Source organism: Panulirus ornatus, chromosome 13, assembly GCF_036320965.1.
Source record: "Panulirus ornatus isolate Po-2019 chromosome 13, ASM3632096v1, whole genome shotgun sequence".
NCBI lineage: Eukaryota > Metazoa > Arthropoda > Malacostraca > Decapoda > Palinuridae > Panulirus > Panulirus ornatus.
In genome coordinates this window covers 49,759,072-49,831,160 of record NC_092236.1, presented here as the reverse complement: position 1 = coordinate 49,831,160, position 72,089 = coordinate 49,759,072, and the positions used below count along the sequence as shown (strand labels likewise).

The 72,089-nt window shown below is 39.9% G+C and overlaps 1 protein-coding gene and 1 long non-coding RNA gene across 8 annotated transcripts; both read right to left on the bottom strand.

The window, feature by feature from the left end:
* Positions 1 to 13,661: 13,661 nt before the first annotated feature.
* On the bottom strand, positions 13,662 to 24,234 carry LOC139752857 (E3 ubiquitin-protein ligase E3D-like). Of its 7 annotated transcripts, none has more exons than XR_011713599.1 (4): positions 24,103 to 24,234; positions 22,330 to 23,228; positions 18,642 to 18,719; positions 13,662 to 14,912 (listed from the first exon to the last, which is right to left on the bottom strand). XR_011713599.1 is itself a non-coding variant. In XM_071668834.1 (3 exons), the coding sequence occupies exon 3, from the start codon at positions 14,890 to 14,892 to the stop codon at positions 13,693 to 13,695; it is 1,200 nt and encodes a 399-aa protein (XP_071524935.1). In that variant the 5' UTR covers positions 14,893 to 14,912; positions 18,642 to 18,719; positions 22,330 to 22,701; the 3' UTR covers positions 13,662 to 13,692. The 7 variants fall into 7 exon arrangements, 4 of the variants coding, with proteins under 4 accessions (XP_071524935.1, XP_071524932.1, XP_071524934.1 ...); XR_011713598.1 differs by having other exon boundaries at positions 18,642 to 18,715; positions 22,334 to 23,228; positions 24,103 to 24,227; XR_011713597.1 differs by having other exon boundaries at positions 22,334 to 23,228; positions 24,103 to 24,216.
* Positions 24,235 to 36,719: 12,485 nt separating this feature from the next.
* Positions 36,720 to 66,219, bottom strand: LOC139752856 (uncharacterized). The gene is made up of 3 exons (XR_011713596.1): positions 63,527 to 66,219; positions 44,933 to 44,964; positions 36,720 to 37,366 (listed from the first exon to the last, which is right to left on the bottom strand). It is a non-coding gene; the product is annotated as an uncharacterized lncRNA (long non-coding RNA).
* Between the last annotated feature and the right edge of the window lie 5,870 nt (positions 66,220 to 72,089).

Sequence of the window (72,089 nt, the reverse complement as noted above, 5' to 3'; positions counted from 1 at the left end):
TCACCCTCCTGCATGTTCAGGCCCCGATCACACAAAATCCTTTTCACTCCATCTTTCCACCTCCAATTTGGTCTCCCTCTTCTCCTCGTTCCCTCCACCTCCGACACATATATCCTCTTGGTCAATCTTTCCTCACTCATTCTCTCCATGTGCCCAAACCACTTCAAAACACCCTCTTCTGCTCTCTCAACCACGCTCTTTTTATTTCCACACATCTCTCTTACCCTTACGTTACTTACTCGATCAAACCACCTCACACCACACATTGTCCTCAAACATCTCATTTCCAGCACATCCATCCTCCTGCGCACAACTCTATCCATAGCCCACGCCTCGCAACCATACAACATTGTTGGAACCACTATTCCTTCAAACATACCCATTTTTGCTTTCCGGGATAATGTTCTCGACTTCCACACATTTTTCAAGGCTCCCAAAATTTTTGCCCCCTCCCCCACCCTATGATCCACTTCCGCTTCCATGGTTCCATCCGCTGACAGATCCACTCCCAGATATCTAAAACACTTCACTTCCTCCAGTTTTTCTCCATTCAAACTCACCTCCCAATTGACTTATATATATATATATATATATATATATATATATATATATATACTATTCGCCATTTCCCATGTTAGCGAGGTAGCGCTAAGAACAGAGGACTGAGCCTTTGAGGGAATATCCTCACTTGGTCCCCTTCTCTGTTCCTTGTTTTGGAAAATTAAAAAACGAATGGGGAGGATTTCCAACCCCCCCCCCCAGCTCCCTCCCTTTTAGTGGCTTTTACAACATATAACAGGACCTCTCATGACCAAGATGTGTCTCCCACAGTAGACACCAAATCTAACATACTGTCCTCACTCTTGACCTATGCAAGTGCTATGGGAGACTTATAAAAATGGTTCGAGGGTTCGAGTTAGAAAGTTTCCAGTTGTTGTATCTCATTGGGAAAAAATCTCTCAATACTTCTCAAATTCATTTAATTTGTCAATTTGGGTCATTTCTAAATTCTTCTTTCCAAGCCCCTGAATTTACTTCAGGATATATCTCCATACATTAATTACCAAGACTAAACCATCTTATAGATCAGGTCCTACTACAAGTATTACTATATTTACTCAGCGAACCAAACTGCAGTCCAATATTCCCAATACATCAGGCTGATCCATGACTAGAAAATGCTGTAACCTGAAATACATTTTTCTCATTAACAGGAAGGGTTCACTTCACTTAAAAGTTACTGAGCCACTTGAATCTACTTCATAAAAGCAAGTTTAATTTTCTTTAACTTCTACATACTTTGAACTGATGGATATGCTACATATAAACAATTTCCAGCAGCAGCATAGTTTTATTAAAACTTACACACTAAACATCTAAAATGTTGGCTTTAACATAAATAACATTCATCAATGTCAGATGACAAGTTAATGATGCTGAGTAGCAAAACTTATGACATTTTTCGGTATGAAACTATTTTAGTAAACACCAACTCTTTCAATATAAATGAAATTTCAGTTACTTTTGATTACCTGAAGCTCATTTGGGTATTATTAAGAATATATTTTGTATCCATGAAGCTTAGAAGTGGAATATTTCATAGTTCTAAGTCCAGTACAATCATATATTTATTTCACTTAAACTTTCAATTACATATTCGTACTAAGAAATTTGTGCATTACAAGGAAGAAGTTCCACACTCATGTTGCTCCAACTCTTAAATCTTTTTCATGATACATTATACTAATATGTTGCTGTGCCTGTGTGCAGATATCATAAGTTTGAGTGTTGAATGATATGCAGTGAGAGTAAATGAAACATTGGGGATGAAAGAAAATGTATTTAGGGAAGCAGTGCTTCAGAGTGCATTTAAAATGTGTGGGATGCAAAAGGTGGGGTGAAATGTCTGAGAAGGGTAGTGAAAAGTGGAATAAAGAAAATGAATTGCTAAAGAATAAAATGTCAACAGCATATACAGATTAAGAGTGCAAGTGGCTGGGAGAACAGGAGACAGCAGTAGGAAGTCGTCAGGAAACTAAACGAGCTGTAAAAATGGGTAGAGAAGGAATGTGAAGTACCTGCCAATTCATGAAAAGATCTTCATCTCTTGCTTGATTAAAAATGTTTCTCTGAGATGACATGCATATTCCATAGCTGTCAATCCTGGATTAATCTGGGCCTAACTTCAACAATATATCAAGTTTTCTTTTATATATTTATGTAGCTGTTCCATGGATGTTTCTTTCCTCTGGTATTACACTGAATAACCTTTACAACATTTTTGCTGGACTTTCATGTATCTTTTTCTGGTATCTTTTTAGTACTAATTAGACAACCCAAGGATATGTTTCATGGGGCTGATATAGCTTCAAGGCTACATTCTAAATAGGAACAGGGAAGTGATGGGCTCCTTTGGAGTGAAAAGATCCTCAATGAGGCTGTACTCTTTAAATCCACTGATGATGATATAGACTTGCAGAAAGTGACATCTAACTTGCATGTAAAGTCTGGTAATGCCTCTTTTTGGCATCTTCCTAAGTATTATTACAAAATTATTAGTTCTGTATCTTCCTTGCTGGGATGCCCTCAATTTGCTGTTATGCACCAGTTATCACATATTTTCCCCTCTTTGTGAACTGTGGTTTGAGTTCTTTCAGTTTCTCATGATGTTCCATACCCTCATTCTTGCTGTGATACATTTTTTACTTTACTTGTTTATTTTCATTTGTTAACAGGTGATCATATGGAAACACAGCAGCATTCAATTTTGCTTCTTATGTAAAAATCAAATATTTACATCTTTAGCTATCTCTCCCTTGTTATGAATGTTCTCATCATCATACCCCTCATTTTTTGGCTAGATAGTACTGTCTTATTAATGTGCTCATTGAACTGGATTTTTTTGTACCTTCTGTCTTTCTTTGATTGGCCTTTGTAGGGAATGATGGATATATTGTAAATGGCTTCATGAATTATTTCCTCATATTTTTCTTCCTCAGATTCCATATGGTTCCCTCCTGCCCATTTTAAAATCAAAATCAGATCTTTTTTTAATTCTTCGTATTTTTCTTATCCTATCGTTTTCTCTCATATCATCTGCAAAACACATGACTGCTTTCTGTTACCTTCCTACTGGTCCGAAATCATTATTACAGATACAATTAAAGTTAATAATGTTCCTTGTAGTACTCCTGAGAAAATGTCTTCCTCTTCAAGACCGTTCCATTTGTAATCATCTTATATTTTCTGTTAAGCAAAAGCTCTTTGATCTAAGTTTTAATAGTTTATTTTCCTTGTTTCTCTAATAAAACTCTATAGTTTGCTTTGTTAGATGCATTGGCAATCTAGAAAAATAATATTTATTCTCTTTCCTTACAACAGGGTTTCACATATGTCACTTGTGAATTAAGAAGCAAGTTTGTATATTTCATTCTTGTACAAATTTGGGATGGCTTTTGTTTATATGGTCATCCTCATTCCTATGTTCCAGTGTTTTTACATAACTTTTGGAAAATTTGACCATATGTGATGTAAGGTTAACTGATCAAAGCTGTTTTGGCAGAAGCTAAGATCCTCCATTTGTGCACTAGTGTTCTATATTGTATGCCAACTGATGTACACCTTCTATACTGTACTGAGGAATGGTTTCTTCATAGTATCAAAGGTTTTGCTACCATCATATCTGTCTTTTTTTTTTAAGGAAGATAGCTGGGATTCCATCTGATCCTAGTGCTGATTTGTATTTGTTTGTCACTAGCTTCAATTGTGCTACTTCCTGTTCTTTCAGTATCAGTAACTGACTAAATAATTAAAACTCACATTTTTCCTTTGTACTGAACACCAATTCACATAAGGTGATAAGCATCTAGCATATTTCTTTAAGGTTTTCATATTATTTTCTCACTTTAAAAGGTCCAATCTCCATTTTTTCTTTGCTTTATTCATATACGAGAGCAGAATTTTTGGATTTTGTTCTATGATTTTTATTGCTTTGTCATTTATTCTGTTGTGTGCGAATCCATGAGTTTTCTATCAGCATCTCTTATTTTCTTCATTAGAATTATCTCTCCTTTACTTAATGCACACCTTTTTTTCTTCCATTCTCTTCACACTATCCAAAATTATGTCTGGGTAGATCTCACTTTATATTATCTTTTTTACACTTTGTCCTGTTCTCTTGTAAAACATTACTGTGTTAGTTTCTACACTGTGCTGTTGAAAAGATCCCCATCTCAGTCTTATTTGCTATTGGAACATTAACCTCACTCCATTCTGATTATCAGAAGAAAATTTAAGTACCACAGTATACTTGTTTCCCCATTCCTACTTTTTGTTTGTCTCCATCCATTTCTTCTTTGTAGATTTTGATGCAGAAGTGATGAGGGAGAGAAATTGGAAGAATGCATGGAATGATGTGTGCGAGGGAGACATGTACGGACAGGAACAGGTGGAGACTCTTTTGCCTTGGCCACCCCCTTGATGGGAATTCCCAGAGGTAATGGGCATCAGAGATATACAGATAGTATGATAGTTTGTAATTAATTTTGTGATGTCATCTGCAATGCTTGTTTTAGTCACTGAATGTTTGTGATGAGTGTGATATTTTTAATTGAGGGGTTAGATTTATCATTGTGTCCTCTTGATGACTTGGATCCGGTTGAATTTTACATATATTTGAAGTCTTTATTTTTTCCCTTTCATCTGCTGAAGCATTTTTGTTTTAAATTTATATCTGTTGCTCTTTATCCAACTCGACAATATGAAAGTCATCTGACCACATTAGTTTTGATTCAGTTTTGTCTGTACTTCTCAGTAAGCCTTCAGTAAGTTTTCTACCTTTCTTAGTGTCATTAAGGTCTTCCATTTTATTCTTAGTTGTATTTATGGTTTGTATGCTTACTGCTAAACATTCTTATTTTCCACACTTATTTTCAATAACTGATTTCTTTCTAATTTGCTCTTTACGCAAGCTGCTTCACCACCACGTTTAGTTTCACCTCTGTTCAAAAGATTTCATAGTTTTCTAACTGTGCCTCATTCCACAATCTCTCATTAACCCCTAAACTGTGCCATTCATCTTGTGACAAAGTCAAAGCACTGCTCCAGTTGTCATATAAATCAAAGCTTCCTGCCTGGTTTACAATCCTTGATGGAGTTTGCTTCCACCTGTTATACACAAATGTCACTAACAGCATACCATCATAGTTGGAAAAAAGTATATTGCAGGATGTCAGGATGTCAGAGTGTACATATGTACACTCTGACATCCTGAAAAATGGGTGGGGAAACCGGATGTCAGTGTTCACTACTGTAGTTAATTTTAAAAAAGATACAATGTATGGAGTATGAATGGTGATATTTTGTTGTGCAAATAAAGTTTACTTCTTCATTTATTCATATAAAAAATGTTCTCTGTAAATACCATACACATGAAATACATGTATGACATGTAAAAGAAGGCAAAACATATAGTAGATATTTAAAACAGAATACTTATGACCAGTATGAAATCATAGATTATGCTGATATAGAATGCAATCACACACACACAAAAAAGTATAATTCCATAGATAAGGAGCAGCCTTGCTACCAGCATAGACTCTTCCCTTCCAGGCCAACATAGAGGAAAGTATACTACTTTTTTGTTAATTTCCTTAATAAAGTATAACATGGACATATCATCAAGATCTTTTTTACATGGGGATGGATCATAGAAGCAGTGCCACTGATTAAGGGTCGAATCAATTGGACTGACAGGTTCTATAATATTTCCATTTGTTTGTTCATTAAGATGATTTTTAATCTGGAGTTGTAGGTTGTTAAGCATTGAACATTCATATATTGCCCAGGGTTATGATTCAACTACATAAAGAGAAAGAAAATTATTAAGAGGGAAATGAAAAGTGACGAGAACAAGAAAACCAATGAGGGTGACAGAAAGAGTACTGGCAGAATGCTCTTGTATAAAGACAAGGGAAATAAAAGTGAATGCTTGGATTACATAGTACAAGTCTAATGAATATGTCTGGTAAGGTGTAAGGAGGAGTTATATTGAGATGATGGTGGCATGCACAGAGCATCTACTTGCAGAGAAACAAATGGCTTCAGAACTAGAGGATATGTGCATCAGGTATTTGCTTTCAAGAAGTTAAAAATACTTGCAGAGAGAACTATGTGACATTTATGGATCTTGAGAAAGCATATTACTAAACATACAGTCCTGGACCTGTTCTATGGGGTCCATGCAGCTTCAAGGTTGCACTAAAACTAAAAGTGGTGGGTTCTGTAACAAGCAGTTAGAGGCCAGTAACACTGGAGAAAGCATATAACACGATCAACAGGAAGGCCTTCTGGAAGGTGCTACAACTTTAAGGCATTAATGGCAAGTATCTAAATGCTCTGGGGAGTTTTCACCAGGAGTCAAGCATGTGGAAGAGTAAGATAGATAGAGGGTAAATGATTCCCAGTAAAGGTGGTTCTGGTTCATGGATGTGTTATGTTGCCATGGTTGTTCAATCTGTTTGTAGGCAGAATGGTGAGGGTGATAAAAGCATGGGTCTGTGAGTGAGGGGTAGGTCAATGGGATGCTGGTGATGGGGAACATGGAATCTGAATCAGTTGTTCTTTGCAGTTGACTTGACTCTAGTGTCAGACTCCAGAGAGAAAATCGTACAGCAGATGACAGACTTTAGGAGTGTGTAAAAGTAGAAGCTGAGAGTAAATATGAATAAAATTAATAAAGTGAAGCAGGAGCATGAGACACCATGATTTGAATGCAAATTTGAATGGGAAGGGCTTAGAGGAAGTGGATGGGGCAGCTGAGGTAAACGTGGGGGCTGATTTGAATCATATGGTGGAAGAGGGAGCTAAGGGTCTGGTTGCATTAAGGAGCATGTGGAGGAGAGGCCAGTGTCTCTTGGTGCTAAGATGAATAATATATGTTTGATAGTAGTTGCAATATTGTTGCAAGGATGTGAGTCTTGGGTCCTGAACACAAAAAAAAGGAAGAGGGTGACCTTGTTGGAAATGCAATGCCTAAGAACTCTTTGTGATGTGAGGCAGGCCAAATGGAAAAAAAAAATTATAGTGTAAAAGTGATGCGTGGTAGTAAGCACAGTCTGACTGAGAGCTGATCGGCATGTGTTAAAATTGGACACATCGAGATGATGAGCCTAGATAGCCTGAAAGGATCTACGTGACAGAAAGTGGAATACTTCACTGGGAGGCAAATTTTCTTTGGGAGCTGTCAACATTGGGGACAGAGCTTGGCAGTGTGACTCAACTACCAGAAGTGGTTTCTGCAATGGATACCACAACTTAGCTCATACAAACACACTGTCCATGGGGAAAGTCATTCCCTAGGTGTCTAAACAGTGGAGGGAACCACAATGTTTGGTTGCCAGCATGTCCCAGGTAAATGGAAACCTTAAGAAAATCACCATCAACAGTTTTGCCAAGAAAATGACAAGGTCAATCATGATGCAAAGGCACAGTACTTAGTAATGCACTTTCCATTACCATGGTGCAATATCTCAAGCAAAGCATAATGAAAGGACAGTGGTTTGGTGAGCTGCAAAGCAAAGGCACTACTGAAGGTTAGTGATGTGGTGACCTACAAGCCAAAGACACAACAGATGGACAGTGGTATGGTGAAGTGCAAGCCGAAAGTGCAAGAGACGGATAGTGGTTGGGAAAGCTGCAAACCAAAGGAAACTGTGGGTACTGATCACTGAGTTACAGGTGCAGACAGACATGCCTCTTGACTGCCTGGTGAACAGACTGGTGACATTGGAAACTTACATTAAAGAGCAAATTGTATCCATGTGGCCCCATGAAATTCAAGAGGAGCTGATATATAAAGAGGTTTCCATGTATCCTAATGAGGGCACTAAATTATTCTCAGGCAATAAGTACTCCACTGAAACGGACTCTAATACTGGTGTTATACAAGGAGTCTCCCTCCCTCTGGCACAGAGTTATGGGAGCCCCTTGCCTTCTGAAAAAGTAGTCAAGGTCAATCAGAGTGAACCAATAAAGCAGACTAACCTCCAACCCCATCAGTTTTACTACTCTAGGGTGTATTTTCCCTGTGAGAGACTCACAAACTAAAGCCTTCAAATGAAAGGAATAACAACCCAGAACCAAGGAACATGACAAGGGAGAGTGAAGACATTGTCAAAATCCATTAAAAAAGGTAACAACTTGAATACATATCATTAAATATACATGAAAAATCAATGCAGTTACTTGATACAACACTCCCTAGTTTAATAATCATGATAAAAAGGGACAGTCATCCATGGCAGGGTGTAAGAAGCTGGAATAAAAAGAAGGCTGAAAAAGAACATGTATAAATGCCTATGGATCCAAGATTAAGTAAGAAAGTCTGCACCAATGGCCATGGGATAATAACGTCATCAAAAAGTGGAGGTTACTGACTTTTCACCGGATACGCCATTATCACTGAATAGATGATGGTTAGCAAGAGAAAGAAGCATTAATCCCACTAAAGGGCAAGGAGTTAAAAGTTCTAACTCCTGGAAAAATGCAGAGATTCTTTCAAGATCCACATCATGAATAGATCTTAGAGAGAAACATGCATGCATATATGTAGAAAAAAAAACAAAAAAACGTTTACAATGAACTCACTCAATCAGCTGCTCTTCCTGTATCCTAGCCACAGAAGCATTTAAAAGACTTTTTTTTCTTTTTAAATTGATGGCTCCAGTCACAGACAAAAGTCTACATCAAGGCCGGGCCTTAATTGAAATATACAGATGATTACGAAAGGGAAAAACAAGGGAAAGTACATGGCAGAAGTCCCAGATGAATCTATTCTTTTATTTACATATTATACTTTGTTGCTGTCTCCCACATTAGCGAGGAAGCCCAAGGAAACAGACGAAAGAATGGCCCAATCCACCCACATACACATGTATATACATACACGTCAACACACGCACATATACATACCTATACATTTCAACGTATACATATATATATACATACACAGACATATACATATATACATATGGACATAATTCATACTTGCTGCCTTTATTTATTCCCATCGCCACCCCGCTACTCATGAAATGACAACCCCCCCCTCCCCCCACACGCGCGCGAGGTAGCGCTAAAAAAAGACAACTATGGCCACATTCACTCACACTCAGTCTCCAGCTGTCATGTATAATGCACTGAAACCACAGCACCCTTTCAACATCCAGGCCCCACAAAACTTTCCATGGTTCACCCCAGATGCTTCACATGCCCTGGTTCAATCCATTAACAGCACATCGACCCCGGTATACCACATCATTCCAATTCACTCTATTCCTTGCGCGCCTTTCACCCTCCTGCATGAACCTAAGATTGGTAATCGAATAATAAGCATGGCAACAGAGACAGCATTAATCTTCCAGCAAGATGTGCAGTGAGTGTTATGTGCATGTTCAGCCTTTTGGCAAAGTCTTGTCATAGGTACAGTTCTCCCCCACAAAAGGTCAGAGAAATAACCAGATTCAAAGAGGAGATATAATTTCAACCATACAGAGCCACACAATTTTTGTGGAATATAAAATGGAAAATGGACTTCCACTGCCAAAATGTACATAAATGTTACTTGGTGTGAAATTAATAATGACTAGATTATAATACAACCACTAATGGCTGGGAATAAATAAAGAGGTCGGAAGAGATAAAGATAGTTTAATGAAACCATCAAAAAGTTAAAGAATATACATTCTTTCTATGGAGAAGTTAAAAGCTGCAAAACAGAAAGCCATCATCTGAAAGGTATAAATGATTGAAAAAAGTGAGTAAAGATATATGTGCAAAAATTTTTTTTAAACAAATGACATCAAGTGATAATCCACAAACACTAGCTACATATATTTAGTGGGAGTAAGGTCTTAGTTAAAGAACTTAACAGGATGAGGAATTCAGAGAGAATGGTTGCAGAACATGAGAGAATATGTGAGAAGCTGAATGACTAGTTCCATTATATTTCCAATGTAAGACATTACAATCCCCAAACTAAAGAGATGGAATGGAGAAAAGACCATGAAGAGTTGAAACTGCTCAAAGAGACACAATCTATTGGGAACTCTTGATCAACATAAGATGATCAGATAAAAGCTCTCTATTTGGACCAAAGGAGTGTGTAGTAACACTTGATGGAAGATTTTTTAAAATAAAGCATGGGAAATATTCACAAATCTACAGACCAGTACCTATGACAAGTGTGATGAATAAAACTAAAAAAGATAATCAGAAAGTGAACTGGTGTATACCTGATAAAGACAAAATAGGTTTTGAGAAAGAAATCAAGAATGGAAGGAAAAAGCAGATAAATTTTAAAGGTGCATTTTCTGAGTGGGGTTTAAGTGGCCAGTGGCACATCAAAGGTTGAAGTGTTATGGCTGTTGTCATTCTTTATCTGTGGAAACAACTTTAGAGGAACCTGGTCTCATGCTTGAATATATTTGAGGATGAGAGAAATAAGAAATGATTATGATTGTATTTGCTTGCAGAGGAGCTTAAACTTGTGAGTTAAGAAACATGACTCATGAAGTGCAACCCAGTGAAGTAATGAAGATCAGACAGTGAAAGGAAAGAAACCATGAATCTTAGTGTGCAACATACTTGGGACCAAAACACTGTCCTTATTATCACCATAACACCACATTAGATGAATTGTTAAGGGGGCATATCATCTGATAGTTAATATTATAATTACATATAACATGGAACATGCAATTTTTAATGTGTCTAGTCATCGCACATAACATAATGGTCAAACAATAGAGAAGATCCAGTAGAAGGCAACAAATATGACTCCTGATAAGAGAAATGAGTTAGAGGAGAGATTTGAGGGCATGAACTTACCCACAGTGGAAAGGGTACAAATGAGGGAAAACTGAATTACAGCCTTCAAGTTCCTGAAGAAGACTGACAATGCTGAAAGTAAACAGGTCTTTGAAAACAACAAAGGGTCATAACAAAAGATTTGATATAAAAGGCTTTAAGAACAACTTTAGCAGTAATTAAGCATTGGATGAATAGAAGAAGCTAAGCAATGAGACTGTGGATGTATGAGGTTAAGAGATGTATGATAAAAAAGGAAAACTCAAGAAATGGGATTCTACAAGTTCAAGACTCCTGCCACAAACTGTACAAATACGTAATTACAGGGAAGCAATTATAATGACATGCAGTTTGAGATATGAATCTGCTACAGGTCCAAGAGTAGGTAACAATAAAACCTCATCTAAAGGATGGGCACTTAGCTACAGAGAGAGACGAAGCATGCATCGATACTTCCCATCCCTCTGAAGAATGACCGTTCTAACCACTCTATCACCCTATTGCTTTGACATCTACCATTTTCAGTCTTTGAATCCCTCCTCAACTTCATGTCCTTAGACATCTTGAATCTCACATTCTTCTCTCTGATCATCAGTATGGCTTCCATAATGTGAGATCCACTGGTGATATTTCTTCCTATCTTTCTAATGTCTGGTCATCTTCCCTGAAGGATTTTTGGGAATCCTACGTAGTTGCCCTTGACATATCCAAAGCTTTTGACAGGGTGTGGCATTGTGATCTCATCTCTTAACTCCCATCCCTCACTTTGTTCCCTCATTTCTAGCTTCCTTGCTGGCCGACCTATTTCCATAGTTGTTGAGAGATCAGCCTCCCCTCCTTTCTCTATCAACAAGTGTCCTTCATGCATCTCTCCTGTCCCCTACACTTTATCACCTATCATCGATTTTCTCTTTTCCACAAATAACCGAGTGCACTCATACAATAACTCAACACTGCATTCCTCTACATTCTGCTCCTTCTTCTCTCACACGATCTGCATCTTGTCTTGACACAACTTCCTCAGTTAACTCAGACTCAGACAGGGTATCTCAGTTGGGTAGATAAAAAACAGTTAAGTTTAAAACCTTTAAGAGATGGTTCCTACCTACCTCTCCATTCAAAGTAGTTTACAACTTTTCTCTACTTTAACAGTTCTGTTATTCCACATCTTGATGAACATAACTGGTATTATTGTAATATCCACTCTTTCTTAGAAACCCCACATTGTAGAAGTCCTGTTTAAATGTTGAAATTTCTTCTTAACAGTTGCTGTTTATAAAAAGGATTGATTCATCCTTGTATGGAGTACTGCTTTCACACCTGGGGTGGATCTAGCTCTGCTTTCTTACTTGACAGAGTTAAAGTGAAAGTGGTCCAACTAATAAACTCTCCCAGGTTAGCTTCAAATCTTGTCCTGCTTGCCTTATGCCACAATATTGGTTCACTTTCCCTCTTCTATTGCTTTGGTTTCTACCCCAGTAAGCCGTCTGCATGTGTGCCCCCAACCACCACGCAATACTTAGCAAGATACTGCATCACATTATTATTGTGTGGCCACTGTCAACTCAAAGGTGGGCCATGTTGATAACTTTCTTTCTCTGTACCTCAAAGCTTTGGAACTCTGCCTTTTCTTGTCTTTCCTAAAAACTAAGACCTGGCACTTTTTAAAAGACAGGTTTTTCACCTCCTCTAAAATTCGTAAATACTTTTCCTTGTCTCTTCTTTCTCCCTTTCACAGTACTCTCTATATTTCAATTATGGCTCAGCTTTGCTGTGGTCTTTTGTTCATGACTGGAGCCTTAAAAAGAAAAAATGCTTATTTCAGAATACAGAATGGAAAAGAACAGGCAGGATAACAACTTGCAGATTCCCATTAATTTAAGGATGTACCTGAGTAACTCACTGACACTGAAATATGAAGGATACAAAACTAGAGGAAAACCATTACTACATGCCTGAACATTGGGAGGGTTAGTGACAGCTACATAGTGAGCCAGCACTTCAGTGGTTGTCAAGTTGCACTCCTCTGACCAAGGTAGCTGTCTTTTCTTTCTGCTTCATCCACACATGGACTACTTGCATTCTGTCCATAAACATACAATCTCTCCTTGTCATATATAACATTTGACAACACTTGACTCACACAGCTCATTCTTTGTAACTCTAGATTTTCCTGCATTATGAACCTTGCGCTAGCCCTGTCTTTTGGGAAAATGGTATGAGTAACAGATAGAATTAGTAGGTAGTAATATTTAAGCAGGAGCATCATGTAAAAACATCAGTTTAAAGTAGCTTGGTAAGAACGTTAGGCAGGAGCATTAGACTATAGTAGTCAGTGGGGATATTAGGTAGAAGCTTCTACAAACAATGCACAAGTTTCCCTCTGCCAGTGACCTGTTAAGGATGAAAAACTAAAGTCTAAGAAGAGGCACTGGAGTTCACTAGTTATGGGGAGTCTATTGCTGTAGCCATCCTCTTGAGGGAGTTCCAGGTGGGAAAAGGCATCAGAAATATAGTTAGATATAGATAGGACAACAGAACACTTAGTAATGGGAAAAATGTGATGAAATACTTTCACAAGTAAATGAACAGACCAATGGAACACATTTACGAACAGAAAATGCAGAGAGCATTACAAGTCTTAATGTGAAATATAAAAAGGATGGGGCTAAATGAGTGAGTCTACGACCCCCTCATTTGTAGAATTAATCTTGTGAGGGGATGCACTCAAAAGAATATTAAAGAAATCAAATAAGAATACAAGGAAAAATTTTTAAGAAACAATACAACCTCAGTAAAATTTACATCTTTATTAAAACTTTAATGTTATTTGACAATATAACCAACATTCATATTTTCAATAATTCTCATACTTTCAGGTAACCAACGAGTAGAACTTTCTAATCCCGACTTTACCTCTTGGAAGAATGAGTTACTGCAAGGGATGATATGTACATGAACATCATCAAACCATTCCCCTGTCTGAATGTCTTCAACTTCCTTCACATGATACAACAATTTGACGGCATACAACTTTTTTAAATAAACATCCTTCTTATCTACCATACGAGCTCGCTTTGCTGGAGCACCATCACCATGGAACCCCTCTCTTTGGCCATTTAACCCCTTCAACAATGTTTCACTTGTGAAAAACGGTGAAGCATCAGAAACCAATAACTTCTGGTTTGAATTCATTGTTACCATGAAGAGATATTTCTTTGGCACAGTGGATACTTGGAGCACAATGCGACAGTTCACTCCAAAATTATCTCTATCAATATTACGGAACAACGAAAGCATTATTTCACTTTCATTTCTATTAAATATGATTTCCCCATGCTCTTGTAACCATACAATACTGTGTGTCCATATCTTTACAGACTGATTAGTTTTCACACCAAAGGGCATTTTGCATCCAAAACAATGTATATCATTCCCATCACACACAGCATTAAGGGACCCCATCATACTGTTGTGAATGAGAAAGAACAATTCTGTATAAAAGCATTCATCAGGTGCAGGCTGCAATGATGGTGGCTTCAGTTTACTGCTATCATCAGCATGGAGATGACAAAACCAACCCTCAGAGGCCTGATCCCAGTCAACTGATGGTAAGGGCAGCACTCTTCGAAATTTTACATTCCAACATAAAGGTTTCTGACACTGCTTACAGAATGCTGATACAAGGGACTTCTCCATGGCATTACTTAGCTGGGTATTCAAACAACCAGTACTTGTATCAGACAAAATATCACCACTGAGTACACTAATTAATGATGTCCTCTCATCAATTTGAGCTCGGGCTGTAATAATGTTTGCCTCTTGAATAACACCTCTTATTCTATTTGGTACTAAACTTGTCCCTCTTGGAATCTTTATAAGTATCTCCATCCCATTCTGCAGTTCAATGATACACTCTGATTGACTGACAAGCATATTCCAGCAACGGCCAGCATTATCAGGTACTTTAATGTACATGTTGCAAGCCAGAATATTTGGCAGCACTTCAACCAGAACTTGATACATTATGCCTTTGTTGTATTAACCTGTAAATACAAGAGGACAGCATTAGCACTGGAATACATATACCAGAATAAAAAAAAAAGGAATGATAAAAGAAAAAGGAAAAATTTTTCTCTCAAAAAGCAGGAATTAGAAGGTTATGTATGGTCTGGTAAAGAGAGGAGGTAATGAAAGCTTTGTGGGAGATGAAATCCGGTAAGGCAGTGGGTTTGGATGGTATTGCAGAGGAATTTATTAACAAAGGAGGCAACTGTGTTGTTGATTAGTGGGTAAGGATATTCAATGTATGTATGGACTATGGTGAAGTACCTGAGGATTGGCAGAATGCATGCATAGTGCCATTATACAAAGGCAGAGGGGATAAGGTGAGTGTTCAAACTACAGAGGCATAAATTTGTTGAGTATTCCTGGGAAATTACATGGGAGGGTATTGACTGAGAGGGTGAAGGCATGTACAGAGCATCAGAATGGGAAAGAACAGTGTTGTTTCAGAAGTGGTAGAGGATGTGTGCATCAGGTGTTTGCTTTAAAGAATATGTGTTTGCCGAGTATTCCTGGGAAATTATATGGGAGGATATTGATTGAGAGGGTAAAGGCAAGCACAGAGCATCAGACTGGAGAAGAGCAGTGTGGTTTCAGAAGTGGTAGAGGATGTGTGGATCAGGAGTTTGCTTTGAAGAATGTGTGAGAAATACTCAGAAAAACAAATGGATTTGTATGTAGCATTTACGGATCTGGAGAAGGCATATGACAGGGTTGATAGAGATGCTTTGTGGAAGGTGTTCAGAGTATATGGTGTAGGGGTAAGTTGCTAGATTTTTCCTCACTCATTCTCTCCATATGTCCAAACCATTTCAACACACCCTCTTCTGCTCTCTCAACGACACTTTTTATTTCCACACATCTCTCTTACCATTTCATTACTTACTCGATCAAACCACCTCACACCTCATATTATCCACAAACATTTCATTTGTAACACATCCATCCTCCTCCATACAACCCTATCTATATCACATGCCTTGCAACAATACTTACTCGATCAAACCACCTCACATCACATGTTGTCCTTAAAATTTCATTTCCAACACATCCATCCTCCTCCATACAACCCTATCTATCGCCTAATCCTTGCAACCATATAACATTGTCAGAACTACTATTCCTTCAAACATACCCATTTTTGCTCTCCGAGATAATGTTCTCTCCTTCCACACATTCTTCACCGCTCCCAGAACCTTTGCCCCCTCCCCCACACTGTGACTCACTTCTGCTTCCATGATTCCATTCACTGCTAAGTTCACTCCCAGATATCTAAAACACTTCACTTCCTCCAGTTTTTCTCCATTCAAACTTACATCCCAATTAACTTGTCCCTCAACCCTACTGAACCCAATAACCTTGCTCTTATTCACATTTACTCTCAACTTTCTCCTTTCATACACTTTTCCAAACTCGGTCACCAACTTCTCCAGTTTCTCAATTGAATCAGCCACCGGAGCTGTGTCACTGGCGAACAGCAACTGACACACTTCCCAGGCCCTCTCATCTCCAACAGACAGCATACTTGCCCCTCTCTCCAAAACCCTTGCAATGACCTCCCTAACCACCCCATCCATAAACTAATTAATCATGGGGACATCACACACCCCTGCTGCAGACCGACCTTCACTGGGAACCAATCACTCTCCTCTTCCTACTCGTACGCATGCCTTACATCCTTGTTAAAAACTTTTCACTGTTTCTTGCTACTTACTTCCCATACCATGTACTCTTAACACCTTCCACAAAGCATCTCTATCAACTGTACCATATGCCTTCTCCAGATCCATAAATGCTTCATACAAATCCATCTGTTTTTCTAAGTGTTCTCACACACATTCTTCAAAGCAAACACCTGATCCATATATCCTCTACTGCTTCTGAAACCACACTGCTCTTCCCCAGTCTGATGCTCAGGACATGCCTTCACCCTCTCAATCAAGACCCTCCCATATAACTTCCCAGGGATACTCAACAAACTTATGCCTCTGTAGTTTGAACACTCACCTTTGTCTCCTATGCCTTTGTATAATGGCACTATGCACACATTCTGCCAATCCTCAGGCACTTCATCATGATCCATACATACAGTGAATATCCTTACCAACCAATCAAAAACACAGTCACCCCTCTCTCTTCATAAATTCTATTGCAATACCATCCATACCCGCTGCCTTGCTGGATTTCATGTCCCGCAAAGCTTTCACAACCTCTTTTCTCTTACCCAAACCATTCTCCCTGATCCTTTCACTTCACACAAAACACTGACCAAAACACCCTACATCTGCTAATCTATTATCAAACACATTCAACAAACATTCAAAATACTCACACCATCGTTACCTGTTATTACTTCCCCCCCTTGCCCCCTTCACCAATGTTCCCATTTGTTCTCGTCTTACGAACATTATTCACCTTCTTCTAAAACATCTTTTTATTCTCTCTAAAGTTTAATGATACTCTTTCACCCCTGTAGACCCTCAATTTAAGGAACTAATAGTAGGGAGGGGGTGTGTGTTAATGCTGAAAGTCTGTTATATCAAATATAACCTATGGGCCACTTTTCAGTACAATACACAGTAATACAATATACAGTTCACACGCTTTCTTTTAACTCCTCTATCACTTGATGTCATTTTGAATTGTAAGGAATGCAAAATCATTTAATAAATAAAGTTACAATTCTCTGTATACAACGTAACTGCACAATAACTTGAGGCAGACTGAGGATAAAACAAAATGAGTATACCCCATGCTACCAAAAACAAGTGCGATATGAAATGCACATGGTGCAATACTTGAGATTTTTCATTTTTTAAAATCATTATAAATCAATGTATTATTATTTGCCCAGTCCATTAAATCCTAGGTCTGTGATATAGGGTCCGTTAAATCATTTGTTTACTGTATGTATATACTTGTTATATGTTAAATCTCTCATAGCTAACTTATAAATGCTGCATTGTTGTGATCATTGCTACCAGATGTATAAGAAACTCAAATTCAAACATAAGTCCACCAACCTCACTTTCCCTGCTATCTCTGTCTCACAAACATGCACAAAAACTCACTCTTGTTCACAAACACACACACATATGAATACAAATAAATACATCAAAGGAATATAAAAACCCAAGCTACAAATATATTTTTGTATTACTACTCTGTATTCAGCTTAGCTTTGTCACTGCACTGTTCATTTATCTGTTTCTGTTTGCTCTTAAGCAGTAATATCACCACTGTCACTCTCCTCTACGTAGGAGAGAGCTTCATCAACTTTCTAATGACCCAATAAAATATGTAGTAGTCTGGGTCGGCATTAGCACCTCTTTCTACTGCCTGTAGTAAAGATGCAGTTGGCAGGCATCAACCTTCCACTTTGCTATTGCAATGGTCACAGAACATTTTTAGTCATGTAATGTGTAGACTCAGCCAAAAGATACAACAGATTACTTTACAGTACTTTCCAATCAGAGATTGCCCTCAAACTAACATATACAATTCCAAAATGTTCTGGGATGCATCAGTCCTAACCACAGTGTACTGTAGAAAGCATTTAGGGATGCAAGTGTTCCAACAATAAAGAAAGAGTTACAGAAAAAATATATTCTCATGAAATAAAACTAAAAAGATCTTCAAAGGTCAGTCTATTATATCAGTTATAGTGGAATTCCCATATAAGAGAAAAAAAATCATCCATCAAAAGTTACCTGAGATTAAGTGTGAGGCAGTCTTTCCGTTAACCTCCTCCCATCTACAGCCTGCTTTCACCGGTCATGCCATACTTCCTTATGAAAAACAAGACATTTAGTGATGGACTGACCATTTAATATCTGAATCACTGTGCACTATATTGTTATGTGTACTTTACTATTCATATCAGTTGTAAAACTAACTCTATATGTGTAGTGATTACAATTCAAATTTCATGAATGTGAATTTTTGTTTTATACAATGATCATAATCACTTATGAAGTGCTTCAAGCTCTTGTCTAGATCAATAAATGGTTCTTGTAGGGGCAGATAATTTTTACCAACTTTTGCTTTACTACTGGTATATCAGTAATGCAAAATAGGTTTTATCTGAAATGATCATGAAATAAATACTACAGCAAATTCATACTGTGCGTACACAATAACAGTGGCACTGCATTACATACAGTGTTTGGTTTATATCTAGGGAGAGATGAAGCTGAACCAACTAAAAAATGGCAAAAGTTTGAAGTCTGCTGCTGCACAAGTTCACTGGTGTATAATCAATTCAGCAAGCTCAATAAAGGTATACTAATATAATCAAGTTCCAGTGGTTGATGATTAACTTAGGGACAGTGGGTAACATCTGCAAAGGTAGTTTGCTACAGTTCTTTTGGTTCTTTTGACTTATTCTATGCCATCAGTTTCATGCATAATGAAGGGAAAATGTGATGAAAGTGCTATGACTTGAAGTACAACTACAGTACAGCTGCACTGTAAATCAATCTTAACTATTACAAGATCAAGTGACATATAATTCTACCTTGTAATGCATGAAAACAAATTCTACATTTACTTATTCATTTGAGGATTTTCTAATATATCTAATATTATACAGAAACTGACAATCATGAGCATAAAAATAAAAACTTTTATTTCTTTCTTTCTCTTACACCTTCATATCTTTCCCACCTTAGCAGGGCAATATCAGGAACAATTAAGATCCTCACCCAACTTCTGTTTGCAAAATGGGGTCCTCAGGTTTTTTAACAGGCCCAACAAACCTTTCAATGGTTTCCCGACCACTTCATATGTCCTGGTTCGCCCCATTGCACTATGTATACTAATTAACATTATCCCATGCACACCTCTTGCCCTTCTGCATTTTCCGGCACCAATTATGCAAAGCAACTTTCATTCCATACTTCCATTTCTTTCTCGTCTCACCTTCCCCCATGCCCTCTCCACTTCTCATACATATATCCCCTTAATCTTCACTCATCCTCTCTTTATGTCCAAATCATTTCAGCAAATACTGATCAGCTCTATCAGTTATACTCAGCTTACTAATAATGTACACCTCTCTCTTACACTATCATTCTCAAACAATGAATCACCCTTAGAGAACATACTGACTTTAAGCATTTCACTCTAACACTTCCATTCTCTTACATTCTTCTGTATTTACAACCCATGATTCACACCAATAATGCACTGCTGGGAATACTATTGCATCAACTACATTCATCCTTGCCCTAAGAAACAAACACCCTTCAGAGCAACCAGGACTTTTTTTCCCTTACCCAATCTATGATTCACTTCAGTTTCCTTAGTTCTATTCACTGCCATGTCCACTCCCGGCTAACACCAGCTTCTCCGCAGTAAATACTCAAACTAATCTTTTTCTCCCCCTCCCAAACCTTATGATGTTACTTTTACTCATACCAGTAATTTTCCACACCCACCTTTCACTCTCTCCCATACTCAGACACCAAGTTCTGACATTTCTTCTTGCTCTAGTCTGCCATCATCTGCAAACATCAACTGACTCACCTCCCAGAACCTCCTAAACCCATCCTCATCAGACTGTAGACCTGACCTTTTCTCAAAGACCCTTGCATTACCTCCCTTACCATCCCACCAATAAAAAGGTTAAACAGCAATGATGATATCACTTCCCTGATGCAGGCTCATCTTTACCTGGAACCACTCAACCCCTTTCTTCCTATTCTTACACTTGCCTTATCCTCCTGATAACAACTCCTCACCATTTCTAACAGCTTTCCTCCTACACCATATATATTCATAAAACCTTCCACAGGACAGCACCATATATTCATAACACCTTCCACAAGGTATGTCTATCAACCCTAACCTGTGCTTTTCTCAAGATTTATAAGTGCGACATTTCCACAAAAATTTTTCACAGCAAACAACTGATCCACAAATCCTCAACCTTACTAAAAGCCACATTGCTCCTCCCAAGTCTGATGATCTGCGCAGGCCATCAAACTCAATCATCATTCTCCCAAACAACATTCCAGGTGTACTAAACAAACTTATACCTCTGTAATTCGAGCGTTCACTTTTGTCACCCTTTCCTTTATATAATGGGACTATACAAGCATTCATTGAGAGGGTGAAGGCACGTACAGAACATCAGACCGGGGAGGAGCAACGTGGTTTCAGAAGCAGGCAGAGGATGCGTGAATCAGGTGTTTGCTATAAAAAATGTGAGAAATACTTAAGAGACACAGATGGATTAGTATTTGGCATTTATGGATCTGGATAAAAGCAAAAGACAGGGTTGATAAAGATGCCTTGTCAAAGATCAAGAATATATGGTGTGGGAGGAAAGCTACTAGATGCAGTGAGTTATTATTAGGGGTGTGAGGCACGTGTACAAGTAGGAAGAATGGAGAGTGAATGGATTCAAGTGAAGTTGGTCTGTGACAGTAGTGTGTGATGTCACTGTAGTTGTTTACTTTGTTCATGGATGGGGTGGTGAGGGACTTCGATGCAAGTCTTGGAGAAAGAGATGGGTATGCAGTCTGTTGGGGATGAGAGGGCATGGGAAGTGTCAGTTGTTGTTTGCTGATGATACAGGACTAGTGGCAGATTTGAGGGAGAAACTGCAGAAATTGGTGACAGTTTAGAAAAGTGTGCGACAGGAGAAAGTTGAGAGTATATGTTTATAAAAGAAAAGTTATAATACATTTAGCATGGCTAAAGGACAGGGTAGTTGGGGTGTGCATTTGAATGGAGAAAAACAGGAGAAGTATTTTGGATACCTGGAAGAGGATATGACAGCGAATGGATCAGTGGAAGTGGATGTGATCCCCCGTTTACATTTAATCAACCACTTATTTCTTTGATATTTATAACCCTCACTACTATTGCCTGATCTAATTTAGAATAAAATATACTTAAAATCACGCTCTACATTCTCTTGACACCATGCAACAATGGAAAAACATAGCAATCCTTACGCAATGCAAGTTGTGATGTCAAGATAAACTAATAAATTACCGAAAAGGCAGTGGACCAAATTCCCAAAGGCAGAGATGATAGGGGGCCAGTCACAGATTGCACTTAAACGGAATAGTATCCCCCCCCCCCCGCCACTCAAAAAAAAAAGTCAATTATACAAACCAATCTAAAGCCGAACTTGATAAGCATCTCCTAAACACAGAGTAAATATTAGTTAGGAAGGGTTTATGGAAACTTGCTAACCCTTGTGCATGAGACCCCCATACCTAGAGATGGAACTTCATCCCCAAACCATATCTCAATTCAAGATTCAGCCAAGCCATAATATGCTTTCAGAAGTTCCATACTTTCTAAAAATCTTTTCAAAACATTTCACCAGGAGGCAAATACATGAACTTATGTAACGTAACCAACATTTTTTTTTCTATGACGTACTTACGTGTTTTACTTCCGAAGTCCTTTTAACATCCTTTTACACTTCACCACAAGTCCTTGGTCAGTCATTGAGGTGTTGGATTAGTGTAGAGCAGGTGGGGGTCCTTGTGGTTGGTGGAGTCGAGGGTTTATTTTGGTGATGTTCGTGACTTTGTGACTTGAGTCAGCTGGACCTGTCCCTCTTATCCTGGCTGGAAGGCTGGTGTGGTCATCCTTAATATCATCTTCCTTTTATATACATCACAATTTGCCAGTTCGTGCTATGGATTCCGAGTAATTTGCAAGAGCTCTGAATATCATTAGTCAAAATTGGTTAATTCCCGCCTCCAATTGTATGGTTTATATTCCGTATCCCTCGTGTGATCAGGTTAGGTTCAAGATTTATTTTTAGCTACGTAGATGAAAGTGTTTTTTTTTTTTTTTATCCTCAATATGAATATGTTAGTTTCTACTACCTTGGAGACAGTGGCACTGTAGATATTACCGGTTTACTGAAGAATAAATTATGGTTGTAAGAGGGTGCGACTTTTAATTGCCGGAAAGTATCCATTAATTAGCCTTAAGGATGTGTCCAATGAGAATCGTTGCACAGTTTTATATAATATTCCTCTGTCTCCTGAGTATATATAATATTCCTCTGTCTCCTGAGTAAAGTCTCCAATCTTTTGCTGAAAGGGTAATTTATTTGAGGGGTTTGTCAACGGTACTGACTATTAGGTTGTAATGATCTCAGCAGCGTTGGTCATTTCCACCGGCCATTATTTCACGAGTCTTCACACTTTTACTTACTCTTCTTTTTTATCTCTCTTTTCCCTGCTTACCATGAGGTCTTTGGTCAGTGCCTGAAGTTTTTGCCACTGAGAGTCTTCTGTGCCTATCAAGATAAGATTAATTTTGTTCTGCAACGAAAAAAAGTGAAAAGATATTGATTACGAGCAGACAAAGAAAGACAGGAGCAATGTCGTCATCTTTAATAGGAATTAACAGGTAGAAAATTAGGCCAAAAAGTAACATGAAATTAAATCCCTCAAAATAAACATAAAGTGGAATTACTTCACAAAGCAACGAGAAAAAGTTACAAAGAGTCAAACATGTTTTAGAACTGATAAATGCGGTTGTTGCATAATGCTGTATCTAACTATCTATCTATTGATCTATATCTGACGCCTGTTACCTTCTGCAACTCCAAATTGGGTATCTACGGCAATAGTTTCCGTAACTAGTGAACTCATCTGCCATTTCTTCGCCTTTGGTGCCTCATTAACAAGCCACTGTCAGTGTGCAAGTCTAGTATAGTTTTTGCAAAGTCTACCTCTACAAAATGTAATAAAGTTGTAAAGGGAAAAGTACATCAGAAAGCATACCGCTATTCATGATTTTGAACAGCTTGAAAGTAATACTTTTTACAAAAACTTAAATAGCCTAACTTTGGGGTTGAAAATATAGGTAAGCAAATTTTTAGGAGCACTGATATATATACCAAGGAAACAGCACTATGGAGGAAATATGAGCATCCAGAAGGAAAGTAAAGGTAATGGAAGAACACATTAAATATTTACAGCACACCATAAAGGATCGTGGAAACGAACTACAAGGTAATATAATATAGACAATGAAGGAGAATGGAGGGGAAAGATACATAAAATGATTGCTACGGAAAGTACAGTATAGGAGTAGAGTAGTATATTATGTAATGTATGGAATGGTATGGAATAATATTCATATATCTTCGGGGGGGGGGGGGGAGAAGTTAAGTAATTTCCCGGGCACAACCTTTCTCCAACGTTCTCTTTCCAAACGCCTTGATGTTGTGCTCTCTCTCTCTCTCTCTCTCTCTCTGTATTACAGTGGCTACTGTTCTCGTGAACTGTCTGTGTATGACCCTTCCCTTTCAAAAGGTCTGCTGGGCCCGTGGCACACGCTTGGCTGCTGCTTCCCACTACATCTTTCGAGGACTGGCTGTTTACGACGCCTCCTCTCCTCGAATTTTGTGGCATTTTCCTCTTTTCTTTTTCCAAATTCATGTAACCTTTTCTCCTTTGAGATTTAAGTCTTACATTTCTTTACCCTTGGATTCTCCTCTTATTAATCCTATGCCCCTTTATTGTAATCTTTTATCGAACTGTCTGAAAAGTGCTTCACTCCTTGGAGACAATCAAAGCATTACGGTCCTGATGGCATCCATTCCCGTGTAAAATGTGTGCCCTCGAACTTGCACCTGTGTTTGCTCGTCTGTTCCGTTTCTGTTTAGAAACCAGAATGTTTTTTTTTTTTCTACTTGAAAGCATACGTTGGTAGATCCCAACCCTTAAGAAGGGAACCATTCTAACCCATAGACCTATCGTCCTGTTGCTTTGACATCAACTATTTCCAAAGTCTTTGAAATTCTTTTCAACTCATATCCTCAGACATCTTGAATCTCATAGTCTCTCTAATCACCACTGGTGATATTCTTTCGTATCTTGCTAATGTCCGGTCATCATCCCTGAACTGTTCGGGAAATACTATGTAGGCGTCCTTGACATATGCAAAGCTTCTAACGGTGTGTCTCATCTCTAAGCTCCCGTCTTTTGGCTTCCTTCCCTCACTTTGCTCCCTTATACCTTGTTTCCTCTCTGACTACTCTATCTTCATAGTTATTAATGGATCATCATCCCCCTCCCCCCCATTTCTCCATCAACAGCAGTGTCCCTTAAGGTTTGGTTCTGTCTCATACACTTTTCTCTCTTTTTTTTTATTAACGATCTTTCATTCACAAATAATCAAATGTTTTCATGCGCTGACGATTCAACACTGCATTCCCTTACATTCTTCAATTTTACTTCTCTCTTTCGATTTGCATCTCGTCTCGACACAACCTCCTCTATAAACTCAGACTTGAACAGGTTATCTTAGTGGGGCAGACGAAATAAAAGTTAAGTTTAATGCTTCAAAACCCAGTTCCTACCCATCTCTCTATTGACATCTCTCGTTTCTCCTTTGACGGTTCTGTATTTCCACATCTTGACTCGAACATATTTGGTATTACTGTGACATCCGCTCTTTACTAGAAACTCCACATTAGGGAAATAGCTAAGTCAGCCTCTAAGAAACTGGGAGTCCTGATTAGATATCGAAATTTCTTTTCTTCCGTACAGTTATTCCGTTCTTGTCATGGAGAACTGCTCTTTACGTCTGGGGTGGTTTTAGCTCTGCATCCTTACTTGACGTTCCTTCTTCGATTGGTACTTCCTTGGTTTTTTTCTTCCTAGAGCTGGCTGCTTGCGCGTTCCACCATTAGTCTAGATCACTTTGATACTCGGCAAGCTGCAGTCACATGATTACTGTGAAGCCGTTGGCAACTCGGGGATGAGCCGTATTAATAACATTCTTTTCCTACACCTCAAAGCTTTGGAACTCTCTATCTCTCGTGTCTTTCCCAAAAACCCACCTGACAGTTAAAAATTCGTAAATATTTTGTTCTCTTTTTCCATATCATTGATATTTCTATATTTCTATTATGACCCGGCCTTGATGTGGACTTACGTCCGTGACTGGAGACTCCGTCAAAAAAAAAAAATAATAAACTGAAAAAAATTGTAGAGCCCTGATTTGTTTCACTTTTCTTTTTCTTCAATATTTTTCTGGCACCAGAGATGACCTTGACTGGGGCATGCCATGTGTTCTTGCCATGTCAGTCACTATGACGTAATAAACCCATTAACATGTGAAGAATGATAAAAAAAAAAAAATATAGAATGAAGATTAAGGATTGGGGTGTCGAAAACTGGAAGAGGGAGGTGGAAAGTAAGAAAAAGATAAAAAGTCTGAGGGAACATTATATGACGAATATACCAACAAACATTTTCATGTTCCATCGCAGGAAGAACAATAACTTCCATTAAGGGTTAGGAATAGACTCTCAGGAGACAAGATCTGTGACTGTCGTAGAATGAATAGGAAACATATCATTATATTAAGTGGTGATGATTACAACAGAGAAGAGGAAGGAGACAAGATTACAGCAATCACAGGTGGCCAACAACCAGAAAATATGAGCTGCTCTTTGAAACTAAATACATAAGCGATATCTATAACTTTTGGAGATACAGAGAAAGAAAGAGTGAAGAGAGATTGGAATAGACAGATTAGAGAATAAAGACTGTCAGCCACAGACCAGAACACGACGCAGTGTAGATAATAGTTATTCAGGGAGGGGCAGATGGATAGGTGAAGGAAAGAACCAATCATCAACTTTATTAAGCACATATCTAGGATTCGTTTGGGGTCGAATTACTTCATCGCCAGAGTAATCATTAAAAGCTCAAACAGAAGTGATACGTAAAAAAAAAAAATTAAAAGTTTTCCGATTTATTTGAATGTAAAATTCAATCACTAATTTTAGTATAATTCTCGAAAGATTTATATTACAGCTGTTGTAGAGAAGTTTATTACGAGATCTGTAATCATTTATGATATATAAAACAACTGGTATCGATGATCAAGGGAGTTTTCGTCAGTGAAACAAATTGTCTTTAACAATAACGTCATTTTCTTTAAGGAAGAGAGGTGAAACGAACAAAGTTGTTCCATATATATATATATATATATATATATATATATATATATATATATATATATATATTTTTTTTTTTTTTTTTTTTTTTTTTTGCTCTGTCGCTGTCTCCCGCGTTTGCGAGGTAGCGCAAGGAAACAGACGAAAGAAATGGCCCAACCCACCCCCATACACATGTGTATACATACACGTCCACACACGCAAATATACATACCTACACAGCTTTCCACGGTTTACCCCAGACGCTTCACATGCCCTGATTCAATCCACTGACAGCACGTCAACCCCGGTATACCACATCGATCCAATTCACTCTATTCCTTGCCCTCCTTTCACCCTCCTGCATGTTCAGGCCCCGATCACACAAAATCTTTTTCACTCCATCTTTCCACCTCCAATTTGGTCTCCCACTTCTCCTCGTTCCCTCCACCTCCGACACATATATCCTCTTGGTCAATCTTTCCTCACTCATTCTCTCCATGTGCCCAAACCATTTCAAAACACCCTCTTCTGCTCTCTCAACCACGCTCTTTTTATTTCCACACATCTCTCTTACCCTTACGTTACTTACTCGATCAAACCACCTCACACCACACACTGTCCTCAAACATCTCATTTTCAGCACATCCACCCTCCTGTGCACAACTCTATCCATAGCCCACGCCTGGCAACCATACAAAAATGTTGGAACCACTATTCCTTCAAACATAACCATTTTTGCTTTCCGAGATAATGTTCTCGACTTCCACACATTCTTCAAGGCTCCCAGTATTTTCGACCCCTCCCCCACCCTATGATCCACTTCCGCTTCCATCCGCTGCCAGATCCACTCCCAGATATCTAAAACACTTTACTTCCTCTAGTTTTTCGCCATTCAAACTTACCTCCCAATTGACTTGACCCTCAACCCTACTGTACCTAATTACCTTGCTCTTATTCACATTTACTCTTAACTTTCTTCTTTCACACACTTTACCAAACTCAGTCACCAGCTTCTGCAGTTTCTCACATGAATCAGCCACCAGCGCTGTATCATCAGCGAACAACAACTGACTCACTTCCCAAGCTCTCTCATCCACAACAGACTTCATACTTGCCCCTCTTTCCAAAACTCTTGCATTCACCTCCCTAACATCCCCATCCATAAACAAATTAAACAACCATGGAGACATCACACACCCCTGCCGCAAACCTACATTCACTGAGAAGCAATCACTTTCCTCTCTTCCTACACGTACACATGCCTTACAACCTCAATAAAAACTTTTCACTGCTTCTAACAACTTGCCTCCCACACCATATATTCTTAATACCTTCCATAGAGCATCTCTATCAACTCTATCATATGCCTTCTCCAGATCCATAAATGCTACATACAAATCCATTTGCTTTTCTAAGTATTTCTCACATACATTCTTCAAAGCAAACACCTGATCCACACATCCTCTACCACTTCTGAAACCACACTGCTCTTTCCCAATCTGATGCTCTGTACATGCCTTCACCCTCTTAATCAATACCCTCCCATATAATTTACCAGGAATACTCAACAAACTTATACCTCTGAAATTTGAGCACTCACTCTTATCCCCTTTGCCTTTGTACAATGGCACTATGCACGCATTCCGCCAATCCTCAGGCACCTCACCATGAGTCATACATACATTAAATAACCTTACCAACCAGTCAATAATACAGTCACCCCCTTTTTTAATAAATTCCACTGCAATACCATCCAAACCTGCTGCCTTGCCGGCTTTCATCTTCCGCAAAGCTTTTACTACCTCTTCTCTGTTTAACAAATCATTTTCCCTTACCCTCTCACTTTGCACACCACCTCGACCAAAACACCCTATATCTGCCACTCTATCATCAAACACATTCAACAAACCTTCAAAATACTCACTCCATCTCTTTCTCACATCACCACTACTTGTTATCACCTCCCCATTTGCGCCCTTCACTGAAGTTCCCATTTGCTCCCTTGTCTTCCGCACTTTATTTACCTCCTTCCAGAACATCTTTTTATTCTCACAAAAATTTAATGATACTCTCTCACCCCAACTCTCATTTGCCCTCTTTTTCACCTCTTGCACCTTTCTCTTGACCTCCTGTCTCTTTCTTTTATACATCTCCCACTCAATTGCATTTTTTCCCTGCAAAAATCGTCCAAATGCCTCTCTCTTCTCTTTCACTAATAATCTTACTTCTTCATCCCACCACTCACTACCCTTTCTAATCAACCCACCTCCCACTCTTCTCATGCCACAAGCATCTTTTGCGCAATCCATCACTGATTCCCTAAATACATCCCATTCCTCCCCACTCCCCTTACTTCCATTGTTCTCACCTTTTTCCATTCTGTACTCAGTCTCTCCTGGTACTTCCTCACACAAGTCTCCTTCCCAAGCTCACTTACTCTCACCACCCTCTTCACCCCAACATTCACTCTTCTTTCTGAAACCCATACAAATCTTCACCTTAGCCTCACAAGATAATGATCAGACATCCCTCCAGTTGCACCTCTCAGCACATATATATATATATAATAATAACTATATATATAATATATATATATATGAATAATTAATAATAAAAATATATATATATATATATATATATATATATATATATATATATATATATATATATATATATATATATATATATATATATATATATATATATATATATATATATATATATATATATATGAAAAATGTAAGAAATAATTTAGAAAACTGAAACTTTTAGCTGGAAATGAAATGAAAAATGAATATCACATAATGGTTCAACATCTGGCCATGGAAAAGGGAAATGTATAATTAATTTACACAAACGTCAATAGGAGTTTTCATCAATTTAACCACTGTATCATACTGCCTGGTACACGCACACACACATATATCAAAAAGCCACATTGACATCACACAGATCTGCCTTACAACTGTATGTTCACTGAAACTTTTGCTCAACTCTCCATCTACTCTTATACATGCATTTGCTCCTCTATAGAAGGCATTCAAACCATCCAACTGTTGTTCCCCTACACCATATATCCTTAGAACATCCCATATAGCATTCCACTTGACTCTGTCATACACTTTCTCCAGATCCACAAAAGCTGCATGCAATTTCTAATCTTTCAGTGTATACCTTTCCATGGTCATCTTTACCACAAAAATCTGATCCACACATACCCCACCTTTCCTAGAACTCCTTTGCTTTTCACTTATTCTGCATTCAGTAACTTCCATCATTTCATCATTCAACATTCTTGCATATAATTTTCCTGATATATTTAAGACTTATTTCCCTATAACTGCTACATACATCCTTAGCACCTTTTCCTTTGAATATAGAGACAATATTAGCTTTCACCCAATACTCAGGCACAACCCTCTTATTTCCATGCTAACTTAAGTATCAGATGCATCCACTTTATCACATTTTCTTCTCCATACTTTAGCAGTAACAAGATCCACTCCAGGTGCCTTTCCTACCTTTAGCCTCACTATTGCCCCTTACATTTGTTTCCTTTTCCTGCCATCCTTCATACCCATGCATGTGACAGCTACTGCCTCCCCTTCTTCTGCATTCATCAAAATCCTCTTTCCATCTTCATTTCACTTCCTCCTTTTGATCAAGCAACTTCCCTTTCTTACTTCCCACATTAACATCACTCCTGTGTCCATGTCTTTCTGTTTTCACCTTCCAGTATATTCTGTTATCCCAAACCATTTCACTTAACTTTCTTCCAAAATCTTCAACTACTCTTTTTTTTTTTTGCTTTCCTCTACCAGCTTCTTTATATTGTTTACATACCCTGTAGTCTTCCGTCTTTTGCTGAACTTCCACTGGCACATTCCTATTGAGCATTCTACCATATGCCTTTTTCTTCTCTTCAACAGCATTTCTAATCATCCATCCACCATGCATTGCCCTTTTTATTCCTATATCTCACAACCTTGTATCCAGCTACTAATTTTAAACCTTTAATAGTATTATTCTAAACATTTTAAACATCTGTTTCACAAATGAATTGCATCCCTATTCACTGCACTTCCATCTAAGCTTTCAGTTACCTTCCTTTCATATTCCTACCTGGGTTTTTTCTGATTCATCATCTTGCTTGCCAACACTTTTGCCTTTCCAGTCTTCCGTACACCATACCTCCACTTCTCCCTGATCATCATCCCCTAAAGAACTGCAAAATGGTAAAAATCTCCAAAGAACCCTCTTACAACTCTAGCATCTAGCACAGCCTTTCTCAGTCTTTCATCCTCTGCCACATAGTTAATTGAAGCTTTTTGCTCATCTCTTCCAACATTCCTGATCCATGTACTTCTATGGATCAAATTGTGCTGAAGAAAGGTGTTTGCAAAGAATAAACCCCCTCTCACCACAAATATCCACAAGATAACCTCTGTTCTCATTTACTCCAGGCACGCCTCAGTTTCTATCTCAGCAATTTCATCACATCCCACTTTCGCATTCATATCACCCAATACGATCAAATTTTCTTTAATTTTCAAGACCATTTTTACAGTCATTCATATTTCTCCAGAAAAGCTTCATTTCATCATTATCTTGTTCAGGCTTCATATTCACAGGAGCAAATACACATAACCATGCATACTTCACAATCCCAGTCTTTCCTTTCACCCACACTATTCTTGAATCCTTCCATCCGTGCTCTGTAACACCCTCCCACACTCTTGGTGATAGCAAGACTGCACATTCTTCTTTCCCTCACCCACACTATTCTTGTATACTTGATTCCCTCCATCAGTGCTCTGTAACACCTTCCCACACTCTTGGTGATAGCGAAATTGCACATCCTTCTTTCCCTCTTCCCTGATAATTTTCACTCATTCCCGTCCATACTACTCCTTCCATGCCCTCCCATAACTTGCATTTATCATTTCCATTTTCACTTCACACATACTGACCAAGGATATGGGTTTCCCCAGTCCCCAGCACATTCAAGCTACACATTTAAACTTCTCCACAAGCTCCCTCCTTTTACTTTCACCAGACATCCCATTTACATTCAGTGCCATCACCCTCATTTGCTCATTTCTTTCATCCTTAGCATAACTGGTAAACTCTAGTGCCACTTTTTAGCCATTTGTTCTTCACCCTTGATAGGTCACTGGCAGAGGACAACTCCAGCGAAGTGTTTCCAGAGGCAGTGAGGCTCCATAATTGTCCAAAAACTAAAAAGTCACAGCACAACTCAGGTGTTTGTCTAAATTTAAAAGAATTGCCCTGATGGAGTTGGACAATGCCTTCCCCCTTTAGTTCCATCCCTAAAGAGTACATTAATGATGTCACCCTAAGAAGGTGAGGAGACTTGGATACTCTAGAAAAACTAGAGTATCCCTTTCAGGTACTGAAACTTCAAAACTTTCCCCAAATTCTTATTAATCTATAAATTGATGTTTGTTTCATGTAAAACTGGAAACACTAAATAATGAAAATCAACACACATTTACAAGGTTTCATACAGGTGCCACACTGGGTCTCCTTGGGTGGCACTTTTCCAAGAATTCATGTACATAAGGGAGGTTCCACCCCCTTCCCCCTACCTCTCTGATTTCAAAACCTGCTTAGCCCTAACCATGAGAATCACCAATTCAAAATTTTAACATTTAATGATAATAGTTTCTGAGGAAAGGAAAGCAAAGACTATTATTAGTCAAACACCAATATCAATATATAATTTTTCTTAGGTAAAGGAACTAAAAAGATTTGGTATGTTTACCAACATGTCTAGGGGTTCCTTAAGGGCAATCCTATTGAACTAAATTACATTCACGTTAATGAAATCAAAAAATGAACAACACATTTATCACCAGGGTTTTTAGGTCTACCAAAACTCATTAACCTACAAATTACTTCCAGGGAACATTGTTGCACATCCAATTCATTCTAAGAGCCTCAGGACAAATACATCATTGGGGATGAAATCAAAGACAGGTGACAGTGCTGACAAATGGACCTCTGTGTTGTGCCTCTGCTAGAGCAAATGCACTGAAAATGATATGAATTACCTTAATTTAAGAATGCATGAATCAAAATATGCTTAAAAATTAGAGGATAATCATAAACAATTTAAAGGCACTTATCATTTATATAAAGGTTTTGTACATTTTGAAATAACCTAAAATTGTCTCCAATTAAGTGAATTTCTTTTTTTACAAGCACTAAGAATGCACTGAGCACTTGAGTACTTTTTTTTTAAAGTTCTTATTCTCTGTATCTGGAATTGGTATAAGGTGACAGGAATCAAATGGAAATGTCATTTTGGTGAAACATCAAACTACAAAATTCTCCCATTTGACAGGGGATGGCAGAAGGTTGGATATATTTGATTACTACTAATTGAGCATTCCTTCATCACAAAAGGAATAGTTCACTCAACATTTCATTACTTGGACTGACATATTTTCTTAATACAACTACAGTACTTGTTAACCTATATCCGAGCCTAAGTGTCCCTGAGTTAATCTTTCTCCTCCTCATGGTGTAGTTTTCTCCAGTATACTATACCAGTTTAAATAAGACCAAGATTACCAAAGATATCTGTGTACTGTGGAACCAAATCTATTTTTGCTTTAGAATTTACACAGGATATTGCATTACCTCACTCTCCTGAGATCATTCTTTCAGTTGCAGCTCATTCTGTCAAATACTTGGAACTTTGTAAATATATCAGCTGATATACACAATGTAAGTTAATTTAAAACTGGCATTAAAAATCCATGGAAATACAATATCCATTGAATTGAAAGCAAATGATGCATTATAATTTCAAATAAAGATAAAAAGTAAGGGAAGCAATTTGCTCACAATAATTTCATAATAGATTTTTTTAAATATTAGAACAAAGTTTACAAATAAATACTAATATGCACTGTGTACTACATAAAAGCTTCCAAGTAGTCAGAAAAACTACAGACATCAAATTTTATCTAAAAAGAATGATAATATTGCACAGAAAATGTCAATAAATTCTTAAGACATTCAATATAATACACTTTTGAAGTTACTGTTCACTTCACTACTGATGCATATATTCTTATGCTCATATCAAACAAACTACAAAACATAATATATTACTCAGAGAATCTGTACACTGTTCTACAGCTAAAAATGATAAGACTATATTATCCTATAAGAAATCATTTTTACAAAATATTAGCCCTCTGATAATAAATATACATATTTATTAATCTTGATTGCTGTTTCCCACATCAGTGAGGCAGCGCCAAGACACAGACGAATAATGGCCCATTCACTCATATATATATCTTTTTCTTTTTCTTTCAAACTATTCGCCATTTCCCGCATTAGCAAGGTAGCATTAAGAACAGAGGACTGGGCCTCTGAGGGAATATCCTCACCTGGCCCCCTTCTCTGTTCCTTCTTTTGAAAAAAAAAAAAAGAGGGGAGGATTTCCAGCCCCCCGCTCCCTCCCCTTTTAGTCGCCTTCTACAACATGCAGGGAATACGTGGGAAGTATTCTTTCTCCCCTATCCCCAGGGATATTTTTTTTTTTGCTTTGTCGCTGTCTCCCGCGTTTGCGAGGTAGCGCAAGGAAACAGACGAAAGAAATGGCCCAACCCACCCCCATACACATGCCTTGATTCAATCCACTGACAGCACGTCAACCCCGGTATACCACATCGCTCCAATTCACTCTATTCTTTGCCCTCCTTTCACCCTCCTGCATGTTCAGGCCCCGATCACACAAAATCTTTTTCACTCCATCTTTCCACCTCCAATTTGGTCTCCCTCTTCTCCTCGTTCCCTCCACCTCTGACACATATATCCTCTTGGTCAATCTTTCCTCACTCATTCTCTCCATGTGACCAAACCATTTCAAAACACCCTCTTCTGCTCTCTCAACCACGCTCTTTTTATTTCCATACATCTCTCTTACCCTTACGTTACTTACTCGATCAAACCACCTCACACCACACATTGTCCTCAAACATCTCATTTCCAGCACATCCATCCTCCTGCGCACAACTCTATCCATAGTCCACGCCTCGCAACCATACAACATTGTTGGAACCACTATTCCTTCAAACATACCCATTTTTGCTCTCCGAGATAATGTTCACGACTTCCACACATTCTTCAAGGCTCCCAGGATTTTTGCCCCCTCCCCCACCCTATGATTCACTTCCGCTTCCATGGTTCCATCCGCTGCCAGATCCACTCCCAGATATCTAAAACACTTCACTTCCTCCAGTTTTTCTCCATTCAAACTCACCTCCCAATTGAATTGACCCTCAACCCTACTGTACCTAATAACCTTGCTCTTATTCACATTTACTCTTAACTTTCTTCTTTCACACAGTTTACCAAACTCAGTCACCAGCTTCTGCAGTTTCTCACATGAATCAGCCACCAGTGCCGTATCATCAGCGAACAACAACTGACTCACTTCCCAAGCTCTCTCATCCACAACAGACTTCATACTTGCCCCTCTTTCCAAAACTCTTGCATTCACCTCCCTAACAACCCCATCCATAAACAAATTAAACAACCATGGAGACATCACACACCCCTGCCGCAAACCTACATTCACTGAGAACCAATCACTTTCCTCTCTTCCTACACGTACACATGCCTTACATCCTCGATAAAAACTTTTCACTGCTTCTAACAACTTGCCTCCCACACCATATATTCTTAATACCTTCCACAGAGCATCTCTATCAACTCTATCATATGCCTTCTCCAGATCCATAAATGCTACAGACAAATCCATTTGCTTTTCTAAGTATTTCTCACATACATTCTTCAAAGCAAACACCTGATCCACACATCCTCTACCACTTCTGAAACCACACTGCTCTTCCCCAATCTGATGCTCTGTACATGCCTTCACCCTCTCAATCAATACCCTCCCATATAATTTACCAGGAATACTCAACAAACTTATACCTCTGTAATTTGAGCACTCACTCTTATCCCCTTTGCCTTTGTACAATGGCTATGCAAGCATTCCGCCAATCCTCAGGCACCTCACCATGAGTCATACATACAATAAATAACCTTACCAACCAGTCAACAATACAGTCACCCTGCTTTTTTAATAGATTCCACTGCAATACCATCCAAAACTGCGGCCTTGCCTGCTTTCATCTTCCGCAAAGCTTTTACTACCTCTTCTCTGTTTACCAAATCATTTTCCCTAACCCTCTCATTTTGCACACCACCTCGACCAAAACACCCTATATCTGCCACTCTATCATCAAACACATTCAACAAACCTTCAAAATACTCCATCTCCTTCTCACATCACCACTACTTGTTATCACCTCCCCATTAGTGCCCTTCACTGAAGTTCCCATTTGGAAGGTATTAAGAATATATGGTGTGGGAGGCAAGTTGTTAGAAGCAGTGAAAAGTTTTTATCGAGGATGTAAGGCATGTGTACATGTAGGAAGAGTGGAAAGTAATTGGTTCTCAGTGAATGTAGGTTTGCGACAGGGGTGTGCGATGTCTCCATGGTTGTTTAATTTGTTTATGGATGGGGTTGTTAGGGAGGTGAATGCAAGAGTTTTGGAAAGAAGGGCAAGTATGAAGTCTGCTGGGGATGAGAGAGCTTGGGAAGTGAGTCAGTTGTTGTTCGCTGATGATACAGTGCTGGTGGCTGATTCATGTGAGAAACTGCAGAAGCTGATGACTGAGTTTGGTAAAGTGTGTGAAAGAAGAAAGTTAAGAGTAAATGTGAATAAGAGCAAGGTTATTAGGTACAGTAGGGTTGAGGGTCAAGTCAATTGGGAGGTAAGTTTGAATGGTTGCATCTTTTCTCTTTTTCTGAGTGTTTTCTTTATTTATCTCTAACCATTCTTTTGATTTATCACATCTGATAACTGAATTCTACCTTGTCATGAAGTCTCCCAGCTTGATTTAGTACCTCCTTGCTAGATGTCTCCAGGTCAGATGTAACCATACTTTGTTGCACCCTTAGGTTTTATCATCATGTTTTTCTTTCTTTTATAACTAAAACTGCATCTGGAAATTCTATAGCCTCTGGTAATATTTTAAGTAGCATTTCTTCTTTTATTTCCTTCTCTTATCTGGTGTATTATTTTCCATACCAAAAATGGTCAGCAATTCATGTCTATCAACCACCTGTTTTGCTAATCTTTCCAATTCTGGCACCACCCACATTTCAGCCAGATCCTTCAGTATTGCACTGTCAACCTTTGTATCTCTGACTTTCTCAATAACCTCTCTTTTAGCTAAAAAGCACAAGTCCTGTACATGCTTTACTTTTAAGACATAAAAATAAACATCAGCATTACTGGATTCAACCTGCTTGTAGTAACACCAAGTAAAAATTCACCCTTAGCAGTTTTGTATCATCAGAGTATAATTTCTTCAAGTTCTTCCTCCAAAGAAGTCCATCCTTTCCTTGCTTCTGATCGTACCAGAAACATAAAACTGGAGGAATCTCTGGAGAAGAGGTTCTTGGGGTTATACAACAACAACAATACTAATAACAATAATAATAGTGTAATAATAATAATAATAATAATAATAATAATAATAATAATAATAATAATGATTATGTAGGGGTGAAGAGTGGTGAGAGTAAGTGAGCTTAAAAAGACGACTTGTGTGAGGAAGTATCAGAAGAGATTGAGTGCACAATGGCAAAAGGTGAGAGCAAACAATGTGAGGGGAGTGGGGGAGGAATGGGATGTATTTAGGGAAGCAGTGATGGCTTGCGCAAAAGTTGCTTGTAGCATGAGAAAGGTAGGAGGTGGGCAGATATGAAAGGGTAGTGAGTGGTGGGATGAGGAAGTAATATTGTTAGTGAAAGAGAAGAGAGAGGCATTTAGAAAATTTTTTCAGGGAAGTAGTGCAAATGAGGGTGAGATGTATAAAAGAAAGTGGCAAGAGGTCAAAAGAAAGGTGCAAGAGGTGAAAAAGAGCGCAAATGAGAGTTGGGGTGAGAGAGTATCATTAAATTTCAGGGAGAATAAAAAGATGTTTTGGATGGAGGTAAATAAAGTAAGACAAGAGAACAAATGTAAACATCAGTGAAGGGGGTGTAGTGGTCAAGTGAGAAGGAGATGGAGTGAGTATTTTGAAGGTTTGTTGAATGTGTTTGATGATAGAGTGGCAGATATAAGGTGTTTTGCTCGAGGTGGTGTGTGAAGTGATAGGGTCAGGGAGAATGGTTTGGTAAACAGAGAAGAGGCAGTGAAAGCTTTGCGGAAGATGAAAGCCAGCAAGGTGGCAGGTTTGGATGGTACTGTAGTGGAATTTATTAAAAAAGGGGGTGGCTTATTGATTGGTTGGTAAGGATATTCAGTGTATGTATGGTTCATAGTGAAGTGCCTGAGGATTGGCAGAAAGCATGCATAGTGCCATTGTACAAATGCAAAGGGGATAGAGGTGAGTGTTCAAATTACAGAGGGATAAGTTTGTGTAGTATTCCTGGAAAATCATATGGGAGGGTGCTGATTGAGAGGGTAAAGGCATGTACAGAGCATCAGACTGGGGAAGAGCAGTGTGATTTCAGAAGTGGTAGAGGATGTGTGGATCAGGTGTTTGCTTTGAAGTATGTATGTGAGAAATACTTAGAAAAACAGATGGATTTGTATGTAGCATTTATGGACTTGGAGAAGGCATATGATAAGGTTGACAAAGATGCTTTGTGGAAGGTATTAAGAGTATATGGTGTGGGAGGTAAGTTGCTAGAAGCAGTGAAAAGTTTTTACCAAGGATGTAAGGCACGTGTATGAGTAGGAAGAGAAGAAAGTGATTAGTTCTCAGTGAAAGTCAGTTTGCAGCAGGGGTGCATGATGTCTCCATGGTTGTTTAATCTGTTTATGGATAGGGGTGGTTAGGGAGGTGAATGCAAGAGTCTTGGATAGAGGGGCAAGTATGCAGTCTGTTGGGGATATGAGGGCTTGGGAAGTGAGTCAGTTGTTGTTCGCTGATGATACAGCGCCGATGGCTGATTCAGGTGAGAAACTGCATAAGCTGGTGACTGAGTTTGGAAAAGAGTGTGAAAGAAGAAAGCTGAGAGTAAATGTGAATAAGAGCAAGGGTATTAGGTTCAGTAGGGTTGAGGGACAAATTAACCGGGAGGTAAGTCTGAATGGAGAAAAACTGGAGGAAGTGAAGTGTTTTAGATATCTGGGAGAGCATTTAACAGAGGATGGAACCATGGAAGCAGAAGTGAGTCACAGGGTGAAGGAAGGGGCGAAGGTTCTCGAAGCGTTGAAGAATGTGTGAAAGGTTAGAACGTTACCTCAGAGAGCAAAAATGGATATGTTCTAAGGAATAGTGGTTCCAACAATGTTATATGGTTGCAAGGCATGGGCTATAGATAGGGTTGTGCAGAGAAGGGTGGATGTGTTGGAAATGAAACGTTTTAGGACAATATGTGGTGTGAGGTGGCTTGATTAAGTAATGAAATAGTAAGAGAGATGTGTGGTTATAAAAAGAGTGTGGTTGATAGATCAGAAGAGGGTGTGTTGAAATGGTTTGGTTACATGGAGAGAATGAGTGAAAAATGATTGACAAAGAGCACATATGCGTCAGAGGTAAAGGGAACGAGAAGTGGGAGACCAAATTGGAGGTGGAAGGATGGAGTGAAAAAGATTTTGAGTGATTGGGGCCTGAACATACAGGAGGGTGAAAGGGGTGCAAGGAATAGAGTGAATTGGAATGATGTGGTATACCAGGGTCGATGTGCTGTCGATGGATGGAACCAGGGCATGTGAAGTGTCTGGGATAAACCATGGAAAGTTTTGTGATGCCTGGATGTGGAAAGGGAGCTGTGGTTTCGGTGCATTACACAGGACAGCTAGAGACTGAGTGTGAACGGATGTGGCATTTTTTGTCTTTTTCTAGCCTTACCATGCGGCGGCAGGTGATATGCGTGTGTCTTTGCTGGTGCTATTTCATGTGTGGTGGGGTGGCAACAGGAATGGATGAAGGCTTCAAGTATGAATATGTACATGTGTACATATGTGTATTTATATGTTTGTACACGTTGAAATGCATTGGTATGTGTATGTGCGTATGTGGGCGTTTATGTCTATACATGTGTATGTGGGTGGGTTGGGCCATTCTTTCATCTGTTTCCTTGCACTACCTTGCTAACGTGGGAGACAGCAATTAAGCATAATAAAAAAAAATATAATAATAATTATCATTAGTATCATTACCATTTACTCTTTTTTTTGGTATCACAGTTTTCAGTCTTTGACTCAAAAGGATGTTAGCATGTGGATTTCATGGAGGATGATGGGTTGGGTGATAATGTAGTGGCAGGTGAGGAGGCTACCTTAAAATCATATTTTTCACCATCTCAAGGCCAACTATTTTAAGCATACTCCCTTACTTGCATCTATCTCATGTAGTATCACCACACTAATATCCAGGAGAGGAGGATCTACTCACTAAGGAATTCATCTTTCGTTACCAAGGGAAGAATCAATACCTCCCCCGTCAATTGTCTTTGGGAGAACCATCTATGAAAGTACTCTTACTGAGGTCCTAGCACAGCTCAAGCTTCCAAAGACTATAAATATTTGCGAGGAGATATATAGCTTTTGCAATGCAATTATTCACAGACCAAACTTCTGTTGGACCTCAAAATAACTTTATGGTTTGGTCATTTTGCAAAACATGAAACAGGTGCCTTGCCTGGTGGGCCATAGTCCTATCACTTGCCCTAGAAGGAGACTCTTAGGATAACTTGAATTAAGATGCAGCAGTTAGCTGCCATTTATTTACTAGTCAGAACAAAACTGAACTTCATGGAGGTCTACATACCCTCTGCCAGTGCAGGGAATCAAACCCCGAAAAATGAATTACTATTTAGTAATGCAGGTGATCACACCACCAAGGGATGTTCAAATGAGCTGAAACTTTCAAAATATTATCGTAATGTAGGAAGAGAGGAAAGTGATTGGTTCTCAGTGAATGTAGGTTTGCAGCAGGGGTGTGTGATGTCTCCATGGTTGTTTAATTTGCTTATGGATGGGGTTGTTAGGGATGTGAATGCAAGAGTTTTGGAAAGAGGGGCAAGTATGAAGTCTGTTGTGGATGAGAGAGCTTGGGAAGTGAGTCAGTTGTTGTTCGCTGATGATACAGCGCTGGTGGCTGATTCATGTGAGAAACTGCAGAAGCTGGTGACTGAGTTTGGTAAAGTGTGTGAAAGAAGAAAGTTAAGAGTAAATGTGAATAAGAGCAAGGTTATTAGGTACAGTAGGGTTGAGGGTCAAGTCAATTGGGAGGTGAGTTTGAATGGAGAAAAACTGGAGGAAGTGAAGTGTTTTAGATATCTGGGAGTGGATCTGGCAGCGGATGGAACCATGGAAGCGGAAGTGGATCATAGGGTGGGGGAGGGGGCGAAAATTCTGGGAGCCTTGAAGAATGTGTGGAAGTCGAGAACATTATCTCGGAAAGCAAAAATGGGTATGTTTGAAGGAATAGTGGTTCCAACAATGTTGTATGGTAGCGAGGCGTGGGCTATGGATAGAGTTGTGTGCAGGAGGATGGATGTGCTGGAAATGAGATGTTTGAGGACAATGTGTGGTGTGAGGTGGTTTGATCGAGTAAGTAACGTAAGGGTAAGAGAGATGTGTGGAAATAAAAAGAGCGTGGTTGAGAGAGCAGAAGAGGGTATATTGAAATGGTTTGGGCACATGGAGAGAATGAGTGAGGAAAGATTGACCAAGAGGATATATGTGTCGGAGGTGGAGGGAACGAGGAGAAGAGGGAGACCAAATTGGAGGTGGAAAGATGGAGTGAAAAAGATTTTGTGTGATCGGGGCCTGAACATGCAGGAGGGTGAAAGGAGGGCAAGGAATAGAGTGAATTGGAGCGATGTGGTATACCGGGGTTGACGTGCTGTCAGTGGATTGAATCAAGGCATGTGAAGCATCTGGGGTAAACCATGGAAAGATGTGTAGGTATGTATATTTGCGAGTGTGGACGTATGTATATACATGTGTATGGGGGTGGGTTGGGCCATTTCTTTCGTCTGTTTCCTTGCGCTACCTCGCAAACGCGGGAGACAGCGACAAAAAAAAAAAAAAAAAATAAATAAATAAAAAAATAAACTGAACAAAGTATAAGATGTGTCCCTAAGAAAAATCTGGTGAAATGGTAAAAACTGTCCCTGTATTAAGGTGGAATTCTAAATAAGCTGCAGAAAACAAGAAGAATCAGATTTCTTTAAGAACAATGATTTGAACTGACATCTAAATCCTAAAATATTACTATCAATATCTCAAGAGACCTGATCCAAAATGACATCTAAATCCCAAAATATTACAATCAATTTCTCAAGAGACCTGATCCAAAATGACATCTATATCCCAAAATAATAGTATTCGTTGTTGCAGTGCTGATCAGACATAACCGTAGCAGTTTATTATTCTGCCTCACCCACATTTGGACTGCTGGCATTCTGTCCACAAACGTATCATCTCTCTGTCATACATAATACATGAGAATACTTAACTCACACAACACATTCTTCATAACTCTAGATTTTCCTTTGGAGAGTGCTACGTGCTAGTGCCCTGCCTTTTGGCAAAATAGTAAGAGAAACAGATAACAGTAGTAGGTAGGAACATTAGACAAGAGCATCACGCAGACATAGTTGGTAAAAACATTTAGGTGGTAGCATTAGGTAGAAGCAGGAAGTTGGAACATTAAGCTGAAGTAATTAGTATGAACATTAGGTAGGAGCCTCTGGAAACTGCACAGAGTTGCCCTCTGCCAGTGGCCTGTTAAGGGTGAGGCACTTAAAGGCCAAGAAGTGGTACTGCAGTTTACCAGTATTGAAACTTTTGCTGAGGCCAACCCCTTGAGGGAATTGGCATCAAAGAAATAATTAAATGGATAAATAATAATGACAATGACAATAACAACACATCATACGGGCGTAAGTTGAAGTGTGTCAAAGTTGTGGGAGAGGTCAGATTTCAAGTCACTTCCTTAAGAATGGGGTGAGTGTTGTTGGTTAATCTATCTATCTATATATAAACAGATAGTGGTACAGCCTAAAGTGATATGCCTAAGGACATGTATAATGCATGCATAACATCCATATGAAAAGGTAAGGAGAGCAAATTGAATCTTATGTCACAAGAGTACAAATCTGTTGTACCTGCTAAGGTACTTGGAGGTGAGAACAAAAATGAATCCTTATATCACAAGGATACAAGTCTGTGGTACAGGTACACCACCTATTTTCCTGCAACAACTGATGGTGCAGTAGCTCCTTTAGTCCAGACAAAATTACATGAGGGAACTTGAAATTACCGCGGCCACTAGACTAGTTTACTGGGCAGCCACAGATGGCGTTGTGTGTAGGGCATGCTTATTTACATTCTTTACACTGCACTTGTTGGTGGTGATAACGCAATTCTGTGAGATTCTTATCTTATTTTGCTTAAATCTAACCCTAGCTATGGCTTCTAAGACATATGATAGTGTCAGTCGTGGTGTCAAACGTAGACACTATTCCATATCGATCCAAGATAAAGTAGAACTGTTGAAAAACTGGATAGTGGTTTTGGTGTGTAAGCTGTGTGACATCTACAGTATTGGTTCATAAACTGTTTATGATATAAAGAAGCACAGGGAGAAAATACTGAAATTTTATGCAGACAGCGATTCCAAGAAGCAAATGATGATTAGAAAAACTATGAAAGATGGTAAAAGTACTGAGCACAAACAATCGAGTGATGATGGAATGGTTTCGACAGCATCAGAGTGATGGAGTGGACTTGTCAGGTAGCATGATAATGGACCAGGCTAAGTTGTTCCATAAAGAACTTAAATTACAACATGAGCGTGACTATAGTGAAGGATGGCTTCGAAGATTCAAGAAGCGTCATGGAATTTCCATGAACAAAGTGTGGAGAAAAACAGTTTGCAAACCACAAAGGAGTTGCCGAGTATTTGGGTGAATTTGCAAAATTCGCAGCTGATGAGCACCTCAGTTCTGAGCAGGTGTATAATGCAGACGAAACTGCATTATTGTAGCGATGCACACTTAGGAAAAAAATAACAGAAGATGAAGAAGACCCCACAGGATTCAAACGGGTGTATCTAGGGGAAATAGTACCTATGGCAAGCACTGAAACTGCGCCCCTATCCAAACATATGACACCAATATCTTTTTTATTTTTATCACCTCCGCCAAGATTGTTTTTACCAGAGTTTGTTTGTTTGTCTGTGAGTCACTTTCAACAAAAGTTATGAAAAAAGTTTGATGAAATTTTCAGGGAAAGTCAGAAATGACACGGACTAACTGATTAGATTTTGGGAGTGATCCGAATCATTGTCTGGATCCAGGACACCATTACGGAAATATCAATTTTTGTGAATAACTATTGAACTAATAATATCAATGTGATTCCAAATGCCAAAGATATGTTTTCATGGTCAAAAAAATCTAAATCTTTAAGATCCGAACCAGTGTCTGGATCCAGGATGCCATTACACTACTGGTGCCCCCTGTCCAGGGTACCTGTCCTACCTGCCATACCCTACATATGCCACTGGATTCAAACAACCTAAGGACAGACATTTAATATTTCTTTTAATTTAAATTTCTAACAGTCCATGGTATACTTTAGATACATGGGAGATGTATAATTAGTGGGTTAGAGGTGTGTTGATGAATTATTATTACATAACCATGGTTGGTCCGGCAAAATGGTTAATCCAACAAGGCTTTGGAACCAATAGTGCTGGAAAACCAGTGGTGTACCTGTACCTGTTAAAGCACTTGGGAATATAGGACACATGAGTCTTGTCCATGAAGATGTTATCTGCTAACACTAAGCTTAAAAAAATACTCAAGAGAAACAGGATAGTAAAGCAGAAGGCACCTCCACACCCACCTCTCCCTTCAGCTCGACTGCCTGCAGGAAAAAGATGAGAAAAAACATCATGTAGTATGGAGAGGAGGCATATGGGCACATACTACCATGGAAGTCTTACAGAAAAAAGTGAAAGGGAAAAAGAGTATCCTACCAGTTTGACGATCATGGCACATGTGCTGGATTCTGAAAAAGAAAGACAGGATTAAGATAAAGAAAATAAAAAATATTAAGGATAATTGATACATAAATTATTTACTGATTACAGACATCAATGAAGTGTTTGTCTTGCCTTGACATGAAGGAATTAAGGTTTTTCATTTACAAGACCTGATGTTAATTTCCATGTTCAACCAATCTGCAAATGAAAACACTTATACCCACAATGCCATTACATCTCTACCCTTTTATCATTATACTGTTATTTCTGGTCATTGAATCTATCAAAAGAGAAGAAACATCTGTAATGTCAAAATTGTATAGCATTTTGAAAATTTCTTGATCACCTTGTAGTCTGCACTTTTTGAAAGATAGCATCAGACTGAGATGGAGCAGTGTGGCTTCAGACAGAGAAGATCTGTGCATCAGGTGTTTGCTTTGATAAGTACTCGGAGATAAAGTGATCTGTAGGTGACATGTATGGATCTGAAAAAGTATATGATAGGATAGACAGAAAGGCCTTTCAGAAAGTGTTCAGAATATATGGGGTAAATAGTATGTAATCAAATGCAGTGAGGAGTTCCTAAGACAGAACATGTGTGGGAAAGGGGAAGGAGAGAGAATGACTCTTGGTGATGATGGGTCTGCAAAGACATACTGTAGGATAGGAGAGAGAATGACTCTTGGTGATGATGGGTCTGCAAAGACATACTGTAAGATATGGCTAAGTTCAAAAGTGTCCTGTGGAAAAATGAGTCCAAATTTTCTGTGAAAGGGAGCTGAGCTAGCATGTGTACAGCAAACCAGGCTGTGATTCACTTGATGCTAGATACATTCCAAGCAATGTTTAGTTCCCTGCTTATGGTATGTAGAAGTTTTAATTATGGTGTTGGGGACCTCGCAGATTAGAAAGGATAGTGAATGGTGGGATGAAGAGGTAAAGATGTTAGTGAAAGAGAAAAGAGACATTTGGACGATACTTGCAAGGAAGGAGTGCAACTGACTAGATGTATAAAAGAAAGCGGCAGGAGGTCAAGAGGAAGGCGCAAGGGTGGAAAAAGGGGGCAAATGAGAGTTGGGGTGAGACAGCATCATTAAACTTTATGAAGAATAATAAGATGTTTTGGAAGGAGCAAATAACGAGCAAAAGACGAGAACAAAAGGGAGCTCCAGTGAAGGGGAAAAGAGGGGAAGTGATAACAGGTAGTGATAAAATGAGGAGAAAATGGAGTGAGTATTTTGAAGGTTTGCTGAATGTGTTTGATGACAGAATGAGGCAGATGTAGAGTGTTTTGGTCGGGGTGGTGTGCGAAGTGAAAGGGTCAGGGAGAATAGTTTGGTTAAGAGAGAAGAGGTGGTGAAAGCCTTGCAGAAGATGAAACCTGGCAAGGCGGCAGGTTTGGGTGGTTCTGCAGTTGAATTTATTAAGAAAGGGGGTGACTGTGTTGTTTATTGGGTGGTAAGGATATTCAACTGTGTGTATTGATCATAGTGAAGAGCCAGAGGATTGGCAGAATGCATGTATAGTGCCAATGTACAAAGGCAAGGAGGTTAAAGGTGAGTGTTCAAACTCCAGAGGCATACGTTTGTTGAGTATTCCTGGAAAATTGTATGGGAGGGTATTGATTGAGAGGGTGAAAGCTTATACAGAGCATCAGATTGAGGAGGAGCAGTGTGGTTTTAGAGAAGGTAGAGGATGTGTGGATCAGGTGTTTGCTTTGAAGAATGTGTGAGAAATATTTAGAAAAACAGATGGATTTGTATGTGGCATTTATGGATCTGGAAAAGGCATATGATACGGTGATAGAGATGTTTTGTGGATGGTATTAAGATAATATGGTGCGGGAGGTAAGCTGCTAGAAGCAGCGATAAGTTTTTATCATGGATGTAAGACATGTGTGCAAGTAGGAAGAGAGGAGAGTGACTTGTTCCTAGTGAATGTTGGTCTGTGGCAAGGATGTGTGATGTCTCCATGGTTGTTTAATTTGTTTATGGATGGGGTGATTTGGGAAGTAAATGCAGGAGTTTTGGAGAGAGGGACAAGTATGCAATCTGTTGGGGATGAGAGGGCCTGGGAAGCGAGTCAGTCGTTGTTCGCCGATGACAGAGCACGGGTGGCTGATTCAAGTGAGAAACTGCAGATGTTGGTGACTGAGTTTGGAAAAGTGTGTGAAAGGTAGAAGCTGAGAGTAAATGTGAATAAGTGAGGTCATTAGGTTCAGTAGGGTTGAGGGGCAAGTTAACTGGGATGTAATACGTTTGAATGGAGAAAAATTGGAGGAAGTGAAGCATTTTAGATATTTGGAAGTGGACATAGCACCGAATGGAACCATGGAAGCAGAAGTGAGTAACAGGGTGGGGAAGGGGGTGAAGGTTCTGGGAGCGATGAAGGTGTGGAAAGAGAGAACGTTATCTCAGGGAGTGAAAATGGGTATCTTTGAAGGAATAGTAGTTCCAACAGTATTATATGGGTGCGAGGCATGGGCTATTGATAGGATTGTATGGAGGAGGGTGGTGTTGGAAATGAAATGTTTGAGGACAAAATGTGGTGTGAGGTGGTTTGAACGAGTAATATATGGGTAAGATGTGTGGTAATGAAAAGAGTGTGGCTGAGAGAGCAGAAGAGGGTGTGTTGAAATGGTTTGGACAAATGGAGAGGATGAGTGAGGAAAGGTTGACAAAGAAGACATATGGGTCAGAGGTGGAGCGAACAAGGAGAGGCAGGAGACCAAATTGAAGGTGGAGGGATGGAGTGAAAAGGTTTTGAGTGAGTTGGATCTAAACTTACATGAGAGTGACTTGGAACGATGTGGTATACCAGGGTCGATGCGCCGTCCATGGACTGAACTTGGGCATGTGAAAAGTCTGTAGTAGACCATGGAAAGGTCTGTGGGTCCTGGATGGGCCATTCTTCGCCTGTTTCCTGGTGCTACTTCGCTGATGCGGGAAACAGCGATTAAGTATAATATATATGTTAGAGCAAGGTGTGTGGACGTGTGTATGTACATGTGTATGGGGGGGGGGTTGGGCCATTTCTTTCGTCTGTTTCCTTGCGCTACCTCGCAAACGCGGGAGACAGCGACAAAGTATAAAAAAAAAAAAAAAAAAAAAAAAAAAAAAAAAAATATATATGTTAGAGGATGAGTGGCTCAGATGTTTTCTTTGAAGTATTTATGTGAGAAATAATTAGAAAAACAGATGGATTTGTATGTAGCATTCATGGATCTGGACAAAGCATATGATAGGGTTGATAGACATGCTTTGTGGAAGGTATTAAGAATATATGTGTGTGGGAAGTAAGCTGCTGGAGGCAGTGAAAAGTTTTTACTAAGGATGTAAGGCAAGTGTACTAGTAGGAAGAGAGGAAAGTGATTGGTTCCCAGTGAAAGTCGGTTTGCAGCAAGAGTGCGTGATGTCTCCATGGTTGTTTAACTTGTTTTAGGATAGGGTGGTTAAGGAGGTGAATGCAAGAGTTTTGGAGAGAGAGAGGTAAGTATGCAGTCTGTTGTGGATGAGAGGGCTTGGGAAGTGAGTCATTTGTTGTTCGCAGATGATACAGTGCTGGTGGTTGATTCGGGAGAGAAACTGCAGAAGTTGGTTACTGAGCTTGGTAAAGCGTCTGAAAGAAGAAAGCTGAGAGTAAATGTGAATAAGAGCAAGGTTATTAGGTTCACCAGGGTTGAGGGACAAGTTTATTGGGAGGTAAGTTTGACTGGAGAAAAACTGGAGGAAGCGAAGTGCTTTAGATATCTGGGAGTGGACTTAGCAGCAGATGGAACCATGGAAGCGGAAGTGAGTCACAGTGTGGGGGAGGGGGCGAAAGTTCTGGGAGCGTTGAAGAATGTGCGGAAAGCAAGAACTTCATCGCAGGGTGCAAAAATGGGTATGTTTGAAGGAATAGAGGTTCCAGCAATGTTATATAGGGTGCTACGCATGGGCTATAGATAGAGTTGTGTGGAGGAGGGTGGATGTGTTGGAAATGAATTGTTTGAGGACAATATGTGGTGTGAGGTGGTCTGATCGAGTAAGTAATGAAAGGGTAAGGGAGATGTGTGGTAATAAAAAGAGTGTGGTTGAGAGAGCATAAGGGGGTGTAATGAAATGGTTTGGTCACATGGAGAGAAATGAGTGAGGAAAGACTGACAAAGAGGATATATGTGTCAAAGGTGGAGGGAAGAAGAGAAGCAGGAGACCAAATTGGAGGTGGAAGGATGGAGTGAAAAGTATTTTGAGCGATTGGGGCCTGAACATACAGGAGGGTGAAAGGCATGCAAGGAATAGAGTGAATTGGAATGATGTGGTATACCGGGGTCGATATGCTGTCAATGGATTGAACCAGGGCATGTGAAGGGTCTGGGGTAATTCATGGAAAGTTTTGTGGGGCCTGGATGTGGAAAGGGAGCTGTGGTTTCGATGCATTACACATGACAGCTAGAGACTGAGGGTGAACGAATGTGGCTACCTCTAGAGAGAGAGAGAGAGAGAGAGAGAGAGAGAGAGAGAGAGAGAGAGAGAGAGAGAGAGAGAGAGAGGAGAGAGAGAGAGAGAGAGAGAATGATGCCATGTCATGTGCGGCAGGGTGGTGACGGAAATGGATGAAGGCAGCACGTGTGGGCATGTACATGTGTATATATATGTCTGTGTGTGTGCTGGACTGTTCCTCATCTGTTTCCCTGCACTACCTTGCTGATGCGGGAGATGGCAATTAAGTATTATAATAATAATAACAATAATAATAATAATAATAATAATAATAATAATAATAATAATAATAATTTTTTTTTTTTTTTTGCTTTGTCGCTGTCTCCCGCATTTGCGAGGTAGCGCAAGGAAACAGACGAAAGAAATGGCCCAACCCACCCCCATACACATGTATATACATACGTCCACACACGCAAATATACATACCTGCACAGCTTTCCATGGTTTACCCCAGACGCTTCACATGCCTTGATTCAATCCACTGACAGCACGTCAACCCCAGTATACCACATCGCTCCAATTCACTCTATTCCTTGCCCTCCTTTCACCCTCCTGCATGTTCAGGCCCCGATCACACAAAATCTTTTTCACTCCATCTTTCCACCTCCAATTTGGTCTCCCTCTTCTCCTCGTTCCCTCCACCTCCGACACATATATCCTCTTGGTCAATCTTTCCTCACTCATTCTCTCCATGTGACCAAACCATTTCAAAACACCCTCTTCTGCTCTCTCAACCACGCTCTTTTTATTTCCACACATCTCTCTTACCCTTACGTTACTTACTCGATCAAACCACCTCACACCACACACTGTCCTCAAACATCTCATTTCCAGCACATCCATCCTCCTGCGCACAACTCTATCCATAGTCCACGCCTCGCAACCATACAACATTGTTGGAACCACTATTCCTTCAAACATACCCATTTTTGCTTTCCGAGATAATGTTCTCGACTTCCACACATTCTTCAAGGCTCCCAGAATTTTCGCCCCCTCCCCCACCCTATGATCCACTTCCGCTTCCATGTTTCCATCCGCTGCCAGATCCACTCCCAGATATCTAAAACACTTCACTTCCTCCAGTTTTTCTCCATTCAAACTCACCTCCCATCCCAATTGACTTGACCCTCAACCCTACTGTACCTAATAACCTTGCTCTTATTCACATTTACTCTTAACTTTCTTCTTTCACACACTTTACCAAACTCAGTCACCAGCTTCTGCAGTTTCTCACATGAATCAGCCACCAGCGCTGTATCATCAGCGAACAACAACTGACTCACTTCCCAAGCTCTCTCATCCCCAACAGACTTCATCCTTGCCCCTCTTTCCAAAACTCTTGCATTCACCTCCCTAACAACCCCATCCATAAACAAATTAAACAACCATGGAGACATCACACACCCCTGCCGCAAACCTACATTCACTGAGAACCAATCACTTTCCTCTCTTCCTAATAATAAAATTACATCTGTTTCTAAGTATTTTTCACACATGTTCTAAAGCAAACACCTGATCCACACATCCTCTAGCACTTGTGTTCCTCCCCAATATGATGCTCTGTGCATGCCTTCACCCTTTCAATCACTACTCTGCTATACAACTTACCAGATACACTTCACAAAGTTCTAACTATGAAGTCTGAAGACTCACCTTTATCCCCCTTGCCTTTAAGCAATGGCAATTATTTGTCCTCCGCCAATCATCTGGCACCTCACCGATCCATACATATGGTGAACATCATAATTAACTGGTCAACAACACAGTCACTCCCTTTTAAGAAATTTAACTGCAATACCATCCACCTTGGGGCTGGGGTCTTGTAAGTGAGTCAGTTGTCATTTGCTAATGAAAAAGCACTCGTGGCAGATTTGAGTTAGAAAATGCAGAAGACTGTATTTGAGCTTGGAAGTGCATGTGAAAGGAGACAGTTGAGAGTTTAGGTGAATAAAAGATTTTTAGGTTTAGAAGGGCAGAGATAGGATAGCTCATTGCTGATAAAATCTATAAACAGTTCCCTTTCTTGTCCACATAATAAGTTTAAGATACGCTTGATAATAGACTCGAACACACTCGACCATTCCCTGGGGATGGGGAAGGAATACTTCCATGCATTCCCTGCGTTTCGTAGAAGGCAACTAAAAGGGGTGGGAGCGGATGGGCTGGAAATCTTCCCTTCAGTTTTTACTTTTCCAAAAGAATGATCAGAGAAGGGGGCCAAGTGAGGGTTTTCCCTTTAATGCTCAATTCTCTGTTCTTTATGTTACCTCCCTTATCTGGGAAATGGCGAATAAGTATGAAAAAATCATTATTGTACTTGATTGTCATTTCCTGCATTAGCTAGGTAGCACAAGGAAACAGAGGAAGAAAGACACATTCACACACACACACACACATATATATATATATATATATATATATATATATATATATATATATATATATATATATATATATATATATATATATTTTATTTCTTATTCATTTTACTTTGTCGCTGTCTCCCGCGTTAGCGAGGTAGCGCAAGGAAACAGACAAAAGAATGGCCCAACCCACCCACATACACATGTATATACATACATGTCCACACACGCAAATATACATACCTATACATCTCAATGTATACATACATATACACACACAGACATATACATACATACACATGTACATAATTCATACTGTCTGCCTTTATTCATTCCCATTGCCACCCCGCCGCACATGAAATAACAACCCCCTCTCCCCGCATGTGCCTGAGGTAGCGCTAGGAAAAGACAAGGCCACATTCGTTCACACTCAGTCTCTAGCTGTCATGTAATAATGCACCAAAACCAAAGCTCCTTTTCCACATCCAGGCCCCACAGAACTTTCCATGGTTTACCCCAGACGCTTCACATGCCATGGCTCAATCCATATTCATATTATATTATCTTATCATACGTTGTCGCTGTCTCCCGCGTTTGCAAGGTAGCGCAAGGAAACAGAAGAAAGGCCCAACCCACTCACATACACATGCGTATACAAAAATGCCCACACACGCACATATGCATACCTGTACATATCAACGTATATATACATATAAACACACACACACATATATTTTTTTTCATACTATTCGCTATTTCCCACATTAGTGAGGTAGCGTTAAGAACAGAGGACTGAGCCTTTGAGAGAACATCCTCACTTGGCCCCCTTCTCTGTTCCTTCTTTTGGAAAATGAAAAACGAGGGGAGGATTTCCAGCTCCCTGCTCCCACACACACACACACACACACATATATATATATATATATATATATATTTTTTATATACTGTGTCGCTGTCTCCTGCATTGGCGAGGTAGTGCAAAGAAATAGACAGAAGAATGGCCCAACCCACCCACATACACATGTATATACATACAAGCCAACACATATACATATCTATACATTTCAATGTATACATATACATACACAGACATATACATATATACAAGTGTACACATTCATGCTTGCTGCCTTTATCCATTCCTGTCACCACCCCGCCACACATGAAATGGTAGTGAGGTAGCGCAAGGAAACAGACGGAAGAATGGCCCAACCCACCCATATACTCATGTATATAAATACACCCCCACACACACACATATACATACCTATACATTTCAATGTATACATACATATAAATAAACAGACATATACATGTATACACATGTACACATTCATACTTGCTACTTTTATCTATTCCCGTCACCACCCCACCACACATGAAATGATAGTGGGGTAGTGCAAGGAAACAGCTGGAAGAACGGACCAAACCACCCACATACACACGTATATACATTTTTTTTTTTTTTGCTTTGTCGCTGTCTCCCGCGTTTGCGAGGTAGCGCAAGGAAACAGACGAAAGAAATGGCCCAACCCACCCCCATACACATGTATATACATACGTCCACACACGCAAATATACATACCTACACAGCTTTCCATGGTTTATCCCAGACGCTTCACATGCCCTGATTCAATCCACTGACAGCACGTCAACCCCGGTATACCACATCGATCTAATTCACTCTATTCCTTGCCTTCCTTTCACCCTCCTGCAAGTTCAGACCCCGATCACACAAAATCTTTTTCACTCCATCTTTCCACCTCCAATTTGGTCTCCCACTTCTCCTCGTTCCCTCCACCTCCGACACATATATCCTCTTGGTCAATCTTTCCTCACTCATTCTCTCCATGTGCCCAAACCATTTCAAAACACCCTCTTCTGCTCTCTCAACCATGCTCTTTTTATTTCCACACATCTCTCTTACCCTTACGTTACTTACTCGATCAAACCACCTCACACCACTCATTGTCCTCAAACATCTCATTTCCAGCACATCCATCCTCCTGCGCACAACTCTATCCATTGCCCACGCCTCGCAACCATACAACATTGTTGGAACCACTATTCCTTCAAACATACCCATTTTTGCTTTCCGAGATAATGTTCTCGACTTCCACACATTCTTCAAGGCTCCCAGGATTTTCGCCCCCTCCCCCACCCTATGATCCACTTCCGCTTCCATGGTTCCATCCGCTGCCAGATCCACTCCCAAATATCTAAAACACTTTACTTCCTCCAGTTTTTCTCCATTCAAACTTACCTCCCAATATACGTACATGCCCAAATACGTACATACCAATACACTTCAATGTATACATACATATACATACACAGACATATACATATATACACGTGTACGCATTCATACTTGCTGCCTTTATCCATTCCCGTCGCCACCCTGCCCACTACCTCACTCGCACGCGTGCGCGAGTGAGGTACCGCGAGGAAAAGTCAACAAAGGCCACATTTGCTCACACTCAAAGTCTCTAGCTGGCATGTGTAATGCACCAAAACCACAGATCCCTTTCCACATTCAGGCCCCACAAAACTTTCCATCGTTTACCCGACGCTTCACATGCCCTGGCTCAATCCATTGACAGCATGTTGACCCCAGTATACCACATCATTCCAATTCACTCTATTCCTTGCATGCCTTTCACCCTACTGCATGTTCAGGCCCTGATGGCTCAAAATCTTTTTCACTTCATCCTTCCACCTCCAATCTGGTCTCCCACTTCTCGTTCCTTCCACCTCTGACAAATATATATCCTCTTTGTCACAGTCTTACCTCACTCATTCTCTCCATGTGACCATACCATTTCAATACACCCTCTTCTGCACTCTAAACCACACTCTTTTTATTACCATATATCTCTCTGGAGTGATAGTTTTCATACATGGTGCTTTGACAAGAAAATAGTGAAATTGAAAAAATGTAGCTTAGACATTGAAGCTTATTGATACAGTGGTTAAATTGATGAGAACTACTATTGACGTTTGTGTAAATCAATTAAACATTTCCTTTTTTCCATAGCCAGAGGTTGAACCATTATGTGACATTCATTTTTTCATTTCATTTCAAGCTAGAAGTTTCAGTTTTCTAAATTGTTTCTTACATTTTTCACAGGTATATATATGTATGTGTGTGTGTGTGTGTATGTGTGCATGTGTGTGTGTATGTGTGTGTATGTGTATATATATATGTATATTATCCCTGGGGATAGGGGTGAAAGAATACTTCCCACGCATTCCTCGCATGTCGTAGAAAGCGACTAGAGGGGACGGGAGCGGGGGGCCAGAAATCCTCCCCTCCTTGTATTTTTTTAACTTTCTAAAATGGGAAACAGAAGAAGGAGTCACGCAGGGAGTGCTCATCCTCCTCGAAGGCTCAGATTGGGGTGCCTAAATGTGTGTGGATGTAACCAAGATGTGAAAAAAGGAGAGATAGGTAGTATGTTTGAGGAAAGGAACCTGGATGTTTTGGCTCTGAGTGAAACGAAGCTCAAGGGTACAGGGGAAGAGTGGTTTGGGAATGTCTTGGGAGTAAAGTCAGGGGTTAGTGAGAGGACAAGAGCAAGGGAAGGAGTAGCAGTACTCCTGAAACAGGAGTTGTGGAAGTATGTGATAGAATGTAAGAAAGTAAATTCTCGATTAATATGGGTAAAACTGAGTGTTGATGGAGAGAGATGGGTGATTATTGGTGCATATGCACCTGGGCATGAGAAGAAAGATCATGAGAGGCAAGTGTTTTGGGAGCAGCTGAATGAGTGTGTTAGTGGTTTTGATGCACGAGACCGGGTTATAGTGTTGGGTGATTTGAATGCAAAGGTGAGTAATGTGGCAGTTGAGGGAATAATTGGTATACATGGGGTGTTCAGTGTTGTAAATGGAAATGGTGAAGAGCTTGTAGGTTTATGTGCTGAAAAAGGACTGATGATTGGGAATACCTGGTTTAAAAAGCGAGATATACATAAGTATACTTATGTAAGTAGGAGAGATGGCCAGAGAGCGTTATTGGATTACGTGTTAATTGACAGGCGCGCGAGAGAGACTTTTGGATGTTAATGTGCTGAGAGGTGCAACTGGAGGGATGTCTGATCATTATCTTGTGGAGGCTAAGGTGAAGATTTGTATGGGTTTCCAGAAAAGAAGAGTGAATGTTGGGGTGAAGAGGGTGGTGAGAGTAAGTGAGCTTGGGAAGGAGACTTGTGTGAGGAAGTACCAGGAGAGACTGAGTACAGAATGGAAAAAGGTGAGAACAATGGAAGTAAGGGGAGTGGGGGAGGAATGGGATGTATTTAGGGAATCAGTGATGGATTGCGCAAAAGATGCTTGTGGCATGAGAAGAGTGGGAGGTGGGTTGATTAGAAAGGGTAGTGAGTGGTGGGATGAAGAAGTAAGAGTATTAGTGAAAGAGAAGAGAGAGGCATTTGGACGATTTTTGCAGGGAAAAAATGAAATTGAGTGGGAGACGTATAAAAGAAAGAGACAGGAGGTCAAGAGAAAGGTGCAAGAGGTGAAAAAAAGGGCAAATGAGAGTTGGGGTGAGAGAGTATCATTAAATTTTAGGGAGAATAAAAAGATGTTCTGGAAGGAAGTAAATAAAGTGCGTAAGACAAGGGAGCAAATGGGAACTTCAGTGAAGGGCGCAAATGGGGAGGTGATAACAAGTAGTGGTGATGTGAGAAGGAGATGGAGTGAGTATTTTGAAGGTTTGTTGAATGTGTTTGATGATAGAGTGGCAGATATAGGGTGTTTTGGTCGAGGTGGTGTGCAAAGTGCGAGGGTTAGGGAAAATGATTCGGTAAACAGAGAAGAGGTAGTAAAAGCTTTGCGGAAGATGAAAGCCGGCAAGGCAGCAGGTTTGGATGGTATTGCAGTGGAATTCATTAAAAAAGGGGGTGACTGTATTGTTGACTGGTTGGTAAGGTTATTTAATGTATGTATGATTCATGGTGAGGTGCCTGAGGATTGGCAGAATGCGTGCATAGTGCATTGTACAAAGGCAAAGGGGATAAGAGTGAGTGCTCAAATTACAGAGGTATAAGTTTGTTGAGTATTCCTGGCAAATTGTATGGGAGAGTATTGATTGAGAGGGTGAAGGCATGTACAGAGCATCAGATTGGGGAAGAGCAGTGTGGTTTCAGAAGTGGTAGAGGATGTGTGGATCAGGTGTTTGCTTTGAAGAACGTATGTGAGAAATACTTAGAAAAGCAAATGGATTTGTATGTAGCTTTTATGGATCTGGAGAAGGCATATGATAGAGTTGATAGAGATGCTCTGTGGAAGGTATTAAGAATATATGGTGTGGGAGGCAAGTTGTTAGAAGCAGTGAAAAGTTTTTATCGAGGATGTAAGGCATATGTACGTGTAGGAAGAGAGGAAAGTGATTGGTTCTCAGTGAATGTAGGTTTGCGGCAGGGGTGTGTGATGTCTCCATGGTTGTTTAATTTGTTTATGGATGGGGTTGTTAGGGAGGTGAATGCAAGAGTTTTGGAAAGAGGGGCAAGGATGAAGTCTGTTGGGGATGAGAGAGCTTGGGAAGTGAGTCAGTTGTTGTTCGCTGATGATACAGCGCTGGTGGCTGATTCATGTGAGAAACTGCAGAAGCTGGTGACTGAGTTTGGTAAAGTGTGTGAAAGAAGAAAGTTAAGAGTAAATGTGAATAAGAGCAAGGTTATTAGGTACAGTAGGGTTGAGGGTCAAGTCAATTGGGAGGTGAGTTTGAATGGAGAAAAACTGGAGGAAGTACAGTGTTTTAGATATCTGGGAGTGGATCTGGCAGCGGATGGAACCATGGAAGCGGAAGTGGATCATAGGATGGGGGAGGGGGCGAAAATTCTGGGAGCCTTGAAGAATGTGTGGAAGTCGAGAACATTATCTCGGAAAGCAAAAATGGGTATGTTTGAAGGAATAGTGGTTCCAACAATGTTGTATGGTTGCGAGGCGTGGGCTATGGATAGAGTGGTGCACAGGAGGATGGATGTGCTGGAAATGAGATGTTTGAGGACAATGTGTGGTGTGAGGTGGTTTGATCGAGTAAGTAACGTAAGGGTAAGAGAGATGTGTGGAAATAAAAAGAGCGTGGTTGAGAGAGCAGAAGAGGGTGTTTTGAAATGGTTTGGGCACATGGAGAGAATGAGTGAGGAAAGATTGACCAAGAGGATATATGTGTCGGAGGTGGAGGGAACGAGGAGAAGAGGGAGACCAAATTGGAGGTGGAAAGATGGAGTGAAAAAGATTTTGTGTGATCGGGGCCTGAACATGCAGGAGGGTGAAAGGAGGGCAAGGAATAGAGTGAATTGGAGCGATGTGGTATACCGGGGTTGACGTGCTGTCAGTGGATTGAATCAGGGCATGTGAAGCGTCTGGGGTAAACCATGGAAAGCTGTGTAGGTATGTATATTTGCGTGTGTGGACGTATGTATATACATGTGTATGGGGGTGGGTTGGGCCATTTCTTTCGTCTGTTTCCTTGCGCTACCTCGCAAACGCGGGAGACTGACAAAAAAAAAAAAAAAAAAAAAAAAAAAAAAAAAAAAAAAAAATCTCTCTCTTATCCATTCATTACTTACTCGATCAGACCACCTCACGCCAAATATTGTCCCCAAACATCTCATTCCCAACACATCCACCCTCCTCTGCACAACCCTATCTATAGCCCATGCCTTGCAACCATATAACATTGTTGGAACCACTATTCCTTCAAACTTACCTATTTTTGCTCTCTAAGATAATGTTCTCGCCTTTCACACATTCTTTAATGCTCCCAGAACCTTCGCCCACTCCCCCACCCTGTGACTCACTTCTGCCTCCATGGTTCCATCTGCTGCTAAAGCCACACCCAGATATTTAAGACACCACTTCCTCCAGTTTTTCTCCATTCAAACTTACCTCCCAATTTACTGTCCCTCAACCCTACTGAGCCTAAAAACCTTACTCTTATTCACATTTACCCTCAGCTTCCTTCTTTCACACACTTTACCAAACTCAGTCACCAGCTTCAGCAGTTTCTCACCCAAATCAGCCACCAGCGCTGTATCATCAGCAAACAACAACTGACTCACTTCCCAAGCCCTCTCATCCATAACATACTGCATACTTGCCCCTCTCTCCAAAATTCTTGCATTCACCTCCCTAACAACCCCATCCATAAACAAATTAAACAACCATGGAGACATCACAAACCCCTGCTGCAAACCGACATTCACTGGGAACCAATCACTTTCCTCTCTTCCTACTTGTACACATGCCTCACATCCTCGATAAAAACTTCTCACTGCTTCTAGCAACTTACCTTCCACACCATATACTCTTAATACCTTCCACAGAGTACCTCTATCAACTCTTATCATATGCCTTCTCCAGATCCATAAGTGCTAAATACAAATCCATTTGTTTTCTTAAGTATTTCTCACATACATTCTTCAAAGCAAACACCTGATCCACACATCCTCTACCACTTCTGAAACCACACTGCTCTTCCCCAGTCTGATGCTCTGTACATGACTTTACCCTCTCAATCAATACCCTCCCATATAATTTCCCTGGAATACTCAACATACTTATACCTCTGTAACTTGAACACTCACCTTTATCCCCTTTGCCTTTATACAATGGCATTATGCATGCATTCTGCCAATCCTCAGGCATTTCACCATGAACCATACATACATTGAATATCCTCACCAACCAGTCAACAACACAGTCACCCGCTTTTTACATAAATTCCACTGCAATACCATCCAAACCCGCCACCTTGCCAGCTTTCACTACCTCTTCTCTGTTTACCAAACCATTCTCCCAGGCCCTCTCACTTCACAAACCACCTCGACCAAAATACCCTATATCTGCCACTCTATCATCAAACACATTCAGCAAACCTTCAAAATATTCACTCCATCTCCTTCTCACTTCACCACTACCTGTTATTACCTCCCCACTAGCCCACTTCCCCGATGTTCTCATTTGTTCACTTGTTTACACACTTTATATACCTCCTTCCAAAACATCTTTTCATTCTTAAAATTTAAAGATGCTGTATCACCTCAACTTTCATTTGACCTCTTTTTCACCTCTTCTCTTGATCTCCTGCCTCTTTCTTTTATACATCTCCCAGTTACTTGCACTATTTCCCTGCAAAAATTGTCCTAAATGCCTCACTCTTCTCTTTCACTAACATTTCCCTGCAAAAATCATCCAAATGCCTCTCTCTTCTCTTTCACTAACCATCTTACCTCTTCATCCCACCACTCACTACCGTTTCTAATCTGCCCACCTCCTACCTTTCTCATGCCACAGGCATCTTTTGTGCAAGCCATCACTGCTTCCCTGAATACATCCCATTCCTCTCCCATGCCTCTTAGTCATGCTAAATACAAATCCATTTGTTTTCTTAAGTATTTCTCACATACATTCTTCAAAGCAAACACCTGATCCACACATCCTTGCTCTCACCTTTTTCCATTCTGCACTCAATTTTCCTGGTACTTCCTCACACAAGTCTCCTTTCCAAGCTCACTTACTCTCACCACTCTCTTCACCCCAACATTACCTCTTCTTTTCTGAAAACCTCGACAAATCTTCACCTTCGCCTCCACAAGAAAATGATCAGACATCCCTCCAGTTGCACCTCTTAGCACATTAACATCCAAAAGACTCTCTTTCACATGCCTTTCAATCAACACGTAATCCAATAATACTCTCTGGCTATCTCTCCTACTTACATACGTATACTTACTTCTTTTTAAACCAGGTATTTCCAATCACCAGTCCTTTTTCAGCACACAAATCTATAAGCTCTTCACCATTTCCATTTACAACACTGAACACCCTATGTATACTAATTATCCCCTCAACTGCCACATCACTCACCTTTGCATTCAAATCATCCATCACTATAACCCAGTCTCATACATCAAAGCTGCTAACACACTCACTCAGTTTCTCCCAAAAACACTTGCCTTTCATGATCTTTTCTCATGACCAGGTGCATAAGCACCAATAATCACCCATCTCTCTCCATTCACTTTCAGTTTTACCCATATCAATCTAGAAGTTTACTTTCTTACACTCTAACCAATACTCCCACAATCCTGCTTAAGGAGTAGTGCTACTCCCTCCTTTGCTCTTGTCCTCTCACCAACCCCTGACTTCACTCCCAAGACATTCCCAAACCACTCTCCCTCTTTACCCTTGAGCTTCGTTTCACTCAGAGCCAAAATATCCCGGTTCCTTTCCTCAAACATACTACCTATCTCTCCTTTTTCTCATCTTGGTTACATCCACACGCATTTAGACACCCCATTCTGAGCCTTCAAGGAGGATGAGCACTCCCCACATGACTCTTTCTGTTTCCCCTTTCAGAAAGTTAAAATACAAAGAGGGGAGGGTTTCCAGTCCCCCGCTCCCCTTCCCTTTAGTCGTCTTCTATGACACGCGGGGAATGTGTATAAAGTATTCTTTCTCCCCTATCCCCAGGGATATATATATATATATATATATATATATATATATATTATTATTTTTTTTTTTTATTATACTTTGTCGCTGTCTCCCGCGTTTGCGAGGTAGCGCAAGGAAACGATACTATATATATATATATATATATATATATATATATATATATATAAATATTCATACTTGCTCGCCTTCTTCCACAGGATACAGCATATATATGTATATGTACATGCATGTTTGTATATGTATATATATGTGTATGTGAGAGGATGCATCTTTCTATGGTTGTTTCCTGGTGCTATCTCGCTAATGCTGGAAATGTTTTTTTTTTTTACTAGATTGTCGTTTCTTGCATCAGTAAGGTATTGCCAGAAAGATATGTAGAAAGGCCATATCTGCTCACATCCATTTACTAGCTGTCATGTGTAATGCACCGAAACCACAGTTCCCTATCTACAACCAGGATCCTGTAACCTTTTCATGGTTTACCCTGGATGCTTCACATGCCCTGCTTCAATCAACTGACAGAAAATCAACCCTAATGTGCCATATCATTCCAAGTTACTCTATCCTGTGCATGACTCTCACCCTCTTGCATGTTCATCCCAATCACTCAAAATCTTTTTCACTCTATCCTTCCATCTCCAATTTGGTCTCCCTGTTCCCTCCACTTCTGACAGTAATCCTCTTTGTCAATCTTTCCTCACTCATTTTCTCCATATGTCCAAACCATTTCAGCCTTCTCAACCATACTCTTTTTATTACCAAAATTCTTTCTCACCCTTTTATCACTTACTTGATCAAACCACCTCACATCACATATTGTCCACAAACACTTAATTTCCAAAACATTTACCCATGCTTCATATCCATATAACATTGTTGGGACTACTATTCCTTCGAGCATACCCATTTTTGCCTTCCCACTTAACATTCTCTTTTTTCACACATTCTTCAGCACTCCCAGAACCTTCGCCCCTTTCTCCATCCAATGACACTTCCGCTTCCATGGTTCCTTTTGCTACCATGTCTACTTCCAGATATCTAAAACACTTCATTTTCTCCTATTTTTCTCCAATAAAACACACCCCAATTTATCTGTCTGTCACCGCTGCTGAACCTACATAATCTTGCTTTTATTCACATTCACTCTCAAGTTTTTCCTTTCACAGAGTTTTCCAAACTCAGCCACCAACTTCATTTTCTCACTTGAATCTGCTACCAGTGCTGCATCATCAGCAAACAACTAAATCATTTCCCAGCCCACTCATCACCCACAGACTGCATATTTGCCTGTCTCCAAGACTCACATTTATCAACTGTCCATATACAAACTAAGCAACCACTGTGACATCACACACCCTTGCCACACACAACCCTTAACCTTCAACTGGAACCATCCATTCACTCTCCTCTCTTCATACTCATACACAAGCCTTACACCCTTAATAAACACTTCCCACTACCTCTAGCAGTTTTCCTCCCACCCTACCACATCCTATATTCTTAAGACCTTCCATAAAGCATCACTATCAATCCTATCATATGCAATCTTGCAGATCCATGAATACCACATACAATTGCTCCCCAACATACGATGGGGGTTATGTTCCAACAGACCCATCATAAGTTGAAAATACGTTTATCACTGTGCATCTAACCTACATCATAGCTTAGCCTAGCCCACCTTAAACCTTCTCAAAACACTTACATTTCTCATCCATAATAATCAAATGCAGCTCTTCCTTAAAGGCTTTGACATCTTCAGTATCAGCTTTTGCTGCCTCACCGCTAACCTTTACATTATGAAAATTATGACGCCTTTTGAAGCAGTGGAACCGCCCATGATTTGTTGTAAACAATTGAAAAGACTTCTTGCCTTAGCCTGGATCGTCAAGAGGCTAAGCAGTATGTACTTCTGTATCTGGTCTTCCATCAACGTGACAATTAGTTTTCCATATCATCACTTGGCCCAGCTCTTTTCTTTGTGATGACAGTAGATTTAACTGATACTGAAGATTTCACTGCATCACTCATCCGCTTCTTATCCTTTAAGATGGTTGAGATCGTTGATTGCAAAAATCCTAACTCACATGCGGTGGCCATTACTGGCTTCCTGCCTTCATGCTCAGTACTTATCTTCAATTTCATCTCAAGAGTAATTGCCTTTCTCTTCTCACCAGAAGCAAGAGACACAGATGGGGGTTTTGTAAAGATGATGGGATGCAAAAACACAAAACACAAAATCTCAAAACACTGACAACACATTACAGGTTGTTTACCCTCATGATTGCATGGCTGACTGGAAGCTGCGGCTTGCTGCCGCTGCACAGCATCACGAGAGAGTATCATACCACTAACCTGGGAAAAGAATCAAAATTCAAAATTTGATATACAGTTTCTACAGAATGTGTATCACTATCACACCATTGTAAAGTAAAAATATTACAAGTCGGGGAGCACCTGTACACATCCATCAGTTTTTTCTCATCAACACTATCATACACCATCTCCAGATCCATAAATGCCACATACACATATATCAGTTCTTTTGAGTATTTCTCATACATTCTTTCTGGCAAACACCTGATCCACACATCCTCTACCATTTCTGAATCCAGACTGCTCCTCCCCAATCTAATGCTTTGTACATTGCCTCCACCCTCTGATACAGCTTGCCATGTATACTCAACAAACTGTAGTCTGAACAGTCACCTTATTCCCCTTGCCTTTATTCAATGGCACTATTCATGCATTTTGCCAATCCAAAGGCTCCTCAGCATGATCCATAAATAAAACAAAAATCCTTACCCACCAATCAACAAGAAGTCAACCCATTTCTTGATAAATTCAACTGCATCACCATCCACTCCAGCCATCTTGCCAGATTTCATCTAGTGCAAGGCTTTCTTTCATCACCTCTCCTCTCTTCATCAAACTACTCTCCAAGACACTCACTTCATGTACCACCTTGACCAAACACCCTATATCTGCCACTCTTATCATCAAACACATTTAGCAATCCTTCAAAATACTCATTCTGTCTCCTCACTCTGTTACTGCTTTCCCTTTTGCCTCTTCACCAATTTTCCCATTTGTTCTCATCTTTTGCACATTATTTGCCAATATTCCAAAACATCGTATTTCTCCTAAAGTTTACCAATATTCACTCTCAATTGCCCTCTTTTTCAACCCCTGCCCCTTTCTCTTGACTTCCTGTCACTTTCTCTTACACATACAACCCCTGATCATTATACTCCTTCCCTGCAAGAACCACCCAAACACCTCTTTTCTCTATCACTGGCAACTTCATATTTTCATTCCACCACTCACTACCCTTTTTAATTTGCCCACCTCATACCTTTTGCATGCCACATGCATCTCTTGCACATTCCTCATTTACTCCCTTTGCTTCATTTACTCTCATCTTTTGCCATTCCACTCTCTAGCTCTCTGGATATTTCATAGGTCTTTTCTCCAAGCTCACCACTCTCTTCTCCCAACATTGTTCCATCTTTTCGAAAACCTCTACAAATGTTCACCCCACTTCTACAAAATAGTGATCAGACCGCACCAGCTGCCCTTCTCAGCATATTTACTTCCAAAAGTCTTTCATTTAAATGCCTATCAATCATCTGAATAATGACTGCTCTCCCTCTCTCTATATATAATTTTCCTTCTTTCATACTTTATTGTCATTTCCCACATTAGTCAGGTAGTGTGAGGAACAGACAAAGAAACACTACATCCACTTACGTCCATTCTCTAGCTGTCATGTGTAATGCACCAAAACCACAGCTCCCTATCCACACTCAGGCCCCATAGACCTTTCCATGGTTTACCCTGGACGTTTCACATGCCCTGATTTAATCAACTGACATCAAATTGACCCCTGTATACCACATCACTCCAATTCACTCCTTTCACCCATCTGCTTGTTCAGGCCCCGATTGCTCAAAATCTTTTTCATTGCATCCTTCCATCTCCAATTTGGTCTCCCTGTTCTTGTTCCCTCCACTTCTGACACATACATTCTCTTCATATGTCCAAACTATTTCAGCACATCCTCTTCAGCTCTCTCACCCACACTCCTTTTACTACCATAACTCTCTTACATCACTTTCTCGATAAAACCACCTCACACACATTGTCCAAAAAAAACATTTCATTTCCAACACATACACCCTTATCTATAGCTCATGCCTTGCATCCATATATCAAGACCACTATTCCTTGAAATACACCCATTTTTGCCTTCCCATGTAACATTCTCTATTTACACACATCCTTCAGTGCTCACAGAACCCTAGCCCCCTCCCCAACCATATGACTCACTTCAGCTTCCATGGTTCCATTTGCTGCCATGTCCCCTCCCAGATATCCTACACACTTCACTTCCTCTGATTTTTCTCCATTCAAACTCACACCCTGACTAACTTGTCCCTAAACCCTGCTGAACCTAATAACATGTTGTCTCATTCAGTATTCCTTTAAAATGACACAAGTTTACCTTTTCTCCACTCACGACACATAAAGTTAACCAAAAAATAAGTGACCATGTGGAAATCAACCATTTTCATAAAGTCAGCAACAATTTACATATATGGCAATTTGATTTTCTAGTAAAAGAGCATCTGGACTTAGCCCCAAGGTCCCTTTCTAAGAAAGAATTCTGATGTTACAACAGAACTCTTTCCAGTAACCCCTGCAGTTTCAAGGCTGTGCTACTTCAAGAAGTAGGGAAATGATGGTTTTCTTTGGAGTGAGAAGTTCTTGTTGAGACTGTTCCCAAAGATACAGCATTGCCAAAGGTGACTTTTTGTTTGTGGTGTGACCTTGGGCATGCAGAGTACAGTAGCATTTATTTATTTTTATTTATTTATTTTGCTTTGTTGCTGTGTCCCGCATTAGCGAGGTAGCACAAGGAAACAGAGGAAAGAATGGCCCAACCCACCCACATACACATGTATATACATACACGTCCACACACGCAAATATACATACCTATACATCTCAATGTACATATATATATATATATATATATATATATATATATATATATATACACACAGACATATACATATATACACATGTACATAATTCATAGTCTGCCTTTATTTGTTCCCACTGCCACCTCGCCACACATGGAATAACAACCCCCTCCCCCCTCATGTGTGCGAGGTAGCGCTAGGAAAAGACAACAAAGGCCCCATTCGTTCACACTCAGTCTCTAGCTGTCATGTAATAATGCACCAAAACCACAGCTCCCCTTCCACATCTAGGCCCCACAGAACTTTCCATGGTTTACCCCAGACGCTTCACATGCCCTGAGTCAATCCATTGACAGCATGTCAACCCCGGTATACCACATCATTCCAATTCACTCTATTCCTTGCATGCCTTTCACCCTCCTGCATGTTCAGGCCACGATCACTCAAAATCTTTTTCACTCCATCTTTCCACCTCCAATTTGGTCTCCCACTTCTCCTCGTTCCCTCCACCTCTGACACATATATCCTCTTGGTCAATCTTTCCTCACTCATTCTCTCCATGTGACCAAACCATTTCAAAACACCCTCTTCTGCTCTCTCAACCACACTCTTTTTATTTCCACACATCTCTCTTACCCTTACATTACTTAACTCGATCAAACCACCTCACACCACATATTGTCCTCAAACATCTCATTTCCAGCACATCCACCCTCCTGCGCACAACTCTATCCATAGCCCACGCCTCGCAACCATACAACATTGTTGGAACCACTATTCCTTCAAACATACTCATTTTTGCTTTCCGAGATAATGTTCTCGACTTCCAAACATTCTTCAAGGCTCCCAGAATTTTCGCCCCCTCCCCCACCCTATGATTCACTTCCGCTTCCATGGTTCCATCCACTGCCAGATATCTAAAAACTTTACTTCCTCCAGTTTTTCTCCATTCAAACTTACCTCCCAATTGACTTGACCCTCAACCCTACTGTACCTAATAACCTTGCTCTTATTCACATTTACTCTTAACTTTCTTCTTTCACACACTTTACCAAACTCAGTCACCAGCTTCTGCAGTTTCTTACATGAATCAGCCACCAGCGCTGTATCATCAGCGAACAACAACTGACTCACTTCCCAAGCTCTCTCATCCACAACAGACTGCATACTTGCCCCTCTTTCCAAAACTCTTGCATTCACCTCCCTAACAACCCCATCCATAAACAAATTAAACAATCATGGAGACATCACACACCCCTGCCGCAAACCCACATTCACTGAGAACCAATCACTTTCCTCTCTTCCTACATGTACACATGCCTTACATCCTCGATAAAAACTTTTCACTGCTTCTAACAACTTGCCTCCCACACCATATATTCTTAAAACCTTCCACAGAGCATCTCTATCAACTCTATCATATGCCTTCTCCAGATCCATAAATGCTACATACAAATCCATTTGTTTTTCTAAGTATTTCTCACATACATTCTTCAAAGCAAACACATGATCCACACATCCTCTACCACTTCTGAAACCACACTGCTCTTCCCCAATCTGATGCTCTGTACATGCCTTCACCCTCTCAATCAATACCCTCCCATATAATTTACCAGGAATACTCAACAAACTTATACCTCTGTAATTTGAGCACTCACTCTTATCCCCTTTGCCTTTGTACAATGGCACTATGCAAGCATTCCGCCAATCCTCAGGCACCTCACCATGAATCATACATACATTAAATAACCCTACCAACCAGTCAACAATACAGTCACCCCCTTTTTTCATAAATTCCACTGCAATACCATCCAAACCTGCTGCCTTGCCGGCTTTCATCTTCCGCAAAGCTTTTACTACCTCTTCTCTGTTTACCAAATCATTTTTCCTAACCCTCTCACTTTGCACACCACCTCGACCAAAACACCCTATATCTGCCACTCTATCATCAAACACATTCAACAAACCTTCAAAATACTCACTCCATCTCCTTCTCCTTCTCACATCACCACTACTTGTTATCACCTCCCCATTAGCCCCCTTCACTGAAGTTCCCATTTGCTCCCTTGTCTTATGCACTTTATTTTCCTCCTTCCAAAACATCTTTTTATTCTCCCTAAAATTTAACGATACTCTCTCACCCCAACTCTCACTTGCCCTCTTTTTCACCTCTTGCACCTTTCTCGTGACCTCCTGCCTCTTTCTTTTATACCTCTCCCACTCATTTGCCTTTTCTACCAGCAAAAAATCGTCCAAATGCCTCTCTCTTCTCTTTCACTAATACTCTTACTTCTTCATCCCACCACTCACTACCTTTTCTAATCAACCCACCTCCCACGCTTCTCATGCCACAAGCATCTTTTGCGCAAGCCATCACTGCTTCCCTAAATACATCCCATTCCTCCCCCACTCCCCTTACCTCCTTTGTTCTCACCTTTTTCCATTCTGTACTCAGTCTCTCCTGGTACTTCCTCACACAAGTCTCCTTCCCAAGCTCACTTACTCTCACCACTCTCTTCACCCCAACATTCTCTCTTCTTTTCTGAAAACCCCCACAAATCTTCACCTTCGCCTCCACAAGATAATGATCAGACATCCCTCCAGTTGCACCTCGCAGCACATTAACATCCAAAAGTCTCTCTCGTGCGTCTATCAATTAACACGTAATCCAATAACGCTCTCTGGCCATCTCTCCTACTTATACACGTTTACTTATGTATATCTCGATTTTTAAACCAGGTATTCCCAATCACCAGTCCTTTTTCAGTACATAAATCTACAAGCTCTTCACCATTTCCATTTACAACACTGAACACTCCATGTATACCAATTATTCCCTCAACTGCCATATTACTCACCTTTGCATTCAAATCACCCATCACTATAACCCAATCTTGTGTAGCATTTATCTGTTCATATATTCATTTAGAAGTTATGTCCAGGTACTTAAAATACTGTGTTGTATGTATACTTTGGTGCACATAGGATAAAGTAATGCCTTAGAAGTAAATATAATAATTGTGTATTGAATTTAACTATTTTTACTGTACAGGGAAGAGGTTCAATACTCATGGAGCCCCATCTCTTGAACATCCTCTACCTTCATACATCTTATGTAAGCAGTCCGCATTAACCATGTTCTCAGTCATTCTATTCCATCACTTTTACAATTAAAGCACTTTCTTACATCTCATTTAAGATGATCATTGCTTAATTTCACATTATGTCCTGGTTGCTCTCTTATCTATTATTACATCTCTCAAAAACTGTTCACTGTCCTGACATCAATCTGTTTTCAAAACTTAATGGTCACCCTGACTCTTCTCTCTTCCAAGTTGGGCAAATTTATATCCCTAGCCTTTTCTTGTAAATCAGCTCTCTATATTTTGGTACTATCTTTGTTGCCCTACTCTTTTAGCTTCTTCAGAAGTGGTGAACAAACTTGAAAGCTAATGTTACATATGCCAACAAATTATTGTCCTTATATGGGGCTCTGGTGACAGGATGAGATCTCAACTCCAAAGGCCTTCTCACGAACAAAATCCTGAAGCTTATTCTTCATTACTATGCACAACTGCTCATGTTTTATTTTGGTAACTATGTATCTGACCAACTTGGTATCATGATGTGCTCCTCCTCATTTTTCCTTCTGCAAACACATATGCCTCAAGTCATTTATACATATCAAGAAGAGGTATGGTCAAAGAACAGAATCCTCTGGCACTCCATTAGTCACCTCAACCCACTTATAAAGGCTCCTCTGACATGCATCCTCCTTTTTCCTTGCATCAATATAACCTGTGTCTGGGGATCCTGCTTTTCATTCAGCCTCACTTGAACAAAAACATCAAATGCTTTCTAGGAATCCAGATACAAACAATGCACCCTACCTGTCCTTTTGTCTACAATGGCTCGTTTTCTCATACGAATCCAAGAGGTGCGTTATACATGATCTTTCCCTAAATCTGTGGTTTCTCACCATGGTAATTTCTCCTCTGTAGAAAGTCATGTTTGTTTTTATCTTTACCTTTGAGGACAACACTCAACAGTGAGACCAATCTGTAGTTCAAAGCCTATTCCTGGTCTCCTTTCGTAATAGATAGGAAGGATTTTTGTTAACCTTTTTCTTTCCCTCGGAACTCTGCTGTTCTCTAATGATGTTTATGGAGTATGTTTAAACACACAGTGAATTTTCAGAAAAAACATAAGCCTTGTATGTTCTTACACCTTCACTGAAAATTTTACAGAACCTCACACAAAGCCCTTGTTCCTGGCTACTATATTTCCCAATGTAAGTTTCGTGAACGAATGTGGCCTTTGTTGTCTTTTCTTAGTGCTACCTCGTGCACATGCAGGGGAGGGGGTTGTTATTTCATGTGTGGCGGGGTGGTGACGGGAATGAATAAGGGCAGACAGTATGAATTATGTACATGTGTATATATGTATATGTCTGTGTGTGTATATATATGTATACGTTGAGACGTATAGGTATGTATGTGTGCATGTGTGGACATGTATGTATAGACATGTGTATGTGGGTGGGTTGGGTCATTCTTTTGTCTGTTTCCTTGCGATAACTCACTAACGCGGGAGACAGCGACAAAGTTTAATAAATAAAAATAAAAGTTTCCATAGATATTGTTGAGGTTTGCATAGTTTCCATGACTATATCTCTTAAGGTCTTGTCACATCCCTACTGCTCCAATATCCTTTTACCACGTATGTGAGCTTGAGCATTACATGATAACTTTTTCCAGTTCATTATATATAATATTCTCAATATCCATGCTAACATTTGAGAAGATAATGTCTAGCAATGATGATGTATAAGTCCCTCTCATCCTACTGTGCTTATCAACATCTTGGTATACAGAATTTTCCTGCACACATTAAAAACTAGCCTCTGTAATTTCCTACCATTATGAGAATCCAAATTTCGCAAGACTATCTCTTTAAAACAGAAATCCCTAATTATCAGTACTGTGCCATGCCTATAAAGTAATAGTCTCACTGATTCATGTACCACCATAATTGTTCCTTCATTATTTATTCATCTTTTAATTGTTACCTGTGACAGCATGGGCAACTGAGGCCCTAATCAAGGCTATCTCCCTAATGCTACACATACATACATACAACCATTTAATCGACCAACCCTAAGGGTGGATGAATAGCCGAGTTGCCTGAGGACCAACTGTGGCAAACAGGATTTGAACCTACATGCTTGAAAATGGGCAGTTTGTGAATGTGTCACTGTCGGGAATGCTAACCCCTATACCACAGAGGACCATAATTAAAGAGTATTTTTATTTAGGGTCATTAAAATTCTTTGTTGAATTAAACACCAGCACCACTATGGACCTCTTTCAACAGTTACTCTTTCCATGGGTCATCTTTCACTACTTTAAATTTAAGGATATTTCATGTGGGCCAATCCTTCCCCTCCTTTTCCTTCTCACTATCATGTACCCCTCTGCACAGAACAGGTGAGGGTTTACCTTTTTCCTTCTATCATGTATCCCTCTCCAAAGAACAGGTGACGGTTTACCTTTTTCCTTCTCACTATCATGTTACCCCTCTGCACAGAACAGGTGAGGATTTACCTTTTTACTAAGATTTGTTTTTACCACTCCAGGACTCTCCCATGACTACTATTCCATCAACATACATGTACATTACTTTCAGTTTAATGTTGCCATACAACACTCCTTACTCCTCTGCAGTGCTGGCTGGGCTGTTCTGTCTTCTTGCCTCACTTGGCATCTGAAGGTTTTTGACTTCTGACAGTATTCTTTATTTTACTCCTACTCTTCCTTAGATTGAAAAAGCTTGACAAATACCTTGCTGTATTCCA

Excerpts from the sequence above, each read along its gene's own strand:
- LOC139752857 (XM_071668835.1), bottom strand. The coding sequence starts at position 14,892 with ATGTATCAAGTTCTGGTTGAAGTGCTGCCAAATATTCTGGCTTGCAAC.